We start from the raw sequence: 72,089 nt of genomic DNA on the forward strand, positions 1-72,089 counted from the left end.
TCTGAATATGCATTAAAAATGGCAAGTGTGCCCTGGCCGGTTTGGCTCAGCAGTTAGAGCGTTGGCCCACGTACCAGAGAGTCCCGGTTTCAGTACCCACTAGGGGTATGTGCCTCAGTTGCGGTTTCTCCCCTGCCTTGGTTGGGGTCACATGGGTGGCGACCACTCGATGTTTTTCTGTCACATCGATGTTTCTCTCTCTCTCTTTCTCCCTCTCTCCCTCCCGGTCTATCTGAGGATAAATGCAGAAATGTCCTCGGGAGAGGATAAAAAAAATATATATATATAGCAAGTCTAAGCTCCTGAGAGTCAAAAGCAATCATGGCCACTATGTGCATCAGTGATATCAACAGACATTTCCTAGTGACATCTGAGGTGATCTGAGAGTGGTGCCACTGGGCCTGCTTTGATGGGCCAGTGTTTCCACAAAACCCAGAACAGACAGGTAAGGGGACTCACTACGCAAGTAAAGGCAGTGCCACAAGCCGTCCCCACACAACTGTGGTGTCATCACAAAGGTTACCCAACACAATCATTTCTTTGATCTTGTTTCTAACAAACGGGGTAGTATTATTGTTTGTTATTATTGAATGCACAATCACAGTATCTAAATGGAGAGAATGACTCTAGGTCTCTTTGTTGCCGTGACTCACGATTGTAATACCAACTCTGCCCTCTGATGGAAAATATTGGAAGCACCTGAAGCATTTCATCCTCTTTCCGTCTGCAAGGATCTGCTGGTAAGGACAAAACACAAGGACATTGCACCTCCTGTCGATTTTTACATATTTTTAACCTTTAACATTTTTACCAGCAGAAGTCATTAAAAATAGACTTTCAGTCTTGGACAATTCTTAGAATGCTTGCCAACCAAGCTGCGTCTCAATCTTGACCCTGATACTTAATGTAAAAATCTTGAATATTTTGTACCACTCTGAATTTCTACTGCCCCCTAACACTGTAGTGACTTCACTGTATATTAACTCCTTTTCTACAGATTTTTCAGCTACCAGGAGAATTAACTAAAAAAGTCAAAGCATGTTAGGAACCATCCTACATGATGTCGGTAGCCTGTGAAAAATGAAAGTCTTTTTTCTTACATAAACTGGTACCAGGACTTGTTTTCACAATTCCTTTTTACATTTTTTGTGTGCATATAATCCCTGTATATTGTACTCATATTCTAAAGTGACCAGAAAGTGTTATTTAATAGAAACTACATACATTTTTTTATGTCGCTATGGACCCTTTGATTCTGGGTGCGTTTACAATATGTTAGCAGTATAATATTCTTTTCAACTATGAATAAAAATGTACATTGAAGTAAAAGATGACTACTGTTTTCAGTGTTTGTGTTTGTTATACTGACCTGCAAAAGCCATGCATCTGAAGCCCCCTTCATTCTTCAGATTTCAAGGGGTTGCTCCTCTATTTCATACACAAGTAAAAGTTAAGTCCCAGGCTACATGTCTGGAGGAAGTCTCATGTCTTCCCCAAGAATTTCACAGCATCCTGCGGATGGGTCAGATGCTCACGAGCCACCCGGTGTTGTGTAGGTTGTCTCAAGGCAGACTTTTCTGGGGTGTCCTGCCAACGGCTCTTTCTCGTCACTGCTTCTTGTCCCTGCAGCTCACGTCAGGCAGCCTCTTCCCAAAGCAGAAGTCTGTGCTGTCTTTATTTCCCAAGCAAATCTGAAACAAACTGTTGTAACTAATAAATTTTACTCAGGTTTGGTGATAAATAAAGGGGTTACATCCCAGAAAGAAAAGCTTGAAAGTACCTCTGAGACACCAGTGGGCTTGAGGTCATTCCGAATTCACCTTCACAAGTGGTCTTCACCAGCCCTCGTCTTAGTCTGCTGCCTTCCTTCCCTGGGACCCTGCTGGGGCTACGGCATCCTTCGGCCGGAGATTTTCAAGCAGCGTGATGAAGCACACTGGTGTACTGCAAGACTTTAGAACATGCAATACCTGAGTGTTTAGTCAGGGTCACCAACCTCTTTTTCCTTAGATTATCAAATAAAAAATTTTTAAAAATGACAACTGCCAACACAATAGCCATCCAATGTGAATACATCAAAATCATACCTAATTTTTTTTGTCAGATTGGCAAAAATAAATGTTTTTGGTGTGCCACAGAATTTTAAGTATTGGTTTGTGTGTGCCAGGAGATGAAAAAGGTTGAAAACTGCTGCACTGGATGATAGAAATTTTTCAGCTTTATAATCTTATGGGAGCACTGTCATATATAGAGTCCATCATCGGCGGAAACATCGCTCTGCAGTGCACGGAGTGCGGAGGACAGGTGCAAGAAGCTGGGAGGTGGAGGTAGGAAGTAACAGATTCAGAGTCTGCGAGTCGATGCGAATTGAGATTGTGTTCAATGGGAAACCACTGGAGGGAGTTAGGTCCTGCTAATGTCTTTGGGTAACAAGTACCAGCAACCTCTAGGAATTGCATGCATCTTTGAAAACCAAAATGGTTGGCATAGAACAAGGGTACTGCACGATCCCTCTTACTTAAGCATTAAAGTAAAGATTTAATTCTATCCCTTCCTGCCTTTGCCATCTTAAGCCTTTGAGAATACACCAATGCCAACGCAGAGCAAAGCATGCACTTGTTCTGCTCACTGTGACACACAATAGTCTCTGACATTAGTCAATATGTTGAAAATGAAAATTCAATCAGAAAAGACATTCTGCTCCCAGATTATATAGAAATGACTTCATTAAGTTTGCTCTCAAAAAGTATTTTCCCCCAAAGCTGATGTCTCCTTCAGTGGTTATGTTAAAGGGCTCTAATGAAGACCTACATGGACTGAACCTTCAGCACTAATGATGCCTGATTCTGTCTTAGTCATTTTGTGATGAGAAACAAAAAGAGACTGCATGTCTTCAGTGAATGTAATCTTTTTAGAGCTCTTTAATTGAACAAATTCTTAAAGGACAAAGTGTCCTGGGGAATAAAAGAAGCTGAAGCAACTGCTTAGAGTTGTAGGCATCGCTTCAGAGCAGAGGGAAGAGGTGTGGGAGGGTGGAGAGGAGGTGGTCTAAGATGTAACGCCACATTTCATATTTCAGCCTCTGTTCCCCTCCCCTGTCCTTTCTTCTCTGACTTTCCTTCTTCACATGACTAATCTTTCTGCATTTTTGACATCTGTTCCTCCCCAGTTCCACACTCGTTAACTCTGAATCTTTGAGTCGGTAGTTTCTCAGAGCCTGTGTTTCCTTATCCACAAAAGGAAGCCGACATCGATCCCATTCGGTTGGTAAGTGAGAAAGGACGTGGAAAGCAGATAACACCGGCCCTGGCATGAGAGTGAGCCCCCTCAACATTAGTCTTCCCTCACTCATCCTCCTGCCCCTTTCAGCCCTTTCTTCTCCCCTGGCCCCTGCCAAAGGGCAACAAGCTCCCATGGCTCACTTCAGCTGTCACCTTGGGGTCCAGGGGCTGGAGGCCACTGGCACAGAGTTTAATGCGCTCAGAAGTACATTCTAGCACGCAGTGTAAACTTCTATTCTGTTTTTTATTTGAAGAGGTTTCCCCAAAGAATGATCTGGCCGTAATTAAGGACAAGATTTGTATTTAAAGTTGGGGAAGCTCTGTCATGAAGTTGAATCCTGCACCTTCCCACCCAGACGCAGGAAGGAGCTGGATGTCAGAGCAGCCTGCGGCAGAGAGCACCCCAGGGGAGCGCTGGCACCCGGGCAATGGGAGCGCAAGCCGCGGGCCCTCCTGACTGCTCTCCTCAAGCAGGATTCGGGGCCAGGCTCATGCTCTGTTCTGGCCCTGGAGTCTCTGCCTCCAGCTGTACAGAAGGGGAAAGAAGTGATTTCATGGGGAGGTCAGTAAGGGCCAAGGCTAGAAATGGTGCTTGTGGGTTCTGCATTTCCTCCATCCCCCTGTGGAGAGTCCTTTTCAGGTGCCAATGTGGGAGACTCTAGGTTTTGTTTTCACCGAGGAGGGTGGCGTTTTCTTTCATGGACAGTCGAACTCTGTTTTCATAGAAGCTCAGGAAAGTAAACAGCAAAAACGGGTGACCCAATCAAGCCTGCATCATTGTGTTAACTAAGGCCATTGAATCTGTCATTTGGGACCTAAATATTGGAGTAGGACTTTGATGATACTATCAAGTTGTTCCTAACGTAGACTAATCCAGAATAATAATGCAGCACACAGCATGATTGAAAAATCTGAAAAACGACTCGAGTTTTCCAGGGGGTGTTTACATTAGCACATCCCCATCCTGAATGACACAGAGAAGCAGCCTCACTGATGCTCAGTGAACCTGGGCGAAGCAGATGGCTTATGTAAACCCCAGAGCATCCTAATACTAAACAAATAAGCCGCGGTCAGGTGGGTGTGGCATGTTGATCAGGGGAAGTGGATATTCCCATAATGTCCGTGCTCCATAGGCTTCAGCTCATTCAGCCGCGGTGCGAGCCGCGGGCAGGAGCCACGGCCCCGGCCTGAGAGGGGGGAAGACCCGGCAGGCCCGTCCAGCCTCGTTGTGCACAGTGTGGAAGCAGGGTTGTTGCCCAACTGCAAGCCAAGAAGGGCTGCACTGATCTACATGAAGAAGTCAAGAGCCACACGGAAGGAATGGGGGACAGGGAAAGGAGGAAGAAGGCCAGGCTGGGTGAGAGCTTCCAAAGGCAGCCGGGAAAGGAGATGGGCGTGCCTGGAAACGTCACCAATGCATGAATGACGTCACCAATGCATGAATGACGTCTGCGGTGCGGGAACGTGTGTCTGTGGCCATGCAGTCGCTCCTCCCCCACGGCCTCATACACAAGAAAATGAAACCTTCAACTCAGTACCTGTTTTACTCTTCAGTGCTTCTCGGAGTTAGATTTACGTTTGTTTGTTTGTTTTTCTGTGGATGAGGCTGGGCTGACAAGGATTTGGAATTAGAAGCATAAAAGCCTCAAGTAATTTGGATTGAATTATTGAAATTGGAAGGATAAGCCCAGTACATTTTTTCACGTATTTTTGATGGTAGAAGTCGTTGACATCAGCACTTATTAATCGTGGTCAGAGGCTTTAAAGACCTTCAGGTTGCCAGGTGCTTGTTATTTATATTAAGAAAGTGGCCTCATGGGCACCATCTTCTATGGTAGAGTTAAATCCTACTCAGGGGATTAAGTTGTTAAGTGAATACATAGAACAAAAGTTAAGTGTAGTCAAAATTTCCATTAAAAATACTGTAATTCATCCCTCGATTGCACACAAGTTCCGCAGGAGTTTCGCAGCAGCGAGCACAGCTCCCCGCAGGCATCCAAGCGGCAGGGCCACACACGCAGGCCAGGGAGTCTCCGCGTCCATGGCAACCATGTTCCAGTGAGGAGGCAGAGGATAGCTATACAGCGAGTAAATAAGGGTACATCAGGTAGTCTTATGTGTAGTGGGCACCACGTCGGGGAAAGGGAGCGGGAGAGAACACTGTGCACCCTGAAGACCACAGATGGCACACAGGGCACCTGCCAGCAGCGGGCACCTGAACCCTGAGCTGCGGCCGCGATGCTCAGGTGGGTGGTGTCTTCTGAAGAAGGTCTGTGTCCTGAAACAGACTGGCTCGGTATTAGGTTTATGAGAAATTATAATAAATGTCAGAGAACTGGAAGTCTAAAAGCATGCTAAATTTACACAACAGTGAACATATTCAACAGAAAAGCTCATGATGAAAGACTTTTCCTTAAATTCGAAGGGGAAACCCTGACAAGATTTAGAGTCCACTCTGTGGAGGAACTGTAATCTGTAGGGGGAAATCCAATCAGGCCAATGTTCGTTTAGAGAATTTCTACTGGCACCTCACTTACGGTAGATGTTCTTGAGTTAGTGCCTTCCCTGTTCCCTGCAGACCTCCGCAGAAGCATCTCTCATTACGTGACGCTCTGGTTCTTTATCCATCCGGGAAAATACTCCTCTAGCCTAGAAGTAGTTATGTATGCAGCAGGGAGAAGGGGATTGGAACTTTGTAGGCAATTCACAAATTTATGTACATAAAAGTACCTAGCCCTAAAAAGATCATTAAAATTATTTGCTTCCTTTATTTTTATCAAGTCCTTTGGGACTTCCTCATAGGTCAGAAAACATCTAGTATTAGGTATAAATCTATGTTTACACAACCATTAGTATTTTTTAATTGAGATATAATCAACATATAACATGTTAGCTTCTGATGTACGACATAGTGATTCAATAAACCACTGGTATCTAAATAAATGTAATAATTGTACTATTAGATGTTCTTCAGATTTCTGGCAACCTCCTAAAATCTACTTTTCTAAATGGTCAGTAAACAACCAGTTCAACATCAGGTTAGCTGGTTCTCTTCTGACATCTAGTGTTCCTGATTCATTACTGCAAAATAACTTCATTTTAACACACTACTAGAATGAAAATGTTACATAGAATAAAAATTTAATTCATTTTAGGAAGTATTTGGAATAAAATTACAAGCTAAATAACAACAAAGCTTCTGTTTCTAAGGTGCAAACCACCTTTTGTTCTTAATTCTTCCCATAAGGGCAAACTGGCATGTTTTCTTGTTCTTTTGATAGGTAACAGTGTGTATGTTGGGCTATTCCATTACTGCAGAGGAGGGAGGGGACAGGAGGGGAGGGGCACTTACTAAGGGCCTACTGTGCACCAGGTTCTGGGCCTGAATACTTCAGCGTGACTTATCACTGTGCTTTTAGGAGCTGCGCGACCATCCTAACCCCATCCCAACCATGGAAACGCAGTCTGACAAGGTATTAAGATTTTCCTGCTCTGCATTGTGGACATAGACACAGCCAACATCCCTTTATAAAACACCTCCCTCCAGACCACAAGTTACATACACGTGCGGGTACTCAGAAAGATCTGGCTAAATAGAAACGAGGGACAGATTCTGTCCTCAAGTCCAACATTCCCATTCCACTCAAGATGTCCCATGTAGGTAAGAGAAAAGTCAATGCTGGAGGGAAGAACTTGGGCAGTTGTTATCCAAAATTCCTTATACAGGACATGAGTTGTAGGCTGGGAAGGATTCACATTAACCGTCTCTTCTGTGTAGAAGGAAGCCCCACCCTGACCTAGTCCTTCCTCCTCTTGCTTTTTCTTCCTTTTCCTTCTCCTAATCCACAGGACTCCCCTTGCACTGTCTTCCAGCCTCTGCACCTCCCCTGCTGACAAAGAAGTCTGATCCCTGACACTGTGAGGCCCACTGACCGGTGTCATCAGCATTCCCTGAGAGCTGGTTAGACATACAAATCCTCAGGTCCCACCCAGACCCTGAATCACAATCTGCATTTTAACAAGATCCCAGGTGATTCCTACGCACATCTGTTACAGCTTCACTCTAGACCAGATGGGGAGCAAGTAAGTTTCAGCTGACAAACCAACTCCAGTAACTGGTGTAACTGACTGGAGCCATGAACAGCTCAGTGCAAGCCTGTAAGGGACACCTTCCATGAGCCCAGAATGAAGTGTGGCATTCATATTTTGTATTCATACAAAAACCTCTTAGTGTTTCCTTCTCTAAGCAGCACTTGTCCCTGGGCCCCTCCTAAGCTAGGCAGTGTGACCCTTAGACTCAGGCAAATGGAGCCTGTACCTGAGACCTTGCCCATCAGAGGTGCCCACTTCCTGGAGTGCCTTCTTCAAAGTGCTCTGAGTCCCTTTCTGGGGCCTGGGACAGGGCAGGGCCAGAAGTTTAACTTTGTTAGGTGCCCCCTGCCTGGACCTGGTCCTGTGTTAGGTCCTGGTCACAGGAGCACCTACCTTCAACATTTCCTAAGTGCTGCCCTGGTGGTGGCAAGCCAACCGCGGCAGAGCCATGCGGGCAGGGCACGCCGAGCCCAGCCAGACCTGCATGGGCCCTGATTCCCACGTCTCCCCTTCCAGTCAACAAGATACCCTGAGCAGCTCTAGGATTGATGCCTATGGGATTGTCCCAGGTCCTGTGGCCAGACTCTAGTCCCAGAAAAGACTCCTGGCAAGCACAGTACTTCCTTCATAGAATTGCATGAGACTGGGCGGCCAGAATGGTGTTGATGTGCTGATTTAAGTGATGGGCATACACAAGGGCAGGAATCTGGGCCACTGGAAATCTATCACTGACCCCTGGGCTTGAACAACATACATGGGCCCAGGTGTTGGCGCTTTCTCAACTCCCAACTGCAGTGTCACCTCCAGTTTATAGCACAAAAGGGCAGTGATGTGGCAACACCCATCTGTTGGCCTCCACACTAGCACCCAAAGGGGTCACTCCACTCCTTCCACAGGCTCATATGCGTCTGGAAGTTCTCCAGGGTAGTCTCCTCCTGGGGCTCAGTAACTTCAGCAAGCACTTCCAGTCCACGTCCTCTCTTGCCTCCATTGACGGAGCAACATCAGCTGCCTCGGATCAGTCTCAAGCCAGGCTAGACGAGGACAGAGGGTGAGCACCCCTCGCCTGGACGGGATGCTCTTCTCACTTGCCCTCAGGCCTCCTGCTAGCCTTCCTGCAGGAGGTGGTGTGTGGAAGGCAGGGGCGTTGCCAACTCTGAGATTCCATTCTTGGACTAAAGTGATTCCAGCGTCAAGACTTCAAAATTATACATGGTTGGAGAAATGGACAACTGAACAGGAATAAAAACCTAATGACCGTTCACATTGCTTGCATTTGTGGTCGTCACCAGTGAAGCTCAGTGAGAACTTTGGGGGCAATTAGAAGCCAGTACTCCTGGGCAGAAGGATGGATGACACAGCATCATGAGTGATGATACAGTCAGGATTCTATGTTATCAGGGAACTTCGAAGATAAGCAGATCTACAACATCTCAAAACAAACAGGCTGGAAAGAGCCCTCAGGGGGAGACATGACATTAGACAGAAATGGCACGTGACAAAGACTTAAAGAATCTTCATGCTTATGAACAGAAACTAAATGTGCCACACTCTTATCAACATCCTTTTTAGCTGGATGTGCTCACCCCTTTCGTTTTCTATGTTCTGCTGGCCTTATTGCCCATAGTTTAGGTTTGTCTCCGTATCTGCAGTGTTGTTCATACCTTTCTGTATAAAATCATTCATCATCTCCTCCAGCCTCTTGCTTGATCATCCTGTTTCCCATGTTTCCACTTCTCTAGCAGCAGCTGGGGAGGACCAAAAAGGGATGTGCAAACACTGTCTACCAGAAACACCTCCAAAAATCCTCTCTCCCGGCTGTCTGACTGTCCTCAGGACGTCCTCAATTTCAGTCTGTGAGAGTATATGGGGTAATGAGGGGTGGGAGAGGGAAGCACAGAATGACAAATATATTAAAATGCACCCAAATAAATGTATGACAGCTCTCAAATATTTTCCATGGGGAAAAAGTTCATTCACAAACAGTCACAAGTACTTACTGAGAGCCTGCTGTGCTAGACATTGTGGGTGATCAAGTTCAAGACACTCTGCTTTCAGAAGGAGGGCACTTTACCTGGGGCTTGAACAGCAGAAAGGGAAATACATGTGTACACACACACACACACACACACACAGACTCAAAGGAGACAGGTACCACAGTGAACTAGAGGTCGGATTTAAAGAGTCTTCAGCGAGGATGGTTTGGCTGGGTAGGGGGTGGTATTTATTTCTAGAATCAATCAAAAAAATTATTTATATTTTCAATAAATTCATTTTTCTAATCTTGACATAAAAGTAATCCTTTACATGAAATACATTATGATTACTTATCCGCCTCACTGATTAATTATCAAAAGTGATAAAGTAGTCAAATATACTGAATGAAGATTCAGGGCCAGTAACATCATAGAAAAGAAACCTCTGGGCTTTCCATCATTGCCATTACTATCAAGTAATTACAACAATTTCATATGGCATTATTCAGATTTTCTGTTAACATATGAAAGGCTTTCAATTAAATATATAGCTTTGCTGAAATGAAGAAATATTTCCAGTGTAAACAGGATGGAACTGATAAATCAGTGCTTCATTCTCTTCAACATCAGATTCAAAATGATGACCGTTTTTCCGAGCTGCAAGAAAAAAATAATGTGAATTTTTAAAAGATAGGATATGATTTTCAAAAGGCTAAAATGGGAAAATAGCACCTGATAGGAGACATGCCTTACAGAACTTCCCCCAAATAAAGCGGCACCTGCCATAGAGCGGTTACCTGCTGCCCCCGCAGCCATGGCCACCGGCCCCGGATCCCAGGGGGAGCTCACGCCCCGCGCAGCAAACACAAAGTGTCTGCCGCGTATAAGACCTGACGCCAGAGTGTGGGGATGGAAATACAAACAGGGCAAGTTCCTAATGCTCAAGGAGACAAATCTAGTAACCAGAGAATCATGGACAGTAATGTGTTTATAGTCTGTCTTCACTGAGATGCTTCAAGAGTGAAGAGGATATATGGTTCAGACTGACCAACCTTGGAGGGGAGGGGCGGGGGAGGCACGAGACAGACCAGAGAAGTGATGTGCACACTTTAGAGCATACAATACTTAACCGGAATCACTGTCCTAGTTTTATTTGAATGCCTAATAGCTCAATTTCAGGGCTTTCACATGATTGTCTTAAAAGTTAAAAACAGAGCATTTACACAGCAAGAGTATATAAAAGTTCAGATGAGGCCATTTCCTTCAAAATTACACTAATAGAGTGATACAATTGTATACCCACATATTACCTTCAGAAACAAAGAACTCTGCTAAATAAAATGCAGTCTTCACAGCGTTAGGTACATGGGAAATGCCCTTTAACATCTTCCACTCATAAGGAGATTTCTCTGGATGCCACTGGACACCATATATTGGATACTTGTGTCCTGCATAAAGAACGCAAAGTAGTAAGTATTAAGCAGTAAGGATGTCTACACAATGCTACTTATAATTAATTATGTTTTATGGCCTGGCCGGTGTGGCCTAGTGGTTGAGCGTTGACCGATGCACCAAGAGGTCGCCGGTTCCATTCCCGGCCAGGGCACATGCCCAGGTTGTGGGCCCGATCCCCAGTGGGGAGCATGCGGGAGGCGGCCAGTCGATGTTCTCTCTCATCGATGTTTCCATCTTTCTCTATCCCTCTCCTTTCCTCTCTCTCTAAAAATCAACACAGAAAAAATATTTTTTCAAAAAAATTGTTTTATGTCCTATATAAAACCTACTTTCACTATGTCAAAGTAAAATGTGCGCATTCTCAGACACAAAATAAAGAATTTCAGTTCAGTCACAATACAGCAATTCACTGATTTTCAACCTGTTACAATTTGTAATATAATTCTCTTTGCTAGATAATCAGAGCAAAATAGTTGAGCCTCTGGATATATCTGCGTTCAACAGTCAAGGGCATGTTTGATGAGTGACAACTCTTCCATGATGGGTCTCTTCTCCCCACTTCATACCGGATTCTCGTTCCCTCCCATAATGACTTATTCCTCTGGGAATGAGCCAGGCCAGCATTCCTGTGTCCTGTACGTAAGCCAAGCCTCTTGGCTCAGCCTGCACTGAGTCTTCCTCTAACGGTGGAACAGTCCGTGACTTCATGTGCCAATTTTTAATAGTTTCTGAAAGTTTAAATGTGGTGTGAAAGATATGTGGTAATATGGTTCAATTCTTTTTAGAATTCTTACTTCAAAATATAATCTAGTATGGGGGGAGCAGATGTGAGGCAAGAATGGTCACACAAGTGTTGACTGTCGTTTGAACTTTGACAGGTGCCTGGGGGGTTCGTTATATTACTGGCTCTACTTTTATATGTTTTAAATTTTCCATAATTTTTTAAAAATACGAATATGAATAATATTTACTTTCTGAAAATGTATATACTCGTCTCTTTTCTTCTTCACATATTCCTTTCCTCATTATAACTGGGGGAAAATCGCCTATTACTTTTGCTTTGGAACAAATCATAGCTATGGCTACCATGGAAAAGTATTTGGAGCACGAAGAGAATTCGCTGAAAGTAGAGGAAAAGCACTGTCCTCTCACATCCCGCGATTTCTGCTACTGGAGACCCTGTCCCAAGAAGGAAACACATTTCATCCTTCCTGCTTGGGGTCCCCAGGAGAAAGCAACCGACCCGCAGGCAGCTCTGGTCACTCTATCCTACCCTCTGCCCATCTCCCTATCTCCTTGTGATTTCGCACTTTCTCTCTGGCCCACGACCAGATGTGACGCTACCAGCAGGAGACCCACAGGCTAGACGATTAGAAAACCAACTGTTACACTTAGTTAACTGGAAGATCATCTAATAACATACTTCTTTGATATATAAAAAAGAATTACTTAGAATACAAAATGCCTTCAATGATAAATGGTAACAAAAATTTATCAGATAGACAAATGGGTCGATGAATGCCTATAGATATACACTGACATTCGGAAACAAAGCAAGATTCACTCTTCTTTAGGAAACTGCATTATTAAAAGATCAATGTAGGTTCCTGACAACTGTAGGAATCATGCCCTACCTCACTACTTTAGAACAAAAGTGTGAAGAATGAAAAGAAAATATGCAAATAATAGAGCATCTCCAGTGTTTCTATCCAACAGGCGTCAGAACATTTTTCAGATGATAAAATTTCCAAATGAGCTCGGTTTGATTATGTAGCCAGGAGTAGAACCAACATGAACCCTGATTCCCTAACTTGTAGCGCAATACTCTTTCATTTACATAATCAGCCATTCACTGAACATCCACTGAGGTTTATACAAAGTCCTGGAAATACAAATAATAATAGGACACAGTCCAAGCTCTCAGTGAGCTTTTAGTCTCAGGACAAAGATAGAACATGAGCAAATAAATGCAAAAACAGGCATTCCTAGGTAACACACAGAAAGTAGAAAGGAGAGGTAGTGAAAATATGGAGAAGGAGCCCAGCTGGTGTGGCTCAGTGGTTGAGCACTGACCCATGCATCAAGAGGTCACAGGTTCAATTTCTGGTCAAGGTACATGCCCAGGTTGTGGGCCCAGTCCCCAGTGGGGGACATGAAGGAGGCGGCCAATCAATGTTCTCTCTCATTGATGTTTCTCTCTCTCTCCCCCTGTCCCTTTCTCTCTCTCTAAAAATCAATAAAGAAAAAAATTAAAAGAAAATGTAGAAAGGGGGAATAATGAGTAGGAGAGGCCTCCAGGAGATAAACCTGATCTAAGTCTTCAAAGACAGCTAAGAAGGGAGTGGAGAGGAAGGGAAGCTTTTCAGAGAAGACAGACCATAAGGAAAAGCACAGGGGCAAGAGAAGCTGCCGTGTGGAGGGCGCTGTGTGCTGTACTGGGTGCACAGGAATACAGGCTGGCATGCAGGCAGGCGGGGTCCTGGAGTGAGGCCCTGGCAAATCTAGACTTTATCCCCCAAGAGCTGAGGAGCTGCTGCTGATGTCCCTCAAGCAATCATCAATTGGCACTTCAGACGGATCTGCAGCGGCTGGCTGAAAGGCGGATTTGGGGAACAGTAGGCGGCCACTGCGAATCCAGGTGGAAGGTGGTCAGTGCTGGGTTGGACTCGGTAGGCTGGACAAAGAGGAGGTCACATATCCAAAAAGGCTTTGGGAAGTGAAAGGTGACATGAATTTTCTAGATGTGGGGAATGAGGGCAGAAAGACAGCTCCCAGGTTTCTAACTTTGAACTGGTGAATGGCAATGCTATTGATTGAAGTAAAAAATATAGGAGAGGAAACAGGGTTGAAGAGGAGATAAGGTCAAAGGCTAAATCTACTTCAGACTGGGTTGACCAACCTTTCCCACTGTTCCCCAGATATTGTTTCTAAATCCCCAGGTATTGTTTCTAAATCCTCACACAAGCAAGCCAATGATATGGCCAATCTTTGAACAACCCAAGCTACTTCCACTTCACTCCAAGTTACTCCACCTCAGTACCCCAGCCACTCAGGTAGCACTAACAGCCTCACCAACTCAAAGGCTGCCTGCCTATTGTTTCTGCATATTCTCATTCATGGTGTGTTGCTTCCTTATGCACTTGTGATTTTCTGGCTCTGAATTGTTCATTATCCTTATCTCATAATATGAAAATTCCTTAAAGTCTGAGAAAAATGTAAGTTCCTCCGAAGAGAATTATTTATTATATCTGCTTCTGCCATGCAGTTGGGGAAGGGGGGCCACTATCAATCTAAGACAGCTTTAAACAAAACTTCTGAGTTGAGATTTCTCAAACATCCCAGTCAGTGCAATGCAGGCCACACTCGAGCCTGTCATTATAAATGCTCAAGGCTTGTTTACCACCCATGCCCTCGGTGCCAGGATTCAAGATGGGCAAGGCTCCCTGCAGTTCTGCAGGCAGGACTGGTTGAGGGTGTAGCCTTCAGGTCCTGCTCCATGGGGTCATCTCCATGTAGGGGGTCCTGAGCCGTGTCTCAATTCTACTTCTTTAATAACAATGCTGGTTTAAATACTCCACTCAGCAGGTTTCTATGGTGGGGTGGTTATCGGGCTGGCCTAATACACAAGGGGTGCTCGGTTCAAAGTCAAGCAGAGACCTTTGGTGCTTCCAGGTGGCCCCGTCTAAATATTCCACTCAACTCTTGGCCTGAGTGTCCTTATTTTCTTGCCACTTCACCAATGTATTTAGGAAGATGTTTTTCTGTGTCAGTCACATCTTTTGTTGTCTGGAGGAGACTCTGTCAAGATACTTAATCCATAATACTGCTGGGTGAAAAAGGTGAAGGGATTAAGCGAATAGAATAGAATAGAATAGAATAGAATAGAATAGAATAGAATAGAATAGAATAGAATAGAATACTCATAGACATAGACAACAGTATGGTGATTACCAGAGGGGAAGCGGGGGTAGAAAAGGGTCAAGGGGGATAAATGGTGATGGCAGGAGACTTGACTTGGGGTGGTGAACACACAATACAAGATACAGATGATGTATTATAGAATTGTACACCTGAAACCTGTATCATTTTATTAACCAATGTCACCTCAATAAATTCAATATAAAAAAACTTTTTAAAGAAAGAAAAGCCACTTTCTCTATTTATTTCTTCATCATTCTCTTTTCTTCCCTTCTTCAATCCATCCCCCTCGCCACCTCGCAACTACTAGAAGATAACCCGGGCAAACCACAACTGCTTTGGAATGTGGACAAAACACAATTGCTGTCCCCAAAAGTGCTCCAATTTCCATCTTCAGGCCCCAAAGCTAACATGATTTTATTCATTAAAAAACTATAAAGTCAAAGTTAACAAATATAAACACATGTGAAAAATTGTACATGTAGAGTGACATACCTTCCATTGTTGAAACAAACTCAACCTTGCCATCATTATTTGTAGTTAATATACTGAAAAACGCCTTTAATTTTTCATTCATCATAAAATCCTGAAGTAAAAAAAATATAACAAAATAATTAATCCTATAATTAATGGAAAGGCGTTGATTTTGTTGCGTAATAGATGTCATACCGTCTTGGAGAGGCTCCACCTGTGGAAATTTGCAGTCAGGGGCTCTACTGCTAAGGACAGCAACAAGTCAGCAGGAAAATTCCGGAACATTCTGCTCTGCAATATATCTGAAATAATTTAAGTACAAGGGAAATAATTTAAACACAGAAGAAAAAAAAAAACCACTGAAGTAATCTCCAGTCAAAGACAGGCCATTATTAAGACATGATCAAGATGACTAAGCAAGAAAACATGGTTTCCATGGAAGCCTCCAGTCAGTGATAAAATGAATGTAACATACAAATCCAAATATGCTCCAAATTTAAGCACTTTTCTTCTAGAACTTTAACATGAATAACTAAAATTCTTCTGATATGGCAAAAGGCAAGCTAGCCAGAGAGTAAGCAAGAGAATCTTGAATTTTCTAGATAGCACTGAAAAACAGGTAAAATTTTCTACATGTGTATATTTGTTTTCCCAGGAATAGATCCAGAACTTACAACATATTTTCAAAGGTATCTGGGACATAAAAGGTTAAAAATACCAACAATGTATAAAAGAACATCAACCAGGCCAAGAAATTCAGTAAAAAGATTAAAAAAAAAAAAAAAGTAATACACCTCACTGAAGGTTCCGGAGTCTGACACATAAACTCAAATACCAGCGACAGGATAAGAAATGCCTGGTGGTGTCCGAGGCCCTGGGGCCAGTTGTGCCTGAACGATACCTCTCGTTCAAGATGCTAATGGCCCTCAGAATCACCCCAGCACCCCAGATAATGCAAGTTCCTTACTTCAGTGGAATTCATTCCCTTTCTGTTTCAACTGGGACTTTACCACATACAACCAAAACTAACTGACCTAATACACATACTTCCCACAGGGTTCTCACGATTATTTAAGTGAGACAGACAAAGTGAGGAAGAGTTGTTCTGTGGTGGTTTTTTTTTTGGTACGTGCCCCTAGCGGGAACCGAACCCGGGACTCTGTGGTCCGCAGGCCAACGCTCCAACCGCTGAGCCAAACCGGCCAGGGCGTGAAGAAGAGTTTTGAAAAGTACAGAGCATTCTATGGGTTCCATGTACAACCACTACTGCTTTCCACTAACCCCAAATGCTTATGAGAATAGAACAGCTGGTAGCATTCAATTCTGAGGATTCCGAGACCAAGTAACCTACAAGAACCATTATCTATTTACAACATGGTATAATAAAGAAGTTGGTTTCTTGAGTTACTGACAGGGAGCTTCTATAACCCTTGGCATTGTCTGAGTGATAGCAGTGTGTGTCATGCTAATGAGGTGACTCACAGTAGGCCCCGGAGAGCCTCAGACTGAGGCTGGTCATCAGAAAGACTAACCCCGGGATTAGAATAGGTGAGGGCTCCGAGCCAGGGATAGGAGGGGGACCAGAGACTGAGATCAATCCCACAGCCAACGATTTAATCAATCACACCTCGGCAATAAAACACCAGTAACAACTCTGGACCGCGAAGCTCACTGGAGCGCCCGGGTTGCTGGCATGCTGACAGCAGGGGGTGGTGTGCCTGCCTCAGCAGAGAGAGGGGCTGGAAGCTCTGCATCCTCTCCCACACCCCAGCCTTTCTAATGAAACCGTGACTGTAAACACAGCTCTTCCCGGAGCTCTGTGAATCATTCTACTGCATTACAGAACCTAAGGGGGCTCTGTAGGAACCCGAATCCCCACATTGGTGGCCAGTTGGTCAGAAGTGTGGGTGGGTGGTCTGGGGACATGAACTGAGGCCCATGTCTGAAACAAGCGCAGTCTAGTTGTGGAGCTGCCCTTTCGCTGGGGAGTGGACACAAACCCCAGGTAGTCAGTGCCAGGGCTGAACTGCAGTACACCCCAGCTGGGGTAAACAAGTGCACAGCCCAGGGATAAGTGTTGTTCTATAATAACAATAGCTAAGAGTTATGACAGTTGTGTGTAAAGTGCTTAGCACAGCCCTGGCGGGTTTGGCTCAGCGGCTGGAGCGTCAGCCTGCGGACCAGAGAGTCCTGGGTTCGGTTCCCACCACGGACACGTACAAAAATAAATAAATAAATAAATACATAAATAGAATAGAGTGCTTAGCACAGTACCTGGGAAACATAATCTTATTTAATCCTCACAAACAACTCTAAGAGGTAAACTTTTCTTACAAACCATGAAGTTAAGAGAGGTTAAATGATTCCCCTAGGCAAGAGTAACAAAGCTAGTACTCAAAACCAGGTCCAATTTTAGAGTTCTTATTCATGCATGGTCCTGACAGATCTAGAAGCAATGAGTTATCAAAATTCAAAATTCCGTTAAGCCACCTCCGAATTTGAGTACAAATGTGATCATTCACATTTTCAACCTGTGTAAATAATTTAAAAATTAATAAATATTATGAGCACTTTTTACTTGATATTTGCTACTTACTAATCCTGCCCAGTTAATAGTTTTTAAAGGGTCAAAAAGAGAATTCTTACCTTCAGTGAAGTTCAGCGGCATTGCAATTCCAACAGTGTTTGTGGGAGTTAATAAGTACTCTCCACTAATCAGATACGAAAGCTCTTCAAATCCAAGGCATGTGCCCCACACAGGAAAATAGTCTCCACCATCAAAACTCTTTGAAAGAGAAAACTAAGCTTATTCAAACTTTTCAAAACAAAAAGTATACATTTGGTTTGTCATTTCAAGGCAGGAACCATGGATTTCTGAAGAATTTTCCAGGTTCCAAAAGTAATCTATCACTTAATCCCCAAGCTCCCACATAGTAATTCTGTTTTAATCAACTGAACTATGCAACCTCTGTTGTGCTGGAAAAGAGACTGGCATCCGTCAGTCAACTACCAAATAATATAAGTACCAATCAGCGGCTATAAATATCAAAGACAATCTTAGATAAAAACGCCTATTTTTACATGTTCTATAACTCTTGTCGCTTGGGTAACTGTCTGGTTTTGAACACACTCCTCCATTTTCTCAGAATTCATACTAATTGCTGCATTATACCAGCTTCAGCTAATTAGATTTAAATTAGGTGAAATCCATGATCTAGAAGGAAAGGAACAGTCAGTAAGGAAAAGGCTAAGCAAAAGTAAAAAGATTTTCATAGAGTAAAAGTTATCAACTAAAAAAGTGCAAATGTACTGGGTTTCTTCAAAGAAGTCACAACTAGCATGACTGGGGGAAGCATTCTAAGGGACTGAATTTTCTGGTTAACTGAACATTAAAACCATATGCACTGACATATGAGTTTTGAACTTTTCCAAAAATAGCAATTTTCCTCCATAGACTATAAAATATAATCTAATGATAACTCACTTTAAATGAAAAAATTTGGATTTTTAAAAATTTTTTTAATCCTCACCCAAGGATATATTTTTATTAACTTTTTTAGAGAGAGAGGAAAGGTGGGGAGAGAGAGAGAAACATCGATGTGAGAAACATTCATCAGTGGCCTCCTATATGCACCTTGACCGGAATTGAACCTGAAACAGGTATGTGCCCTGGGACCAAGAACCGAACCCGCAAAATTTTGGAGTACAGGACAATGCTCCAGCTAACTGAGCCACCTGGCCAAGGCTGGGTTTTTTTCCTGTTCCTCACTGAAAAAAAAAAAATGAAGAATTACATTAATTCCTATACTTTCTATCCCAAGGTAGAATTTATAACATTTCATCTGCAGGTCTGGCAAATTTTGTTTTTACAAGTTAAACTTATATACGTTAAGTTGAAGGGTCCTACTGCATTCATGTATACTAAACACAGAAGAGGGTTTCACTGTCCTCTGTTTCCGTGTGTACCAAACATAACTTCTCAACTAAATGCTGAGTCCCGCCGGCTGGAACCACAGCTGTCATCTGCTTGGTCCTCTGCACAGCGGGCGGAAGGGGGCCCGGGGGGGAAGAGTGCAGCCAACAGACCACCCGCGTCCCAGGGCTTTGGGAGGGCGTGGTGGTTCCCAGCGTCCAGAGCTAAACAGGAAGTGCAAGGTGGCAAAGCTGTTTCCTTCGTTTTGAAATCTTCAAGTAGCTGATCTCATTTTCTAAAAAATAGATTGCTGGGTCTTACGGGTTATGTGGCTCATTTTTATTTTTTTAATTGAACAATCTGTTTACATGAGTCTCTAGATGGAAAAGGAAGAATGACTAATTTATAATGTTCATTTATATTTCTCAAATACATTTTAAATCATATAAAATTTCAATTTTGCCCACTCGTATTTATTTTTTTTAATCCTGATCACATGGAGCCATATAATATGAAATGAGGAGCACCTCAAAGGGTGTCAGAACCATAAAATCTGATGAGACACGAACAGCTAACTTCAAGATACTCTGTCCTCAGAACAATAAGCCCCTGAAGGTCATGGACCCTGTTCCAGTACACAGTTGGAGCCAAACAAATGTCTGAACCACTCCACAACAAAATACTCTGAAGTGAAGAGGGAGTGGGCTTCCCCTGCTGCTGCAGGCGCAGAGCGACCTCTAGAGACCAGCGCTTAGCATGGAGGGGCGGCGGACGCTGAAGTCGGGATGCAGTAGAAAGCAGCAGACTAACCAGGTTTCAAAGGAGGACAAAGAGTATGTGCTGGAAATACCAACCTGGCTTCAGTTACCTGCAGAAGAAAAGGCTGGGAAAGGTGGGCTGTGGACACACTATATGCTTCACCCAAGGGCCATAAAAGACTACAGGTAATCTAGCCTAGCCATTAAAAGTTTTCAAACAGCCCTGGCCGGTTTGGCTCAGCGGTTAGAGCGTCGGCCCGCAGTCCAGAGAGACCGGGTTTGGTTTCCGCTAAGGGCATGTGCCTCAGTTGCAGTTTGTCCCCGGCCCTGGCTGGGTCGTGTGGGTGGCAACCACTCCATGTGTCCCTTTCATGTCGATGTTTCTCTCTCTCTCTCTCCCTCCCACTCTATCTGAACAATATATCCAAAAAAGAAAAAAAATGTCCTCGGGTGAGGATAAAAAAAAAAAGTTTTCAAACAAGTGTTTCATATGCTAAATGCAGTTTTTTAGGGAGAAATTTAAGGGGGAGGGGGAAGCTACTAGGGTGCAGCATTATAATTAGAAAATTACTACTGTTAATAGATCAGGGGAAGAATAGTAAGGGTCTGAGTTATGGTGCAAAGGCGGACCCAAGGTGAGACATTACAAAGGAGCAAGAGGCTCTGCTTGGAAACTGAACATGAAGTTAAGGTAACTGTGAAGAGACATCAACTAGGCTGGAATGAGTTGGACAAAGAGCAGCTTTCAAGAGGAGATGAGAATTCGTAACATATGAACAATACAAAGTATATAATAAAAACAGCTTACTAAGCCACCATGAGGACCTGGTTCACATTAGTGAGCACAGAGAGGGCCAGTCAGCATGGCTCTGAGGTCCCCTGGAGCCCAAAATTAAATGAAATAGAAAATGAGAGGTGGCCGCCACTGGCTGCTTGTCAACAGGCACCTCGCACGGTAAAGGGGTGATGAGGCTAGGATAACTGCGAAGGACGCACCCCCATGGGCTTGAGAAGGAAGTATCCCCATGGAAAATTACAAACCCATCTGGAATAAGAAATAACTGAGATTTACCTGTTTGGCAAAGCTGTAAAACCTTTTGGCCGTGTGGGCATAGCCTGACTTCCTGAGGTTAACGCTTCCCCCGGGGAAAAGGACCCTGAAACAACATCCAAGGGTGCATTTCAACCCCTCCCCACACACCACCAATCTTTTTATTTCAGACAACTTTTTCCTTATTACATAAGCAGCAAGATTATTACAGAAAATGAGAAAACTAAAGCGAAAAAAAATACAAACTATTTACAATTCTACCCATTTGTACATTATTGCAGTTAAGAATATTTTTGTGGATAGTCTTCCAAAAGTTCTTTGATAAACAACTGTATTCTGCATACAGATAACTTAAAGGTAACAAATAGGGTAGGGGAAGAGCACACAGAGTTAGAAATCAAGTAGGGATAAAATTCCAAGTACAGGTAGATTTAAATTAAAGTGATCGGTAATGATAAAATCAATTGAAGGTCCTTTAATTAATTATGAGAGAGTTTTGGCTCACAAAGAATTTTTTTTTTAACCATAAAGAACACACTGATCACAAAAATATATGTGGGCTAAAATTAAATATCCATGAGAATTTAATTCTTTATTATCACCCTAAAATCTCTTCAGAATTAAGCATGGGATTAGAAGATTTTGAAAAAAAAAACACAATCACACTTCCAGAAGTCTAGAGGAAAAAAGTGAGGAAGTAACAAACATTTGATTTTATTTTTCTCTCTACCCATAAAAGTGATATATAGAAAAATATTTACTATGTTTTTATATCAGTTTTTTAAACTAACTCTAAATTTTAAACATTATAACAGGTCTTAAAATAAGTAAGGATAGTCCAAAGAGATTATAAAAGTTAGATTAAATGTATTAACATTTTGAAAAAAAATTAAATATGAATTCGAGATATGTAAAATAATGTGTTTGAGATTTTTGTTCATTCAACAACTATATTCTGCTTCTTGCATGAGCCAGGCTGCGTAGTAGCCTGTAAAGCCAAAGATGAGTAAGTTTTGCTGCTAGAAGATCATATAGTCCAGTAGAAAACATAACCTATGAGGTGGAACACCTGGCACAAAACCATGCAGAAAGTGCTACATTAAAAGTGGATTAATGAAGACTCATTAGCAGTCCTCCCTTTTCATTGACTCAGGACTTAAAAAGCTGCCTCTGATCAAATGTGGTATGTTTAAGCCCAAAATTTTTCATAAAGTAAAACCTGACTACCCTCCCCGCTGACAAACTCCTTCCCAGCCAGGCTCTGCCTTTCCCTCTCTGTGCACCCCTACAGTGGAGTGGGGTCTACTGCGTCCCATGGCCAGTAAAGGTGCCTCTGAAGTCACCCGGAGTACTGCTCATTTCCTGGTGCACGTGTTGAGGTTCTATCACACATTCCAGCCTGGACTAACTTATCTTCGTCCGTGCCGAAGGACACTGCACATAAGGGGCATTTTAAATGTTTTACTAAATTGAAATAATTTTATAGTAAATATTGACTGAACCAAATAGAACTGAAGACTGAAAGCAAGTTTTCAACACAGCCTTTTACAAAAAATTGTAATAAATGAACACAGCCTTAAAAGTTTTTTTTTCAAAAGCTCTTTTATAAAAGCTTTACAGTAAAAAAGACCCCCTCCATCCACTCCCAATCAGAAACAACCATCGATAAAATCCGTTGTGTTGACCGAACAGATCTCTGTTACACCTATTTCCTCACCCCGCCTTAAGAACCAAAGTCACTGGGAGTATACACACACCAGTAAGTGCCCTGCTATGTTCATATAACCACATCACACTGTTCACATGACAACAGTGGTCCAAAGCAGCATCTACAGATACCCTCATTTTCAACCTGTCATAACATCTTATCATATGCAAATAGTCTCCTTTATTTATCCAATTCCCAACTGATGGACTAATGGGTGGCTTTGAAATTGAGAGTATTTTCAACAATACAATAATGCATATGTTTGGATCCAACTCTTCACATGTTGAGGGGGGGTTATAGTTATAAAATAAAATTCATTACAAAGAATTTCCTGGCTCAAAGAGTATGTGCATTTTTTATTTCAATAGATATTACAAACTGCCCCCCAAAAATGACTATATAACTTACACATTCATAGGTAAAGTATGAGAATACGTGTTTCTTCACACCCTCACCATACAACATGAACAAATTTTCTGATCTTCACCAACTTGATAGTTTTAAAAAATGGTTTTTAATTGCTATAATCAGCTTTCTTTTAATTATGAATAATGTTGAACACTTTTTCATATTATTAGCATTATTTTTCCTGTAAGATAACTAATCCTGTATTTTGTGGTGATGCCAGAGAATAGATCATTTTTTCCAAGTTCTATTCAAATTACCTTCTGAAAGAGACCGATTAATATCCTCAGGCTTAAGACTTACAAATCCCCAAGCAAGCAGGACGCCATGACATTCAAAGTGGCTTCAAAATATTTAAGACAGGCATTAAAAAAACAAAGACTATGTCACACATTAAAAAGTGATGTATGTCTCCTGTGTAATACTAATTTCTTAACCATTCTTCTCTGTAGGACTTTTGCATCTCTCTCTACACAACATAATTCCTCTAGAAAAACTCAGAAAACTGAAGTACACCACGGGAAGGCAGTTACACAGAAACACATGGAATATTTATATGTACTTCTTTGCAAGAGCAGACTACAGAGACCTCACGACGGTATCAAGCCAGTGCTGCCAACTTACCCATTAATAGACTGGAAAAGCTTGACAAATTCTTCCTTTGTAAGATTAAGCCTGAAAACAAGAAAAACAGTGACAAAACAGCCATATACCAAACCTAAGTAAACAGCAGGCTCTAAATGAAGTCAGATGAAAAAAAGCCAGATGAAAAATAATTCTTAAATACTAGAAAATATTACCATATCTTTACAAACTGCATGAAAGCCACATAATTATATCCTTGTTTTGCTAATCAGACAAGTAAATATGTCTGTTTTTCTGTGGTCTAATATAATTTGATATTGTGAAGTCTGTGTTCGTATGCAAAATACTAAAGACTAGGAGATTTGGGGATACAGAGAACAAACTGATGGTTACCAGATGGGAGGGGGTTGGGGGCTGGGTGAAAAAGGTGAAGATGTACAAATTACCATACATAAAAACAGTCACAGGGATGTAAAGTACAGCATAGGGAATATAGTCAATAATATCGTAATAACTATGTATGGTGTCAGATGAGTATTAAATAGACTTTACGGGGATCACTTCATAAGTTATACAAATGCCTAATCACTATGTTGTACAGTTGTCCCTTGCCACTTCGCACTTTGACTGTCGTGGCTTCACTCTATCGCGGTTTTTTCAAATACGTACACAGAGTGAAGCCGCGACAGTCAAAGCGCGAAGTGGCGAGGGACGACTGTATAAATAAAGAATCCTACTTCGCAGAAATTCATTTATCACGGTAGAGTCTGGAACTGATTAACCATGATAAACGAGGGCCGACTGTACACCTGAAACTAATATAACATTGAATATGTCAACAGTAATGAAAAAATGGAAAGATTATTTTGTAAAAATGAGATTTAAGCCGTCTGGTGTGGCTCGGTGGATTGACCACCGTCCCGTGGACTGGGAGGTCCTGCTTGGATTCCCGGTCAGGGCACATGTCCAGGTTGCAGGCGCAATCCCCAGTGGGGGCTGTGCAGGAGGCAGCCAACTGATGTTTCTCTCTCACATCGATGTTTCTTTCTCTCTCTCTAAAAAAAAAAAAATCAGCCCTGGCCAGTTTGGCTCAATGGTGGAGTGTCGGCCCACAGACCAAAGAATCGTGGGTCCAATTCTCGCCAGGGGCGCGTGTCTCGGTTGTGGTTCGTCCCTGGCCCTGGTCCCGTCGTGCAGGAGGCGACCAGTCGATGTGTCTCTCTCACATCGATGTTTCTCTCTCTCTCTCCCCCTCCCACTCTATCTGTAGATAATGGAAAAATACTGAGTGAGGATTAAAAAAAATTTCTTTTAAAGCAATACAAAGATTTTTTAATGAGATTTAAGCACTGGTAATTTCTCTGCTAGCCTATCTATGATTTTATGTAAAGCCTAAATACAGATTTATTAACATGCCTCTCTTAACTACAGGCAGCTTTGGCAGATAAAAACAATACACAGAAAAGCCTCGACCCTGCCTCATCCCACCCCCACCACCAACTACAAAGGTCTGGAGACTACTATGTATTCAACAGTCTGAGAGAGGAGATCTAGAGAGGACTTCACGCAGTCCACTGCCCAATGGCCCGACCTGCCCAGGTGATTATTCTGAGGCACCTGCGTCATACACCCTGCGAAGGCCCCCTAACAATCACTGTGCTACTGATGGTTGTAGCCCCTTCTCCAGAGAAGACGGATGGGATTAAACTGTGACAGTTGACTACAACTTTTAATTAAGTCACAGTGAGGAAGTTCAACAGAACACAAGAACAAGGGAAGAAAGCATCCTGCTCACGAAGCCCTTCCATCTAGCAGCCTTATGGCTCTGTAGGAGAATAACAAGGCACAATGCCCTCTCGACCTGCCACAAAAGAAGTAGGCTGACGATCAACTAAGTCCATCTCTGCCCCCGGGAAAGGTTTTGGAGGGAGCTGGAACACCTCTGCCGTTATTAAGTAGACACCTCTGATGAACTTGGCTGTGCTAGGCCGGCAAGCCCCTCCAGGCTCTCCTCTAAGTCCAAATGGGCTTTGCAAGCCCAGGTCTGGTCAGAAGTTGTAATAACCCTTCTGACAGAGAGCCACAAAGCAGTGAGGGGCACTGCAGTGGTGCTTACCCCTCTTACACAGATGATTAATGGGCAGGTGACCCTGACTTGGGAAGTGACAGGCAGATGAAATGTGAGTTTACCCATTCCCCGTATTTTGCCAGTTCCATCTGCCCAAATTGTGCCAACAAAAAGGGAAACTATTCAGAACCCAGAATCTTCCCCAAGGATACTTAAACCAGGACGGGCAGCCACCACCATCAGGAAACAATGCATTCAGACCACTTACCTACACCCCAAGGACTCCTGACAGCTAGCCATGCAGGCTAGTCAGTCATCTCATTAATTCTAAATAAATGGTTCTCACATTGTCCACGACTGAATTTGTGACCCCTGCTCATCACCATTAAGGGCCATAGTTGTTGAATGTTGGGGCAGAAGGGTACCACAAAATGAAGTGCCTCAGAGACTCACCAGGGAAAACAGACCAGGTCAGATGCTTTGAATGCAAACGTTATTTGCATGTTGTCAAACTTTCTTGAAGCAAAAAAAAACCTCTCAAAAGGGGTAAGAAAAATAGTACACTCTCCCTTTAACTAAAAAAAATATAGTTTAAGCCTGGCAATGACAAATGACAGCATTAAAAGGAGCGAGAGGCACTGTGACCACTGGAGAGCACTTGCTCCAGTTCAGATCAGCTCCAAGTAACTTTCTTCAAAAAAAAAAAAAGGGTCAGAAATTAAGACTTTAATGAAGTCTTCTGATTCGTAAATGTTTAAAGTGTTTTTAAAATGCTGTGTGAACAAACACATTTTAAAACCAAAAGCAGCCCACGGAGCACCATGAGCTACCTCTCAGGGGGCAGCTCTGTGGGTCTCACTAGTCCACAGTGGGAATTTGTGGTAACCTGAGAACACTGACACCTGAAAGGGAAGATAGTAGAAAGAAGGCCGAAGGAGACCAAAGACAAACCCCCAGAATTTTGCCTACATCTCCCACCCTCCTCCTTTTCTCTTCTAAACTGCAGAAGTTGGCTCCCAGTGTCCAAAATGCAGGAATGAACTCAACATTATCAGGGCAATCCTGTCTCATTCTGCGTTACGTAATCCTTTGCAGATTACTCTAGGAAATTAGCTGCCGTGTATGGTATTACATTGTTTTTATAGGATCGTATGATTCTAATTCCAAGCAATTTATTTAAAAAGAACTTCGGGAACTCAAGCAGAAATTAACCTCTATGCTGACAGTCACATGTTCGGTGTCTTTGTCACACATGCCAGTACTTAGTAAGTCAACAATTTCAAAACTTCCCCAGTTTCAAAACTTCCGTCTTTCTCATCGAATGCCCTTTTAGTCCATTAGTCATCAAGTCGTGTTGATTCCTTTTTTTCTTTTATTTATTTATTTATTTATTTATTTTGGTACGTGCCCCTAGCAGGAACCAAACCCAGGACTCTCTGGTCCGCAGGCTGACGCTCCAATCGCTGAGCCAAACCAGCCAGGGCTCTTTTTTCCCTTTTTAAATGTCTTTATTGTTGAACGTAATACAGATGCCTCCACTTTTTTCCCCATTGACTGCCTCCTCCCCACTCCTACCCCCCTCCTGCCTTCCCCACACTATTGTCTGTGTCCATTGGTTATGCATATATGCATAGAAGTTATTTTTTTGTTTTTTTGGTGGGGGGTTCGTGCCCCTACAGGAACCGAACGCGGGACTCTCTGGTCCACAGACTGATGCTCCAACAGCTGAGCCAAACTGGCCAGGGCTGCACAGAAGTTTTTTGATTTATCTCTTCCCACCCTCCCTGCCCCCTTCCCTTTGAGGTTCATCAGTCTAACAACCAATTTGTACGTCTTAATTCCTTCCCTTTTTTCACCCATCTCCCCAGCCCCCTCCCATCTGGCAACCAACAGAAAGTTCTGTTATCTATGAGTCTGTTTCTGTTCTGCTTGCTCATTTTGTTGGTGGATTCAATTGTTGATAGATATGTATCAGTGGCCATTTTACTGTTCATATTTATGTTCTTTTTCTCCTTCAAGAAGACCCTTCAACATTTCATATAATAACGGTTTGGTGGTGATGAACTCCTTTAGCTTTTTCTTGTCTGGAAAACTCTTGATATGTCCATCGATTCTAAATAATAGCTTTGCAGAACAGAGTAATCTTGGTTGTAGATTGTTGCTTTTCATCATCTTGAATATCTCTTGCCACTCCTTTCTGGCCTGCAAAGTTTCTTTTGAGAAATCAGCTGACAGTCTGAAGGAGCTCCTTTGTAGGTAACGAACTGCTTTTCTCTTGCTGCTATTAAGATCTTCTCTTTGTCTTTAACCTTTGGCATTATGATGATGTGCCTTGGTGTGGACCTCTTTGGGTTCATCTTGTTTGGGACTCTCTGTGCTTCCTGGACTTGTATGTCTGTTTCCTTTACCAAGTTAGGGAAGTTTTCTGCCATTATTTTTTCAAATAGGTTTTCAATTTCCTGCTCTCTCTCTTCTACTTCTGGCACCCCTATGATCAGAATGTTGATACACTTGAAATTGTCCCAGAGGCTCCTTACACTATCCTCATTTTTTTGGATTCTTTGTTCTCATTGAGTGTTTTTTGTTTCCTTATATTCCAAATCAGTGGTTTGCTTCTTAGCTTCCCCCACTCTACTACTGATTCCCTGCAAATTATTCTTTATTTCAGTTAGTGCATCCTTCATTTTTTTTTTTTTTTTATCCTCACCCGAGGATATTTTTCCAATTTTTGTACAGATAGAGTGGGAGGGAGAGAGAGGAAGAGAGAGAGAGAGAGAGAGAAACATCGACGTGAAAGGGACACATCGAGTGGCTGCCACCCGCACGACCAACCAGGGCCGGGGACAAACTGCAACCGAGGTACGCGCCCTTAGCGGGAACCGAACCCGGGTCTCTCCGGACCGCAGGCCGACGCTCTAACCGCTGAGCCAAACCGGCCAGGGCCATCCTTCATTTTTGACTGGTCCTTTTTTAGACTCTTGAAGTTCTAACCAGGTTCCTTGACATTCTCACTAAGTTTCTTGAAATTCTAAGTTCATTGAGCATCCTTATAACCAGTGTTTTGAACTCTGCACTGTTAGACTGCTTATCTCTGTTTTATTTACTTCTTTTCCTGGAATTGTTTTGTTCTTTCATTTGGAACATGTTTCCTTGTCTCCTCATTTTGGCTGCCTCCCTGTGTTTGTTTCTATGTATTAGGTAGATTGCTATGTCTCCTAGGCTTTGTAGGGTGACCTACTGTTGTAGGTATCCTGTAGGGTCCAGTGGCACAGCCTCCCTGGTCACCTCAGCTGGACCCTCAAGGTGCACCCATCATGTGGACTGTCCAGCCTTCTGTTGTAATTGAGTCTTTATTGCTGCTGGCATGTCAATGGGATTTACTCAGGCTGATCAGCTGCAAGGACTGGCTGTGCCCACTGATCACTGACCTCTGACTACCTTGGATGATCACCTATGCAGGGGCCCACCACACAGAGCAAGACTTACTTCAGCAGGTCTCTGGTACCCACTGAATCCACTCCTTGAGTGTGTCACTTGTGGAAGTGGTTGGGTGGTGGTGCTTCATCGTGGTCTGAAGCTGTTCACTGGGTGTGCTGGCTCTGGGACAAAGTCAGTCTCTGCCTGTGTTCTACCTGGGACCACCAGGCATAACCTATAAAGCAATCTACAGATGGCTGCTTCTTGTGCTGGTCTTAGAGGTGCCCAGGAAAAGCTGAGCTGCGGACCAAGGCTGGTTGCTTCTAGTGCCAGGCCTGGGCCCAGTTTGCTAGAGGTGTGGGGCTCACTAAGACCAGATGCTGCTTGTTTCAGAAAATTTAGGAAAATCTGAAGCAGAAGCCAAGACAGGCCAATCCTATGGTAAAGCCACTAGAAACTGCTTGGGTGGGCCTGAACGTTGGGTGGGGCAGGGCTTCAGGGAGTCATCACAGTGAGGCAAACAATGTGAGCCAGGTTGCTGGACTCCCAGATATGGCGGCCGTCTGCCACCCCAGGGAACGGCTCACCTAGGGAACAGGCTCACCAGCCTGTCTGCACTTCCGCCCCTCCTACCAGTCGCCATGTGACTGCTTCTTTAATTTCATAGCTGTAGGACTTTCATACAGCTCAATTTCAGGTGGCTATGAATGATGGTTTTCCTGTAGTTTAGTTGTAATTTTGATGTTAGTGGAAGAAGGCAAGTACCGCATTTACCTACACCATCATCTTGACTGGAAATCCCTCTTGACTTTTTTAAAATAACATTTACCTATCAATCCTACAACCACTGCTGTAAGCCAAGCCCTCACCACTTCACAGTCAGCCTACTGCAAGTCTCAGAAATGGTACACCTGCCTCTCTTTCCCACTTCCCATCCGTGCTGTCAGCACTGACGTCCTAAAAGAATGGCTTGCAGAAAATGTTTCTGTGATCAAAACTTTGAAAGGTTGTTCTGAAGACTTCCTGGAGTCTCTTCCTCAGCTCTAAAACTGTATCTGGTTTCCAAGTGAGACTTCATTTGAAAAATTAGATCTGCTACTAAAGAATTAAAGACTAATATCAAAAGCAAATGTTCACCTTGGGGTAGAGACAGCTAAATGTAAGAGGACAAACAAGAAGACAATTCTTACGAAGCTAAACATAAAAAACATAGAATCACTTTGTGGTGTAATTCTCCAAATTATAATATTTGCATTCTAATTAATGTTCCATTTGAACAGTATTTTTGGTTATAGTTTTTTAATGCATAATTACTTACACAGCAGGTTGCCCAGAGCAAAACAGCTATATTTTGTGTGTGAAAACCCTTATAATGAGTTAGACTGTGGTGCTGGAAGCTTCCAAATAATAATTTTGGATGATAAGATATTAAGAACACTTTCCAAATTCAACTCTTTCCAAATCACCGTAAGGCATGAATCATTTTATTCTTACTAGGCCATTACATCACAAAACCAATGCAGCTCTTTTAAAACTGCAATACCTGCAGTTGATACTGAAGCAACACTGCTATATCAGTTACTTACAAATTTTTAAAGTACAGTGTGAAGGTATTTCAAAAGCCATCTTCTAAAATCTCCTTTATTCCCTAAATGCACCCTTATCCTAATATTATAGAATAAAGCTAAGTTAAAGATTCTTTTACTCCATTACTTTTATGATGTCTAATGAGGACCACCTTTTTGGGGGTAAAAAAACTATCATTGCCCTGGCTAGGTTTGCTCAGTGGTTAGAGCATCAGCCAGTGGACCAAAGAGTCACAGGGTCGATTCCAGTCCAGGGCACGTACCTCGGTTGTGGTTGTCCTCAGCCCTGGTCAGGGTTGTGCAGGAGGCAACCAGTCAATGTGTCTCTCTCTCTTCCTCTCTCTCTTCCTCTCTTTCCCTCTTCCTCTCTCTCTCTCTCCCTCCCTCCCACTCTATCTGAACAAAAATGGAAAAATATCCTCAGGTGAGGATTCAAAAAAAACAAACTATCATTGCATTCTTTATTTAACACATATGACATACCTCTAACGATGTTAGAAATAAACAAAACTTCATATTTTAAACAATTTAGTGAGAGACTTTAAGCATCACATCTGTGGCAAAAATCAGGTGCAATGATGTAATCAAAAGAGAAGGCATTAATTTTACGGATAAAAGCTAATTTTAAAGGTAAAACAGCTGTTTTTATTTATACAGTGTAAAAACTATTAAATCATACCTTACTGGTACAACTCTTGCACCTGCAGACTCCAGAAACTTTACATAGGATGCAGCAATATAGTATTTGCCCAGGTTTTTCATTTCCTTAGTACGGCACTTTTGCATTAATATTCCTAAATCACAAAACAATTAAAAGTTTTAGTTCCAAGCAATTTCCTTTTTTTCCTACTCAGAAACTGAAACACAGTACAGTACAAATATCACTACAATGGTTCCCCCTTGTCAAAGGTTTAACTTTGTGAGGTTTTGGCTAACCGTGGTCACCCGCAACCTAAAAATATTAAATGGAAAATTCTAGAAATAAACAATTCATAAGTTTTATGTTGCACACCATTCTAAGAAGCATGATGAAACCTCAAGCAGTCCGACTCCACCCCACCCCAGATATGAATCCCTCCCTGTGTTCAGCATCCCCATACTGTAGCTGCTCTGGACATCGTGTCACTTAGCAACTGCTCTGGTTAGCACATCGACTGTCCAGTACCACAGTTCAGTAACACTTATTTTACCTAATGATGGCCCCAAAGTGCAAGAACAGGGCTGGCGATTCGAACATGGCAACGAGAAGTTGTGAAGTGCTTCCTTAAGTGAAAAGGTGAGTGGAGTACAATAAGCTAATTGGAGAGAGAGACAACACATTCACCTAATTTTTATCACAGCACACAGTTGATTCTTCAACATAGGTTTGAACTGCATGGATCCACTTATGCACAGATTCATTCCAATAAATATATGCTTGGCCCTCTGTATCCCTCCATTTGCCAATTCAACCAGCCACAGATCAAAAACAGCATTTTCAATTTGGGGTTGGGAATCCGAAGATGCAGAGGGCAGACTTAAGTTATACGTAAATTTTCGACTGCACAGGTCAACTGTATTGTTATACCTATTCTATTTTATTATTAGTTATTGTTGCTCATCTCTTCCTGAGCCTAATTTATAAATTAAAATTTTTCACGGGTATATATGTATAGGAAAAAACAGTGTATTTAGGGTTTGGTACTACCCAGTTTCAGGTATCCACTGGGGGTCTTGGAAGGTACCCCCCACATATACAGATGGACTACTGTACTTGACTCATTTAATTCACAGAATTCATATGAAGCTTCTCCTGTAGGCACACCCACGGGCTTTAGAAAAGGAGTGAAGGCTGGTGTGAGTGTTTGCATCCTCCTCTCTCTGCCCTCAACAGGGAGGCCACACGCGCCCCCAGCAGGTTCACAATGGCACCAGCTCCTCCACACAGCCTCAGATCTACAGCAGGTCACACAGTACATACAGAGCCTTACGTCTAGAAGGAGGCTTCTCTCTTCCCACACACACTCAAAGACACGTTGTTCCCTTGACAACAAAGCAAGAGTGGAAATATATTCTATTCACATGTCTCCAACATCAGCAAAACTCTCTCAATCCAAGCAAATGACATCTTACCTTCCCCCAGACTATTGTAATAGCCTCTTAAAAGGTCTCTCGACTTCCAGTCAAGATGGCAGCGTAGGTAAATACGGTATCACCTCTGCCCACAGCCACACCAAAATTATAACTAAACTACAGTACAACCATCCTTCAGAACCGCCTGACACCTGAATGGAGGTCCTAAAACTATGAAATTAAAGCAGCCGCCACATGGAGACTGGTAGGAGGGGTGGAGGTGTGGATGGGCTGGCCCCACATCCACATGTGGCAGATAAAACTCAGGGGGATACCTCGGCCGGGAAGGTCCTCCCTGAGGAGCAAGTAGTCCCTGTCCCACACCAGGCCCCCAGCTCAGGGTTCCAGTGCCAGGAAGAGAAGCCCCCATAACTTCTGGCTGGAAAAACCAGGAACTGAGGTTGAGGCAGGCTGAGGCCTCTGGAGCACCAGGCAGCTCCTCTTAAAGGGCCCACACACGGACTTACTCAGATTTGCTCTCTCTGAGTTCAGAGGAGAGGCAGCTTGAAAGGCACCAGAGACATACAGGGAAGAATTGAGCTGTTTAGCCTTGGGACAAGGGCTGGAGAGGCAGTTTTCTCTCAGACAGACTGCTGGCGGAGGCCCTTGCTCCTTGTTCCTTCCCTGGGGCGGCAGACTGTTGCCATATCTGGGACTCCAGCAACCTGGCTCATACTGTTTGCCACACCCTGGTGATTCCCTGAGACCCTGCCTCACCCAACTTTCGGGCCCACCCAAGCTATTTCCAAAGGCTTTACCGTAGGATTGGCCTGTCGAGGATCCTGCTTCAGAGTTTCCTAAAATCTCTCAAACAAGCAGCATCTGGTCTCAATGAACCCCATACCTCTCGTTAAGTGGCCCCAGGCCTGGCACTAGAAGCAGCCAGCCTTGGATCAAAACCTGGCTTTTCCTGGGCAGCTCCAAGCCAGCACAAGAAGCAGCCATCTGCAGATTACTTTGTAGCTTGAGCCGCGTGGCCCTGGAGAGAACACAGGCAGTGGCTGACCTTGCCCCAGAGCCAGCACACCCAGTGGACAGCTTCAGACCACATTGAAGCACCACTACCCAACCACCTCCACAAGTGACACACTCAATGAGTGGACTCAGTGGGTACTAGGGCCCTGCTGAAGTAAGTCTTGTTCTGTGTGGTGGGCCCCTACACAGCTGATCCTCCAAGGTAGTCAGAGGCCAGTGGTCAGTGGGCACAGCCAGTCCTTGCAGCTCATCAGCCTGAGTAAATCCCTCCCATTGACATGCCAACAGCAATCAAGACTCAATTACAACAGAAGGCTGGACAGTCCACACCAGGGGCGCACCTCGAGGGCCAAGCTGGGGTTATCAGGGAGGCTGTGCCACTGGATCCTACAGGACATCTACAACAATAAGTCACCCTATAAAGCCTAGGAGATATAACAACTCTACCTAATACATAGAAACAAACACAGGGAAGCAGCCAAAATGAGAAGAAAAAGAAACATGTCCCAAATGAAAGAAAAGAACAAAACTCCAAGAAAAGAACTAAAAATGGAGATAACTATCAATCAGATGCAGAGTTCAAAACAATGACTGTAAGGATGCTCAAGGGACTAGTGAGACCTTCAAGGAACTTAAAGAGAACTCCAAGGAAATTAGTGAGAACATGAACAACATAAAAAAAAAAAAAAAAAAAAAAAAAAAAACAGTCTGAAATGAAGGATTCACTAACTGAAATAAAGAATAATTTACAGGGAACCAATAGTACAATAGGTAAAGCCAAGAAGCAAACCATCGATTTGGAATATAAGGAAGCAAAAAACATCCAATCAGAACATCAAAAAGAAAAAAGAATCCCAAAAAATGAGGATAGTGTAAGGAGTCTCTGGGACAATCTCAAGCCTGCCAACATTTGCATCATGGGGGTGCCAGAAAAAGAGAGAGAGCAAGAAACTGAAAACCTATTTGAAAGAATAATGACAGAAAAATTCCCTAACTTGGTAAAGGAAACAGATATACAAGTCCAGGAAGCACAGAGAGTCCCAAACAAGATGAACCCAAAGAGGTCCACACCAAGGCACAGCATTATCAAAATGACAAAGGTTAAAGACAAAGAGAAAATCTTAAAAGCAGCAAGAGAAAAGCAGTTCATTACCTACAAAGGAGCTCCTTCAGACTGTCAGCTGATTTCTCAAAAGAAACTTTGCAGGCCAGAAAGGAGTGGCAAGAGATATTCAAGGTGATGAAAAGCAAGGACCTACAACCAAGATTACTCTATCTTGCAAAGCTATTATTTACAATCGATGGACATATCAAGAGTTTTCCAGACAAGAAAAAGCTAAAGGAGTTCATCACCACCAAACCGTTATTATATGAAATGTTGAAGGGTCTTCTTGAAGGAGAAAAAGAACATAAATATGAACAGTAAAATGGCCATTGATACATATCTATCAACAATTGAATCCACAAACAAAATGAACAAGCAGAACAGAAACAGACTCATAGATACAGAGAACTTTCTGTTGCTTGCCAGATGGGTGGAGGCTGGGAGGATGGGTGAAAAAGATGAAGGAATTAAGATGTACAAATTGGTTATTAGACTGGTGAACCTCAAAAGGAAGGGGGGAGAGAAGGCAGGATGAGATAAACCAAAGAACTTCTATGCATATATGCATAACCGATGAGAACTGACAATAGTGTGGGGAAGGCAGGAGGGGGGCGGGATGGGAGATGAAGGGGTCAGTGGGGAAAAAAAGGAGGACATCTGTAATACATTCAACAATGAAGATAAGTTAAAAAATAATAATAATAAAAGTCCTCTTAAAGCCAAAAAAAGATCTCTCTACATCCTTTCTTAAACAACCCCCATTATCTCCAACCAATCCCCCACATGGAAAGAAACCTGATCATATCACCACTCATTCACTCATTCATTCATTCATTCTTTCACCTAATATATATTACTAAATCATACTATATACCAGGCACTGAACTAGGTGCTGGGGACATGTAAGTGAATAAAACAAATAAAAATCACTGCCCTGTGGGTTTTAATTCTAGTGTATGGGAGAAAAGACAAAAATAAATAAGATAAAAAAGTAAAATACATAGTGTTTGGCTGGTGGTAAGTGCTAACGAGAAAAGAAAAGCAGAGGAAGGTATGTATTTGGGGTAGGGAATGTCCCATCTACGGGGGGGGGAAGAGAGCCTCTTAAATATGTGTGCCAGGCAAGTCCTCCCTGATAAGGTAGAACATGACATTTGATCTAGGATTTCAGAGAGGTAAAGGAGCATATGCAGATATCTGGAGGAAGAGATATCCAGGGTGAGGGAACAGCAAAATATGAAGGCTCTGAGTCAGGTGTATGCCTGTCACACTATAAGGAGTCCATATGACCACAGCCCTGTGTAAGCAAGGAGAGAAAACAATAGAAAATGAAATCAGATAACAAATCAACAGGGCGTACCTTCTTGCTTAAGCACTTCAATGGGTACCTAAACTTTCATAAACATTACAAGACCCTGTGTGCTCTGCCCCACCTACCTTCCTGGCTGCCTCATACAACTGAAACCTCAGCCTCAGCATAGTACTGGCTCACATCAAAACATGTCTATCCAGAGAGCACACCTGTGCCCATATCAATCGCTACTCCACCATTTGAAACACTTTCATTGTCCCTGCAGGCCACATGAGACATCACTTCTATATTCCCAGCTTCTTACAACTATCATTTTATCAGGCACTCAATTAACATATACCAAATGCCTAAGCTTGTTCAGTAAGACTGTTTTTCTCCCCATGGACAGGTAAGATCATCTTGACTGAGAAAAATGAAATTTGGTAGAGAAAGAATTAGAGAGTGTCATAGGAAATGGAGTGGTACAGGCAAGCAAGGGTGAGGTGCCACAAAGGAGGCTTCGGACATGTGAACACAGGTACCAGAAAGGAGAAAAACACATACATGAGAAAGGGCAGGTAAGTTCCACAAACTTATCTCCCTCCCCTTGTCCCACACATACTTACTTTCCCATCTTGGAAAAAGAGCTCAGGCTATACTCCCAGGCCCTCAAAATGTGACCAAAATGTCACCTATGTTCTAAAGCCATCTCACAACTTTTATGGTTTCCTTGTCTTTGAATCCTTTGTACTTACTTCCTAACTTGAAGCTTTGCACGTAGTAGGTGTCCAGGTAACTAATATGTCTTAACTGATCAGGGTGCCCAAAAGCATATTCACTTTTTCTATATTTGACCCTGAACTACCACTGTTTCTAGAAAAAGGAAAAGAATCCCCCTCCTCTTCCCTTTTTTCCTCCTCCCTGGACCCACAATTCCCAACCCACTACACAGAATCATATTTTGAGTTAATTCTCCTTGGAGAATCTAACCTCTATTTTAAATAGTTATAAAATAAGACATTCCCATTTCCAAATACTGATTGATACACAACCCATTTGAAAATTGGGCAATACCAATTTAAATTTAAAAAATGCTCATCTAATTTGTCTTTAATTACAAAATACGGTGCTCCTCTTCGTGTTAGACAAAAAAATAGTATAAATGGCATAATATTAAAGCTAAAATAAAACCAATCTTAATTGTCAATATAAATTACTTCAGGCAAATTTTAATTCCAGGCTGACTTCCCCTGGGTAGCTTTCCCCTACCCTGACTCAAATGTCTCTTCTGGCAATGCAGACGGATTTTGCTCTTTTTAAAACATAAACTTGTTGGAAACGAAAACTTACATGCTTCACCAAACATGCTTTTAACATCAAACAGAATTGACATTAGGCTCATACTAGCCAGTGCTGCTCTCCCTGGCTCAAGATGACAAAATCCAAGGTATACCATAATTTCTTGAGTATCTAGTCAACCCGATGTTTAAAGATACAATGTACTGTATCTTGAAATACTCCCTCAACCAGTGAAATTTTAATGAATATAATGCATGCACAGAATTTGTGTAACCAGTAGAAATTCCTAGCTATGTACAGAGGAAACAAACTCCGCAAGGTCCTTCAGCGCTCCCTCCTGCCTGCCGACTTGACAGCCCCGGGAAATCACCGAGGCATCAGCCAGGTTTCAGCACGACCCACGGCGTCCAGGCGCGGCTCCCGGGCTGGGCAGTGGGGACAGCGCACCCTCGCTCTCGTGTCCTTCCCGGGCCCGCCTTCTTACCGATGATGGGCTTCTTGGTGGAGCTAGGGGAAGCGGACCCGACGCTCGCCGCCGCGCACAGCAGCAGGCCCAGCAGGTACAGCAGGTGAAGCCGACTCGCCATGGCGCACGCCGCCTCCCGCCGTCTTTCAAAGGCTCTACTGCGGGGCAGCCGGGCGGCGGGACCTCGCGGCCGCCGGAGGGCGTCGGGCAGGGCGGTGCGCCGCCGCGGGGGCCTGTGGGAAATGCAGTCCCGGCGTTCACGCAGGGCGCCCGCGGGGCGGGGGTGCGCGGCTCCCCGGGCGCTGTCGCCACGTGGCTCCGCCGTCTTCAACCACCCGCGACGAGCGCCCCTGCTCGATGGCGCCTGCGGGGTCCCCGGAATCGGCAGGGTGGGCAGGGGGTGGTCTGTACGTCCTCGGAGCTCACCTTTGAACTGTTAATCGATGCGACGAGGTCGCCGGTCACTCAGCTGGGGCGCCCAGCCCAGGCCCTCGAAGAGGATCCTTGGGTCCCAGCCGGACCCCGCTGGTAACCAGGCAGCAGGGGAGGCTGGCAAGGGGTTCTAGAAGGGGCCTGAGAACTTTGCGCCTACGGTAGCTCCTGCCCCACAGGCCAGGCTTTGTCGTTGGGAATGCTGACCGCCGCATGGTCGCCCCGCGTTCCACGCGAGGCTAGGCTGGGACTTCGGGGGGTGCCTGCCACATCCTGCTGCTGCTTTTCTAGTCCAGGCGTCTGGAGCGAAGAAGCGCCGAGGAAGCGAAGGATGATGGACGTGCACGCGTTCCCTGGCGCATCGCCTCACTTCAGAACCAGGTCAGGGAGGACCGACTCCTAGCATCTCCTGCAAAGTGGCTCGTCCAGGCCAAGCCCCCAGAAGATGCCAACTGACGTCACTGTTAGCGCCCGCCACAGGCTCTGCCCTATAAACGAGATGGATAGGATGGCCTTGGTTCCGATGGTTTAAAAGTATTTTGAGGGAGATGCCCTGGCCAGTTTGGCTCAGCGGTTAGAGCCTCGGCCTGTGGACCAGAGAGTCCCGGGTTCAGTTCCCACTAAGGGCACGCACGTACCTCAGTTGCAGTTTGGAGTCGTGTGGGTGGCCACCAGTGGATGTGTCTCTCTCACATTGATGTTTCCCTCTCTCTCTCTCCCCCCCACTCTATCTAAAGATAAAAGCAAAAAAAATGTTCTTGGATGAGGATTAAAAAATAAATAGATAAAAGTATTTTGGGGGTTCTGTTTAAAATTTTAAGAGATTTGAATCACTCTGCATGGTAAGTAGGTAAAAGACAGGAATCTTTTTCTGTGTGTGAAAACCTAAATGTATAGATATGGGTCGTATTAGGTGGAAGTTCCCACCTCTAAAGCCCAACTAAAATTCAGAATAAAATTGAAGAAGAGTATTTGAAAATCTACTCAATCACTGCTAAGTATTGAAGATGCAACGATGAATTGGATAATGTCTTTTTCACAAGAAGCTTACAGTTTTGTAAGAAAAAAAGACAAGAAGACAACATGACTTATGGAGAGAATAAGAGCATAGTTTGGGCATATTTCAAGAGTGAATGTGATAAGTAGTCTGGTTTCACAAGAAAACAGAAGGGTGTGGTGAGAGATAAGGCCAACAGATGTGCTTAAGGAAATTGTGAAAGGCCTTACTTACTCAGCAGGTTTTGAACATCATTGAACAAATGAGGAATCTTTAACATGTGGTCTATCTTTGAGAATAAAAAAAAAAAACAATGAGCCTTTATAAGTACAAATTTGTGATTCTGGAGCTCAAATCCACGTAGGAAAAAAATTAAATTATTACCTGGCATTATACACAAAAATAAACTACAAATCAGTAAAGGTGTAAATGTGAAAGGCAAAATAATATACTTTATTTTTTTTTAATCTTTATTGTTGAATGTATTACAAATGTTCCTCATTTTTCCCCCATTGACCCCCCCCTCCTCCCCCCTCCCGCCCCCCTCCCATCTTTTCCCACACTATTGTCTGTGTCCATTGGTTATGCATATAAGTTCTTTGGTTTATTTCTTTCCACCCCCCAACCCCTTTCCATTTGAGGTTTGTCAGTCTAGCAATGAATTTGTACTTCTTAATCCCTTCACGTTTTTCATCCATGCCCCCAATCCCCCTCCCATCTGGCAACCAACAAAATGTTCTCTGTATCTATGAAAATGTTTCTGTCTGCCTGTTCATTTTGTTTGTAGATTCCATTATCGATTGATATGTTTTCATTGCCATTTTGTTTGTTCATATATTTTAACTTTTTCTTCAAAAAGACCCTTCATCATTTCATATAATAACGGTTTGGTGGTGATGAACTCCTTTTAACTTTTTCTTGTCTGGGAAACTCTTTATATGGCCATCGATTCTAAATGACAGCTTTGCAGGATAGAGTAATCTTGGTTGTAGGTTCTTGCTTTTCATCACTCTGAATATTTCTTGCCACTCTCTTCTGGCCTGCAAAGTTTCTTTTGAGAAATCAGCTGACAGCCTTATGGGAACTCCCTTGTAGGTAACTAACTGCTTATCTCTTGCTGCTTTTAAGATTCTCTCTTTTCTTGAACCTTTTGCATTTTGATGATGATGTGTCTTGGTGTGGGTCTCTTGGGGTTCATCTTGTTTGGGACTCTCTGTGCTTTCTGGACTTGTATGTCTGTTTCCTTCACCAAGTTAGGAAAGTTTTCTGCCATTATTGTTTCAAACAGGTTTTCGATGTCTTGTTCTCGCTCTTCTCCTTCTGGCACCCCCAAGATGCGAATGTTGGCATGCTTGAAGTTGTCTCAGAAGCTCCTTACACTATCCCCATTTTTTTGGATTCTTTTTTCTTTTTGCTGTTCTGGTTGGGTGTTTTTTGTTTCCTTATATTCCAAATCGATGGTTTGCTCCGTGGATTTACCTACTCTCCTATTGAATCTGTGTAAATTATTCTTCATTTCAGTTAATGCCTCCTTCATTTCTGACTGTGCATCCATCATCTCTGACTGGTCCTTTTTTATGCTCTTGAAGCCCTCACTAAGTTTACTGAGATTCTCACTAAGTTCATTGAGCATCCTTATAAGCAGTGTTTTGAACTCAGCATCTGTTAGGTTGCTTTTCTCCATTTTGCTTAGTTCTTTTCTTGGGGTTTTGTTCTGTTCTTTCATTTGGGACCTGTTTCTTTGTCACCTCATTTTGGCTGCCTCCCTGTGTTTGTTTCTATGTATTACTTAACGAGAGGTATGGGGCTAGCTGAGACCAGATGCTGCTTGTTTGAAAGAATTTAGGAAAACCTGAAGCAGGATCCAAGACAGGCCAATCCTATGGTTAAGCAACTGGCAACAGCTTGGGTGGGCCTGAAAGTTGGGTGGGGCGGGGCCTCAGGGAGTCAGCAGGGCGGGGCTACCAGTGTGAGCCAGGTTGCTGGAGTCCCAGATATGGCGACTGTCTGCCGCCCCAGGGTAGGGCTCACCAAAGGAACAAAGGCCTCCGACAACATGTTTGTCCCAGAGAAAGCCCCCTCTCCAGCCCTCGCTCCAGTGCCAAACATCTCAGTTCTTCTCTGTATGTCTCTGGTGCCCCTGGAGCTGCCTCCGCTCCAAGCTTAGAGGGAGAGAGTCCGATAAGTCCATGCGCGGGCCCTTTAAGAAGCTGCCTGGGGATCCAGCCGTGTCAGCTTCCCTGAGCCTCAGTTCCCGCTGGTTTTTCCAGCCAGAAGTTATAGGGACTTCTCTTCCTGGCACTGGAACCCTGAGTGGGGTATCTGGTGTGGGACGGGATCCCCTCAGTCCTCAGGAAGGACCTTCCCAGCCGAGGTATCCTCCTGATTTTTATCCGCCACACGTGGGTGTGGGACCAGCCCGTCTGCCTCTGCCCCTCCTACCAGTCTGGATGTGGCTGCTGCTTTAATTCTGCAGTTGTAGGACTTCCATTCAGCTTGATTTCAGGCAGATTTGAATGATGGTTGTTCTGTAGTTTAGTTGTAACTTTGATGTGGTTGTGAGAGGACGCGATACCACGTTTACCTACGCCACCATCTTGACCAGAAGTCGCAAAATAATATACTTTAATAAGAAAACACAGAAGTATATATTCATGACTTTGATCGTCAAAAGGATTAAAAATACAAATGTTATTAGAAAAATTAATAAATGTAATGATTGAACTAAAACTTCTATATAATTTTAAGCAAATTAAAAGTAAGGTACAAACTTGGAAAATATGTTTACAAAATACAGAATTTCAAAAATGTTTGTTTCTAAATTATACAAAGAACTAAATAAGAAAACACAACAGCCCAATAGAAATATGGGAAAAGAATATGAAAAGAAAAAGCAAACCTTCAACTAGTCATCAGGTAAATGCACATTAAGACAATATAATATGTCACATCCATCAGACTGACAAAATGTAAACCTTGATTATAACAAGGGTATAGAAAAATGAGAACTCGCCCTGGCCGGTTTGGCTCAGTGGTTAGAGCGTCGGCCTGCGGTCCGGAGAGACCCGGGTTCGGTTCCCGCTAAGGGCACGTACTTCGGTTGCAGTTTGTCCCCGGCCCTGGTTGGTCGTGCGGTGGCAGCCACTCGATGTGTCCCTTTCACATCGATGTTTCTCTCTCTCTGTCTCTTCCTCTCTCTCCCTCCCACTCTATCTGTACAAAAAAATGGAAAAATGTCCTCGGGTGAGGATAAAAAAAAAAAAAAAAAAAAAAAAAAAAAAAAAAAAAAAAGAAAAATGAGAACTCTCTTAAATACTGCTGGTAGAATTGTAAATTATTACAACCATTTTTTATGGCAATTAGGCAGTTTCTGGTCAATGTGAAGATGCATGTATTCTGTAATCCAGCACTATTAGGTGTATATGTAAGTAAATACCCTACAGAAATACTTGCATGTATGAACAAAAAAATGTATACAGGTATGTTCTTTGTAGAATTTTTTGTAATAGTGAAATACTAAATGTGATGTAAGTGACTATCAATAAGAGAATGAATAAATAAATTGTAAAATTAATAGACTATTAGAAAGCATGAAAATGAACAAATTGGAGATGCTTATCAACAGAGATAAAGTTCTATTAAGAGAGAGATAACAGAGATAAATTATGCTTGAGTCTAGAAGATAATATCAACTGCTTAAACCAGAATCTCTCCACACATCTTCAAAAAAAACATTAGATGTAGAAGGAGTACTAATAAAATTACACATGATCCAAGCCTTTAGCAATACTAGAAGACAGAGGACAGATACCACAAATATAAATTACTAGAAAATTGGTAAGTACCAAATTGCAACAGAGTTCCTCCACTGCTGGAAGACTCTGGATACCGAAAGTGGAGATGCAAGTCTTCAGAGAATCTCTGATAAAGAGAAGAGAGTGGAAGATACAGACCAAGCATGGGCAAAATGTCAAACATCGAGTGCTAAAATACTTAACACAGTGGGGACCTAGGTAGGTTATCGTACTAATTATAGGAAAGAGACATGAAAATGAGTGGGATTAGACATGGCAGCTTGAGATAAGTATTGCTTCTGAGGGAGAATCAGCTTCATTGACCAAGAGCTAGTGTCCCTTAAGGATATGCTAGTGAAGAGAAAGGACGCAAGGGGAAAAGTAACGCTCTTGTAAGAAAAAAAAAAAAGTCATGTGACCACCCCTCCTCACCACCACCACAAAAACAGCTGAAGAAATTGCACTTCACTATATTGACAAAATAAAACACACTTTTCAACCAGGAAGGTGTCCACAAAAAGGCCTATTTTTAAAAAAAATAAAATCAACACAATACAAAACTATTTCAAGAAGAAAATAAACAAGGTGAACTATAACATTTCACCTAACGAAAATCCTTCCTCAAAATATAATACAAAAATTATGAATTAAAATTAAATATCCTCAAATAAACATAAAATAAATATGTGTGGATAAATATGTGTGTGTGTATACATACCAAATATAGATCAGAAAGTTCAAAACCTAAGAACAGAAATGGATAAAAAGAGGAAGGAATGTCATAGGAGTTGATCAAATCAGAAAAAGAGTTTGAAGGGAAAGACAAAACCATCTCAGAAATAAAGAATAAATTACCATCGTCTGTCCAAGGCAGAAAAGATTCAAGTGGAATATTAATAAAGATCACTGAAGAAGGGAAAGAACCAACTAAGGAAATGAAAATTACATAAAGTATAACAGGTCAAGAGAGAAAGTACTTAAAATGGAAAACAGGCAGAAAAGACTCAACATATGTCTTATTAGAGCCCTGGAAGAAGAAAAGGAAAGGGAAAAAAACAAAAAAGCAATGGAACAGTACTAGTGTTTATAACTATAATCCAAGAACTGTGTGTAAATAAGAAAAATTGTAAAAATTGACTTGAAATGATCAACTTAGTGAAATTATTGAATATTAAGGAAAAATAAAAAAGTCATTAAGGCCATAAGGCAAAATAGTCAATTCTGAGGGTAGAAAAACTTCAAAACAACATAAACATTAAGGTAACAGTAGAGCATCATTTCAAGAAAACTTCAAGTAAATTCTTCTTCAAGGGTTCCATATGCAGCTGACGTATGCTCCAAGTATGAGGGCTATAGAAACATAGCTTTGGCCCTGGCCGGTTTGGCTCAGCAGTTAGAGCATCGACCCATGGTCCAGAGACCTGGATTCAGTTCCCGCTAAGGGCACGTACCTTGGTTGCAGTTTGTCCCTGACCCTGGTTGAGTTGTGTGGGTGGCAGCCACTCGATGTGTCCCTTTCACGTCGACATCTCTCTCTCTCTCTCTCTCTCTCTCTCTCTCTCTCTCTCTCTCTCTCTCTTCCTCTCTCTCCCTCTTACTCTATCTGAACAAAAAATGGAAAAATGTCCTCGGTTGAGGATAAAAAAAAACACAGCTTTGAACATTCTGTGACAGGAAATACTCTCCTCACATGCCCTTTCTGGAAAACCAACTAGAAAATCAACTTTGTCTAAATAAATGGCTGGGAAGTTTTATAAAAATAACTGATGGTGAGCATTTAATATATTTAATGGTAGACCTAGCACTAAAAATAAGGATAGGGACATAAGTCAAAGAATACATGCAAACATTTATGTTCTGCCAAGTATGAGAGAAAAATGGAGAGAGTACGGGGAAAATGAAAGATCACTGACTGCCTATACACAGTAGGTGAGAGTCAAAGGTGCCACCTAAAAACTAAACTATCTGCCCTGGCCAGTTCGGCTCAGCAGTTAGAGCATCAGGCTGAGGACCAATGAGTTGCGGGTTTAATTCTTTCTGGTCAAGGGCGCATACGTCAGTTGTGGTTTGTTCCCAGGGTCGTGCGGGAGACAGCCGATCATGTGTCTCTCTCACATTAATGTCTCTCTCTCTTTCTCTCTCTCAATTCCCCCCCCCTTCCACTCTATCTGAAGATAAATGGAAGAATACCCTCGAGTGAGGGCATAAAAATAAATAAATAAAAACCGAACAACCATATAGAAAACTTTAGAAAAGAGGGATAGCCTTGACTGGTGTGGCTCAGTTGGTTGGGCATCGTCTCATACACCAAAAGTTTACTAAATCAGTTTCTGATCAGGGCACGAGCTCCGGTTTCAGGCTCAGTCCCCAGTAGGGGGTGTGCAGGAGGCAACCCATAGATGTTTCACTCTCATATGGATGTTTCTTTCTCCCTGTCCCTTCCTGTCTCTCTAAACAAAATGAAAGATAAAAAACATATGATCATATCAATACACACTGAAAAAGCATTCAACAAAATCCAGCACCCATTTCTGATAAAAATGCTCAGCAATGTGGGAATGGAGGGATCATATCTTGACATAATAAGGGCCACATAGGAAAAACCTACAGCCGATATCATACTCAATGGGCAAAAACTAAAAGCATTTCCCTTAAGAACAGGAATAAGACAGGGATGCCCACTCTCACAACTCTTGTTTAACATAGTACTGGGAGTCTTAGCCACAGCAATTAGACATGAAGAAAAAATAAAAGGAATCCAAATAGTAAAAAGGGAAGTGAAACTGTCATTATTTGCAGATGACATAATCCTGTACATAGAAAACCCTAAAGATTCCATCAAAAATCTACTAAATTTAAGAAACAAACTTGGCAAAGTAACAGGATACAAAATAAATATTAAGAAATTGACGGTATTCTTATACACCAATAATGAACTCACAGAAAGAGAAACTAAGAAAACAATCCCATTTACCATCGCAGCAAAATAATTAATATACCTAGTAATAAACTTAAACAAAGAAGTAAAGGACCTATCTGCAGAAAACTATAGGACATTAAAAAAAGAAATAGAGAAAGATATAAAAAAGTGGAAGCATATACCTTTTTCATGGATTGGAAGAGTTAACATCATTAAAATGTCCATACTACCCAAACCAATCAATAGATTCAATGCAATCCCCATTAAAATACCAACAACATATTTCACAGAACTAGAACAAATACTTCAAAAGTTCATATGGAACCAAAAAAAAGACCCCGAATAGCCACAGCAATCTTGAAAAAGAAAAACAAAGTAGAAGGGATCACAATATTGGATATCAGGTTATACTACAAAGCCGCTGTAATCAAAACAGCCTGGTACTGGCAAAAGAACAGGCATATAGATCAGTGGAACAGAACAGAGAATCCTGAAATAGACCCAAGACATTATGTTTAATTAATATTTGACAGAGGTGGTAGAAGCATACAATGGAGTAAACACAGTCTCTTTAATAAATAGTGTTGGGAAAATTGGACAACTACATGCAAAAAAATGAAACTAGACTACCAACTTAAACCATACACAAGAATAAACTCAAAATGGATAAAATACTTAAATGTGACTCGTTAATCCATAAAAATTCTAGAAGAAAATGTAGGCAACAAAATTTCAGACATCACATGCAGCAGAATTTTCACTGATACAATGCCGAAGGCAAGAGAAACAGAAAAAAATGAACACATGGGACTACATCAAACTAAAAACCTTCTGCACAGCAAAAGAAACAACCATCAAAACAGAACGGGAATCCAGTATATGGAAGAGCATAATTGCCAACAATAAATCAGATAAGGGGTTAATTTTCAAAATATATAGAGTACTCATACAACTCAACAAAAGGAAGACAACCCAGTTTAAAAAACGGGCAGAGGACCTAAATAGACACCTCTCCAGAAAGAACATACAAATGGCCAAGAGACATATGAAAAAATGCTCAACGTCACTAATTATCAGAGAGATGCAAATAAAAATAACTATGAGGTATCATCTCACACCTGCCAGAATTGTTGCCATCAACAAATTATCAAACAAGTGCTGGTGAGGGTGTGGAGAAAAGGGGACTCTAGTACACTGCTGGTAGGAATGCAGACTGGTGCAGCCACTATGGAAAATAATATGGTATTTCCTCAAAAAATTAAAAATTGAACTGCCATTTGACCCAGTGATCCTACGTCTAGGAATATATCCTAGAAGCCTGAAACAACGATTAGAAAGCATATTTGCACCCTGATGTTCATAGCAGCACTATTTACAATTGCTAAGGTCTGGAAGCAGCCCAAGTGTCCATCAATAGATGAGTGGATTAAAAAAAACTCTGGTACATACACACAATGGAACATTATGCAGCTGTAAGATAGAAAGATCTCTTATCCTTTGAGACGACAGGGAAGGACCTGGAGAGCATTATGCTAAGCGAAATAAGCCATTTGTAGAAAGACAAATGCCTCGTGATCTCACTTATTTGTGGTATATAATGAACAGAAAAAGCTGATGAACAATGCAGACCCAGAGACATAGAAAGGAGTATGGTTCAGACAGACAAACCTCAGAGGAGAGGGGTGGAGGGGAAGAGATGAGATAAACCAAAGAACTTACATGCATGTATGGATAACCAATGTACATAGACAACAATGCTTGGCAGGGGCGGAACAGGAGGAGGATGTCTGCGGGGAAAAGGGAGAAACATCTGTAACAAAAATAAATTAATAAAAAAAGAAAAGAAAAGAAAATATTTTGAAGGGGAAAAGAAAAGAAGAATAAAAGGTATAAAAATATTATAAATATACCTATGCACATAAATATTAGATAGATAAATAGATATGGAGCTATATCCCAGTTCAAACAGAGATACTACTGTGGAAAGAGAAATCGATGAAGCTTTTTGTGGTTATATAGGTCTAGCAAAATAAAAAATAGAGAATATAAAGTACGTGGTTTGATTTTCCCATGGGACACGTGCTGAGTTCTGGGATGGTACTAGAGATTGGGGGAAGCTGAGTAGGAAAGGCAGAGAGAAACATCCAATTGTCTTAGAGCTTTGGAGATCAAGTCCCATGATTAGGGGGAGGGAGCCTGGAGGGAGCCTGCAACAAAGCCACAGCAGTTGGTCTCCTTTTCGAAATATTTGCCAGAGTGTGAACTAAGTTTAAAATCTGTGTAAGGAAGGTCTTTCAAGGCTGCTTTTATACTCTTTATTGCCTGTAGAGGAACCCACCAGCAACAATATTTGACTTCACATGCTTGCGGTCTAGTTGTCGCTACTGGAAGCATCACCAACTATCACACAAGCAGAATCCTGGCTGCTGTTCTTTTAAGTGATAGAACAACCCAGCTGGTGTGGCTCAGAGGATAGAGCCTCGTTCCATGAACTGAAAGGTCCTAGTTCGATTCCTTGTCAGGGCACATGCCCAGGTTATGAGCTCGATCCCCAGTGGGGGGCAAGCAGGAGGTGCATTGATGTTTCTCTCTGACATCAATGTTTCTATCTCCCTCTCCTTTCCTCTCTCTCTAAAAAAACCAATTTAAACAAATTTTTTGATGTTTATAAAATAAATAAATGCTGTAACATACAGATCTACGATAATCAACTGCCTGCAGGTCTCTCATGGCTTATCTAGCAAAAGGGTGTCTACGTGCACCCTAGAATTTGCCTACCTACCTCTGGACTGCCCTGTTTAGACATTTACATCCTCTCCTCTGCCCATGTTCTTCATGAGTGTTAACATCCAGAACAGTAGCGGTGATTTGGAAAGGAATAGTTGAGCATTTGTCCTTGGATAGGACTGAGAAATGGCAAAAAACAGTCATTACAACTGCTTTGGTCTCACTCTGGCATCTGAAGAGGGTTAGAGGAGATTCCAGGTGACTCTTGTCTTCAAAGGGAGAGAGCAACCCACTTCGTGAGACCCCTCTTAGGAACTCAATGGACTACTAGAGGAAGAGGAGGAAATAACTGAATAAAGGTCGGAGCATTATCAATGTAAGATAACATCCAGACGTTCAATCAAGTCACTCTTTCGGCATCTATTTCCAACTGGTGAAACTTTTAAGTTTAGTGAAACAAGACATACATTTCTGGGGCAGACAATGGCTTATTAATTACAAAAGAAAGGGTTCTTCCCCAGGCAGGGCTCTACTTACTAAAAGGAGGACCCCGTCCTGGCCAGTGTGGCTGAGTTGGTTGGGCATCATCCCGTGCACTGAAAGGTTGCAGGTTCTATTCCCGGTCAGAGCACATGCCTGGCTTGTGGTTTCAATCCCAGGGCGGGAGGGGGAGACATGTAGGAGACTGCTGATTGATGTTTCCCTCTCACATAGATGTTTTACTCTCTTCCTCTCTCTAAACAATCATTAAAAACAAACAAACAACAACAACAAAAGAGCACCCGAAGGTTTTAGAAAACCACTAACCAGAGGAATAACTTCAGCATTCCTTTCCTAGTTCTTGGTTCACAAGAGGATGGAAGGAAGCTGGTATACACAAACCTCAAGGATTCTCTCTCATGACCCTGCTGGGAGGGTAAAATAAAGCATCCTCAAGTTCAGTAAAGTGAGGCAGTGGAAGTGGCTGAAATCTGGCTAGAGTCTCTGCAATGATGCTTCCTATGAGTGCGTACTGGAATGTCTGAAAACAAGTGTTTCCTCACTGAAGTCAGGAAGGGGCATTTCTTTGAAAGTCCTGCCCTTATTACCTAGATAGTAGGAAATTAATGTAGCTTTCCCAGAATGCATTGGAAATATATGTAATGGAACAAAAGGATTTAAAATAGTTGAAAAACAGCCCGGCCAGTGTGGCTCAGTGGTTGAGCATCAACCCATGCACCAAAAGGTCGCCGGTTCAATTCCCGGTCAGGGCACATGCCCAGATTGTGGACCAAGTCCCCAGTGGGGGGTATGCAGGAGGCAGTCAATCAATGTTCTCTCTCTCTCTCAAATCAATTTAAAAAATGTTAAAATAGTTGAAAAAAATTTAATTTGAATTTATATAATGTTTAACACAAACTAAAAGAAATAAAAATAAGATTAATATAAGCTAAATTGCCACATTTCTTTTAAAAAGCATAAGATTGGAATTAAAACTAAAAAAAAATATAGTTATCAATCCATCCCGCTCATCCCATCTCCATATTCTTTTTTATTTTTTTATCTTTATTGATTTTAGAGAGAGGAAGGGAGAGAGAGAGAGACATAGAAACAGCAATGAGAGAGAACATTGATTGGCTGCCTCCTGCATGCCCCCCACTGGGGATCAGGCCCACAACCTGGGCATGTGCCTTGATCGGGAATCGAACCGGCGACCACATGGTGCATGGGTTGACGCTCTACCACTGAGCCACGCCGGCTGGACCCATCTCCATACTTTTTAAGAGGATGAATCCTGGAAGAGACCTTTTGTTTTGATCTAGAGATACCCCAAAGGAATCCTGAATTGGAATATGATGAGGGAAGAGAGAAGAAAGGAAGGGAGGGACAATGCAAAAGAGAAAGACTATTAAAAGTTACATTGAGGTATTTGCTGGGTGTTCTGCAATTTAGCCCCCTTTCCATCTCTACAGGAAAGCTTTACTAGAAGTCTAGTTTTATTGTGTTTAGGTGTGTATTGTGGGTGTGTATACCAGATGTGAAATTTGTCTGAACACAGTAACTGGGTGGCCACAGAGTCAGCTACAAGAGGCACAGTCATATCTTGGTATCGATATAAAACATTCCTGTAGCAAAGGGCTGAATAAAGCTGAGGTTAAATGGTAGCTCACAACCTTTCCCAGAAATCCTCTGTTGATCCTGATGGGCTACCTGCCTAACTGTCAGATAGTATTTGTGTGGTTTCTGTCAAAAATAAAAACTGGCCAAGCAAAGAGGCTGATGTGACTCGGGCTGTTGCAGTATGGAGAGCAACCCAGATCTGAGTATCCAAGTTTCTTAGTAGGTGTTTTTGCCTTAGACTCTTGTGGAAAGTAATGAACATGTAGCATGTTGGAGACTTACGGCAGGGGTTGTTTTGCAAGCAGATGTCTCAATCAGATATCGGAACAGAAAGTGTTTTTCTCTGTAGTTAGCAAGTTTCAGGAGTGCAAAGTGTCCTAATCTTAGCTAGTCAATCATGACAATCATGACAAATCTTAGCTTACCTAGTCAATTGATTAGGTAAGCTAATGTTACCTAACCAATAATGAGTTAAAGAGTAAGAAACTGGAGGATCTGTGCCTGGCTTTGTCGGCAGGTTTGGGCAAGAGAGAAAGGCCTGTGTTTGTTGGCCTTGTCAAACGAATACAGTTTGTCTTAGAACAATCTTTGGGATTAATTTCTGTGGAATTTTTGCCAAATTTCCCTGAATTCACAAAGTAAGCATTTCTTGTTGATGCTGTTCTTTTTATTTTTATTATTATTATTAATGTTGTTTCACCCATCCATGCATTCATTGGTTGTTTCGTATATGTGCCCTGACCAGAGATTGAACCCCAAACCTTGGCATATCAAGATGATGCTCTAACCGAGCACCCGGCCAGGGCTGTTGATGCTGTTCTTGGGGAAATAGCTGTCCATTTTGCTCTGACAGTGGTCTGCAACTGAGAAGGGCTCTGGAGACAAGGCATTTAACCAGGGCAATATATACAACAAGCAGAAAAATGGTTACTAGAGGTTGTAATAAGGAATAAAACCTAGACTTGAGACCAGACAGCAACCAGTCTTGTAGAATCCAGGAAATTAGTATGGAAAGGTCCTTCCATGACCGGGTCAGGGCTACAGTGGCAACAGGTGGATTTCTTTGTTAGCAATTTGAATGTTCTTGTTTATATGCAGAGGTCAGAGAAGTTTGAGGGAACAAATATGCAGCAGTTGCTTCCAAACACAGCACATGTTTCCCCTCTGGGCTCCAAGATCAGACTGAGTACCAGTCAGTTGCAGAGCACTTTGTGTTGAGTCTTTTGAAGTTCTTGGGTGAGAATGTTCATGTTCTTTATTATATCATTTGCAGTAATGGTTCTCTCCTGGAAGATGTGAGAGTTCCAGCTCGTTCTCAAGTAGCCCATACTTCGGGTGCTCCAGGGGAAAAGGTGACTCAGGTGTGATCAGATGTAGCAGCCAAGTCCTTGGGATTGATTGCCTACCATGCTCTCAGCTTCCTTTTAAGGTGCTATTCGGTCCAGTGAAAGCAAAAACACAGTAACATTTTGGTGGTGGCCTCCACATTTTCAGGAAACAGTAGCGGACTGTCAAGGCCAGTGATAGGCTTTGAAGAGGAATGTAAATATGTTAAGAAGCTGGTTGGGCTACATATCTGGTAAGGGCTAGCAAGACGGTTAGGTAACATGAGCTGGTCCAGTGTGCTTGGGGCTATCAATAGGCTCTGCTTTGACAAATGAAATACACAGTTGTCATTTGAGGCAACTAAGGGGAATGGATAATCGTTCACCATAGGGCTACCCTTTCCACCATACAGAAGCTGAGAAAAGGGTATGGCTATAAGGGGTATGTCCTGATCAGGACTTTTCCATATGTGAAACTTTAGTGCCCTCAGATGGTAGCACCCCAGGGTGGAGTTATTTTGATATAAGAAGGGGTTCTATTTTCTGTGGGAAAATGATGAATAGTTCTAAGATTTGCCATCAGAAGAGTCATAGTAGAAGATACACACACACACACACACATACACACACACACACACACACACACACACATACACACACACAGAACCTGGAACCTACACAAATTCCTGTGAATTGCCAGAGAAATAAACATTACTTTTTCTAAAAGTGCTCCAGACTAGATTTGGATAGTTGTTTAACTGATACAAAATATAGGAAGAATTTCCTAACACTGTGTGGGGAAACAGCTAAACGAAGCTGTGGAGGTTTTAAGGATGGGAAGAAAACTTTAGGATGGTTGAGCTGAAAAGAAAGGATAAACAGAAGCAACAATTGTATAACATTGTAATTACCCTATGGTGTCAGATGGGTGCTAGTGACACTGTTATAAGAATCTGGTTATTATTTAACAGGAAAGGAGGAAAGGGAAGACTGGCTAATATAGGCATGCCATTTGTATAGATTTGCCAGAAAGCTATAGTTTAATACTCCACGTCTATTTTCCGCTGTTTAATGGGCAAGGGACTAGACAAAGGCCGTTTAGACACATGCCCAGTAAAGTCTAAGTGACATGGGAGGTGCCTACCTGTCCAACACACCTGGGCGAGTCAATGGCCAGAAAGGTGTGGTCACTGCAAGTTTGTGAAACCTGAATATTTAATGTGCCAGACAAAGGAAAGGTCGCGCGCTCTCTCTCTCTGTCTCTCTCTCTCTCTCTGTCTCTCTCTGTCTGTCTCTCTCTCTCTGTCTCTCTCTCTCTCTGTCTCTCTCTCTGTCTCTCTCTCTCTGTCTCTCTCTCTCTGTCTGTCTCTCTCTCTGTCTGTCTCTCTCTCTGTCTGTCTCTCTCTCTCTGTCTCTCTCTCTCTGTCTCTCTCTCTCTGTCCCTCGTGGGGACTCTTGTTGCTGCACCAGACTCTCAGCGTCCAGGGCTTCCAGGCCCCGCACCACCCCCCTTGTGGCCCACAGCCATGTGGGACCCCCACAGTGGACTGATGGACTGAACCTAGGCTGAGCCAGACCTGGACAAGGCTGCACTATAGAATGGACACTCTGGACTTTGACCCTGTTTCTAACTTTGCTGAATCCACAGCTGCCCCCTTTCAGGACTGGACCTGGAGCAGTACAACCAGAAATATATTTTTATGCCAATAAAAACGATTCCTTTTCCCATGGAGGCTTCTGAAAATTCCTATTTCAGCAGGATCCCAAGAACTCCCAGCCCATGAGGGTCGGAGAAATCTGGCCCCCTCACCCCTCTGGCAACACTATGTGGTACACCTGAAACATATAATATTGCAGGTCAACTATAATTAGAAAATAAAATTTAAAAATAATTTTTAAAAATTTTAAAGCAACAATTTTAAGAAAGATTTTAAGATTAAATAATCAGTTCAGCAAAAGCCATCCACGAGTTTTGGGAGGTCCTGAATGTAGGTAAAATGAAGAATAAGGAAGAAGGAAATGATAAGAAAGGCAAAAAATAAGGGAAATTTAAAATCAACCAAAAAATGAAATTCAGTTAGTTAAGATCTTTAAAACGGAGAAATGCATTGAAGTTCAAGATACAAATAAAGCCAGTAGGTAATACCTTATCACCGTAAGACAGCTAACATTTAGGATGAGAGAGAGAGAAAATGAAGGGAGGTCACCCTGAAGGCTTGTAAGGCGGCGGCTGAGGTCGGCTCAGCTTCCTAGTACATTTCATTCAGCACCGGCCAAAGCTATCGCCCAGCCTTGCAACAGGAGTCTCCCTCCCCCAGGTCTTCGCTCTGACAGGGTGAAACCTGTGCTTGCTGTTGGTTCGACACTGATGATGCAAAAATGAAAAAAACACTGTCTGCCTTTAAGAGCACCTTCCAGACGGGCGGGTAAACAGCTCTCAATTCGGTGCCATAGAGGCTGTGGGCCACACCGGTGGGAGCAAAGAGCTCTCACTGGGGTGGGTCAGAGAAGGCGTCGCAGAGGTGGCTCGTGATGGGACTTTGCAGATGAACAGAGCAAGCAGCAAAGGGCCGGGAGCAGAGAAAACCGGAGGCGCAAAGGTTCAGCGTACAGAATTCACACACCTCACGTCTCCTCCTCACCCCTCCTTGCTACTGGTTCTGAGGAGTCTTGTGTGGAAGGGGCGATGGTTTTCGAAGGTGCTTAGCGTGTAGGTGGGGCTAGAAGTCCTGCAACGTGAGAGTGGAAAACAGGTTGGGCCTGGTTGTGAAGTGCCTCGGGTGACAATTAGCAATTTACCTTGAATGCAGGGCGAGTTCCAGGAGTAAAATTTTTGGGGTGGGCAACTTGGGCAGCAGGGGGAGAGGGAAGTACAGACAGGAACAAGGAGAAGGGGGGAGTCCTAGAGGAGGCTACCGCAGCAGGTCGGATGAGAGATGATGAGCCTTAGAAATGGGTCAGGATCAGACCTTTCCAAGTAGGACTGATAGAATCTGATGGCCATTGATCGCCATGGCCTGTGGAACCGGATCGATTAGGAGCATGGTGGTGTTGGGGTCATAGGGCCTGTGGACTTTCCAGCCTGGCCATCCGAGTTCAGTCTGACCCTGGCATTTACTAGCTCTGTGATTCTGAGCAAGGAACGGACACTTCCTGAGTTCAGTTTGTTCTCTTTCTCTCGGTAAAGATTGAATAACAATGTGTGTGAATTTAATACAGTGTCTGGCAGAAAGAAAACAAGTAATCTACACATTAGAGTGCCTGTCAGCTAGTGTTCAGGGCCTCCTGTGTCTTGTTTCACATGGAGCTTTCTAGGCAACAGGCCACTCTCCTGTACCCATCCCTTCTCTCCAAAGATAAAAGACTCTTCACTGGTGCTGGGACACGACTCTGCTTTCTCACCTCTAAACCTTTGCCCGTGCTATTTCCATTCTTGGACTGTCCTTCCTCTCCTCGGTTCTCATTGCTCTCTGGGGAAGCCAGTTCTCCTTAAAGGCTCTGCTTCCAATCGTACCTCTACTGAGGACACCCCCTCCTCCTCCCCAGGTGGGAATGGTCTTTCCTTCTGCTACACTCCCAAAGCACCTCACTGGAACCATTCGAACGACCCTCACACTGTACTGCATTTTACCTGGCTGTTTTGGATATTGTGATTGGACATTGCCAAGGTGGAGTCATTTATGTCCAGGAAACTAACATGGAGGCAAGAAGCCAGGAAGAAGTTTGTCTTGTGCTCCAACCAGCATGTTTCTCCATGAACTTTGCACTCCTCAGCTGCGCCCTGACCTTATCTCCTCACTATGATAACCAGACCATCTGTGTTTCTTACTTTGAAAGGTGTCAACATGTTTTGCCAACCAGCATCCTTCATTTGTGTACGGGAGTAAGCCGAATCCTTCCTTCCCTTACGTAAAGAGCACGGCGGTGCAGCCCAAGCTTTTCGAAGCCAAGCCCTCCCTGCTTTTCTGTGTCCTCCCTGGACCAGCAGTTCGGTGCCACCTCAGTCTGTGTCTCAGGTTGCAAGCCCACCTTTGCTCAAATAAACGATTCTTATTCTTTATTACAGCATAAATATATTTTCAACATTAAAGATAGTTTTCTTTCTTCCAAGCAACATCTGGCTAATTTTCCTAGTCACTATAGTACTTCATTCCACGTACAGTGTTATCAAAAGTAGATATTTAAGAAGTCAGACGAATATGATTGACTTGGCTAGAGCTCAGTGTTGGTCTGGGAGAGGGTGGTCTGCGTTCTTGCTAACCAGAAAGCGGCGGGCATGAGCACCGCCGGCCCTCACTGTATTGCCATCATTTCCAGTCCCGTCTTTGAAACTCATACTTCCTCCAGAGCGTCAAAATCTGGCAGAGTTCAACGTACAAAGTCAGTAAGGAGTGTTTCAGACAACACCATCTTACTAGTTTCCTGAGTTTGGGTTTTCTTTGATGTTTGACCTCTTTTGTGGCTTATTTTAGGTGAGCAACAAAGGTAATATTTGCTCTAGGACGTCAGTGCTAGTCAATGTCATAAAAATATATACTTTGACAGAGAAAAATCATAATCTAGGCTAACAGAAAATTGTTTTAAAATCAAATTATCTGATTAAGTGGCACACTCTGGCTTTTTTTCACTCAGAAGGTTTAACTTAGTAAGCATGGCTTAGTTTTATCAAATTAGTTTGTGGTCCCTTTGAGCACAGCAAAAAGCGTGAGCAGAAGATGATGTTGAACTGAGCAGTCGGGGAAATCAGCCTGCAATGAAACCTAATAAAGAAAAAACTGGCATTGCGTAATGAACAGCTAGTTATGGTAAGCTTTTCTTAAACCCTTCTGTAAGGAAAAGTGGGTTTTGAAAAAGAATGCCTAATATTCGGATTTTTAAATGAAAAAGAAACAGCTATAGTTTATGCGAAAGATCTTTATTTTCTTTTGAACAATATTGAAACAAATTATTGTGCAGTTCAGGAACAATAATTCCATGTTAGAGATATCTTTTAAAGGCATTTCTGGTGCAATTACAGTTAAGTACTATAGACAGTTGGATAGCTATTTATCTTGACATCTTGTAAAATTGCCTGCTCATTTCACACTGTTCACCTAATGTTCTTTAGTGAATTGCTGCATTTTATAACAATTTCAAAGTCCCATCACGAAATGTCTTCCTATTGACTGACTTACTGTATTCCTGTTTGCTGTTAATAACATCACTAATGAATCACATTTAAAAGACATTTTAAAATTATCATCCATTATTCATGTACTAACATAATCATTCCTTCCAAGAGCTACGCGGAAGTGTTTTAAGCATCCAAGTGCAAATAAAAAGAAATGTTATGTAAACCTCCTTCTAGGAATAAATGTTGGATAAACCAGAGCTTTTTATTGTTACTGTTTACTCCTTTTAAATGGCTTTACATTGTTATTTTTAATTATGCAATTTTAATTGTATAATTAGTAAAGAAGACTAACTTTTTTTAGAAAACAGGCACCATCTAATTTTTTAATAAAAATTATAATGTAAAATTAGCTTCCCAGTGCTAAATCAAAATAAAACATGTTCTCTAAAGAACATTCACAGTTCTCAATTTTATCATAGATACATGTACAGAGATTCATAAATATCAGCTCACCTGATCAGAATAATTTTCTTATAAAGAAAAACACTCTTTACATACTCTTTCACAAAGATACCATTGTATGATTTATGTTGAAACCCAGCTTAGCTGAACAAATGTCTAACAAATTTTGCACACCATGTTAATTTTTTAGTTTAAAATCAGACTTAAAAATTATAAAACACTATAAACACAGTCATCAATTGAAAGCCATACCTTTATGTAATTCTCAATAAATGAAATATTATCATAAGCTACAGTACAAACAGCACATTTTTTAAATATATTTTTTATTGATTTTTAGAAAGAGAGGAATAGAGAGGAAGAATAGAAACATCAATGAGAAACATCGATCAGCTGCCTCCTGCACACCCCCTACTGGGGATCGAGCCCAAAACCCAGGCATGTGTCCTGACTGGGAATGGAACCAGCAACCTCTTGGTGGGTCAACACTCAACCACTGGGCCACACCAGCTGGGCCAAACAGCACATTTTAGTTACTGATTTTTTTTTTTTTTTAAGTAAATATGAATTGTAGGGTTTGGCTAGAGTATTCTGATATAATAATAAAATTAAAGTTATTTCATGCATAACCTGAAAAGTTCCAGATGTATTAGTAATTTTAAAAACGTAAACATATCCTTTTCCTTTTGAAGTCGTGTTATTGTTCCATTAAAAGCAGTGCATGTGCCCTGGCCGGTTTGGCTCAGCAGTTAGAGTTGGCCATCAGACCAAAGAATCGTGGGTTTGATTTGATTCTGGTCAAGGGCACGTATGTGTGTTCGGTTCGATCCCGGCCCTAGTAGGGGTTGTTCAGGAGGCAACCAATCAATGTGTCTCTCTCACATCAATTTCTCTCTCTCTCTCCCTTTCCCTTCCACTCTATCTGAAAATCAACGGAAAATATCCTCCTGTGAGGATTAAAAAAAAAGAGTACATGTATACAACAACTAAATATTATTATACCTCTAAGTATGTATGCAATCATAAATCACAAACGGAAGTCAAAATTACATTCTTAATTTGTGCAAAAATGCAGACACAGTATTAAGAAGCCATTAATTCTGCCTGAAATATTTTCAAAATTATTTTTGGTTATCAATTGTATCAACATGTCATTTCATAGAGGCCTATAGAAGCTACATACAATAATTCATGACATAGACTCTTCAATCAAAAGTTTCTATTGTGCAAATATGCTGAAATAAAATTTTCCTGAGATGAACTATCTTGCTGATTCACAGAAAAGTAAATGTAATAAAACTATATTCAGATTTTAATCTGAATTATAATCTCATCTGATACCCACCCACAATGAGTGTTAATAGATTTTCATCATCAGTTGATTTGTGCTAATAATTCTTTCAGTGGACTATTTATACATTTTATTCCAAACCAATGTACTCAGAGAACATGTTTAAAATGAAACTTTCAGAAACATACATAGGCACAAATGAATAGCTACTTTAGAGATAACTTTCAAGAGTAAAAATCAGAAAATCTCTTCTATGCTTTTAAGTACATTAACATTTAATTACTTAAAAGGTAACAAAAATGGCCCTGGCCGATTTGGCTCAGCGGTTAAAGCGTCGGCCTGCGGTCCAGAGAGACCCAGGTTCGGTTCCCATTAGGAGCGCGTACCTCGATTGCAGTTTGTCCCGGCCCCAGTTGGTCGTGCAGGTGGTGGCCACTCGATGTGCCTTTTCACGTCGATGTTTCTCTCTCTCTCTCTTCCTTTCTCTCCCTTCCTCTCTGAACAAAAAAATAGAAAGGTGTCCTCTAGTGAGGATAAAAAAAAGGGAACAAAAATGCATTTAAAAAGTAGTTTCCTAAATACTCATGTTGCTTATGTCAGAAGATGTTTACAAAAGATCAATGAGAGCATTAATTTGTTAAAAAGACTTTTTTTTCTTTCATTCATGTAACCGGGTAGGATCTCATTCATGTATTTTTCATTAGGAAGGCATTGACATTAAATAATATCTTCTCATTGAATGATCTGTGAAATACTGCTGAGGTAATCTTCAGACTTTATTACAAAATTTGTCCACTCTTGACAAATGTCCTCCATGGAGAATTCTTCACCACCGTATTCCAGAGGAAGAATGTCTGGGAAATGTTGATGTAAGCTTTGTTTGTAATTGGTCCCATGCAAATGAATCTGAAATAGCCAAAATGTTTTTAGAAGGTTCGTCTTCTGCCTCTCGATACATAAGAAGAATATTCAATGGTAAATCAACACCATAAAATAAGGTACTCTAATAAATTCCAAGATACGAGAGTATGTATAGATATCACATCCTTTATTCCTCTTCTTATGAATCTAAGAATTTTACTTCTTTAGATTGTGCTATTTATGAATTTGATCTTACTGTTTTCTTATAATTGCATTCTTATAACTAGATAAGATTTCTTAAAAAAGATTGTTTTCCTCTTTCACAAGTAGATCTTTAATACTCTAAATCAAGGTATTTTATAATTTTCATTTCTTGATGTACAAGTGATTCTTAGCAAAATATCAAATATCCTTGGACTATTCTGTAGATGGTAAAAATGTCCTGAGTGGTATTATTTCATATAAAATGAAAGCATATATTTAAGCACAAAATTAGATATATGGGGAATAATTTATGTGGTACATTTGATGGATACTCTTGGCTAGCACAAAATTAAGAGACAATTACAATGGTTAAAATTTCAACTATTTTAAACTATAATAATTGATCATATAATGTCCTGAAGTTAAGGATGTGGAACCTTGAATTAAAAGCATATCATTTTAGAAAAAAAAAAAAAAAAGTAAAAAATAAAAAACTTTCTCCATCTGCTAGGGAAAAATGTTCATGTATATATCCAGTAATCATTTAATAAGTACCTACTCTGTGTAAATCAATGATACAAGTTTCCTGCACTCAACCCTTGATTTTTTCCTGAAATGTTAAAAATATTATCAGCTAATAGAGAAGAAAGTCTACTATCTCCTTGGGGGAGGGGGGGTGAGAGCATCCATAGGGTATTGCCAAAATATTGAAAAGGAGGAAAAGTGGCTGGACTGGGATATTCCCCACCCCCACCATTTTGGCAAGTCTGTTTCATATCAATTGATTCACTGAAATGCTTTGCCTAACTTCTTAATTTTTTATTTTTCTTTCTTTTCTGCTCATATTCTCCTATTTTGGGGGTTCAGTTTATTATTGCTATTGTTTTCCTTTGTCCAGAATATAACCAAAAACAGAAATACTTGTTTTTAGATCTTTCAGAGTTAAACAGAGGGTGCCCAGCTTTTATCAAACTACACCAAAGAGATAAAAGAATAAATAAATAAATAAACAAACAAATTAACTTTTATGAAAATACTAGAATAAAAGGGGGTCGTGTTCAGAGGCATGGGTCTTCCTGAAGACAGATAGAAACACCTACTGGGTAACCTGTAAAGAAGTTCTAGGGTCACAATTTTCTAAACAGATGCAAGATGTTACATTTTAACATGAAAGACTATACTTTCTAAAATTCCAATAAGCTAATATAACTCACATGGTCACTATTTATATTTAAACAATGTTAGAGCTTTAATGAGGTTTAAATTGTCAAAGCTTTTAAAACTATTTTTCACCCTGGCCAGTGTGGCTCAGTTGGTTGAGTGTCCTCCCGGGCACCAGAAGGAGGCAGATTTGATTCTGGTCAGGGCACATACCTAGGTTTTGGGGCACGGTTGGAGGCAACTGATGTCTTTCTCTCTCTCTCTCTCTCTTTCTCCCTTCCTCTCGCTAAAATAATTTTTTTTTAAAAACTGATTTTCTTTCAGGCATTAGATATTGTTAATGTTTATCTAAATAAATGCTTTAAAAATTTTCCTTTGCAGATTAATGAATATCCTAAGAGATATTAGATAGTCACCAGAGATAAAGCTCAACAGGATAGGTAAAAAAATAATATTAAAATCTCCTTTCTTTAACTAACATGATATAAAGTCACATACCTCAGGTACTTTGGTTTTTCTATTACAAATATATATATATATATTAAAATATATATATAAAGTATATATATAAAGTATATATATATATATATATTAAAAATAGTGCTTTTTGCCTGGCCAGTGTGGCCCGGTGCTTGAGCATTGACCCATGTACCAACAGGTCACCAATTCGATTCCCAGTCAGAGCACATGCCCAGGTTGTGTGCCCAGTCCCCAGTGGGGGGCATGCAGGAGGTGGCCAATCGATGTTCTCTCTCATCGATGTTTCTATTTCTCTTTCCCTCTCCCTTCCTCTCTCTCTAAAAAAATCAATAAAGAAAAAATGTTTTTTAAATATTGATTTATTTTTATTTTTATTTTTTTTTATCCTCACCTGAGGATATTTTTCCATTTTTTGTACAGATAGAGTGGGAGGGAGAGAGAGGAAGGGAGAGAGAGAGAGAAACATTGACGTGAAGGGACACATCGAGCGACACGTCGAGTGGCTGCCACCCGCACGACCAACCAGGGCCGGGGACAAACTGCAACCGAAGTACGTGCCCTTAGCGGGAACCGAACCCGGGTCTCTCCGGACCGCAGGTCGACGCTTTAACCGCTGAGCCAAACTGGCCAGGGCTAAATATTGATTTTTATTGGCATAGATAATATATTCACATGGCTAGAAATCAAAACAAGATAAAAGGCATACAATGAGGTGTCTAGGTCCCAACCTTATCCTCATCCACCCCATCCACACCTCTATTCCATATAGATAAGCACTTAGGTTGCTTTCTTGTTAATCCTTTTCATGTAATTTTAATGTAAACATAACTATAGATTCTGATTTCTTCCCTTTTTACATAAAAGGTAGCATACCAGAAATGCTCTTCTGCATTTTGCTTATTTCATTTTACAATATATCCTGCAAATCTTGTTGTATTCCATTGTGTCAATGTCTCAAAGTTCATTTAACCAGTCCCCTGATGATGAACATTTGGTGGTTTACAAACTTTTGCTGCAATGAATCCTCTTGTATATGCAATTTTGTTCATGTGCGGATGGGCTACATTGCCAGAAGCACAAAGGCTGGCATTTTGATAACTATTACCACACTGCCCTCTATAGGGAAGATACTATATTGCACATCTACCAGCACTGTGCCAGAGGCCCAGTTACTCTATAGACTCACTAAATTGATTTTTCAAAATTAAAAAGAAATTTTAATTTATAATAGTTGGCTTGTTAGATAAATACTCAAAATATTGGTTCAGTGGTGGGGGGTGTTTAATAAAGCAGTTCTTAAATGAGAAAGGATTGGAATATTTGGTAGAGAGAAATAGTGACTTGAATATATTTCACTCACCCGTTTCTTAATTTTTTCAGTCAGGAATGGTTTAATCATAGAAAAGACAGCATGAAAAATTATTGGCTCATTTATCAAATGGATACCACGAACTTTTAATGGAAAGGAATCCTTTTGAAAATAAAGTAAAAATCTTATTAATAACAAAACATGAATAAATATATATTTCTATTGACAAGCCCCTTCTTTGAACTCTTGCTGAACTTACAGCAGCAACTAATGAAAATACTTTCATTTTCAAAAATATTTATTCCAGCAATACAACGTAGCCTTCTTTATAGTACACTGTCACTAAATTAAAAAAGATTCATAAAAAGTATTTATTTGTAAGTTAGGCAAAATATTTTAAGAAATACCTGCATCTTTCATAAATAAAGGACAAAGAATGGCTCCCCCAATCATATATAAATGTTCTTTTAAGAACCAATGAGTTATGTAGATGTTAACAATTAACCTTATCCCCCAAATATTTGTTCTGAGAAAAAAATAAAACTTTCATAAAAGTTGAAAGAATAGTATAATAAACACACACTTTTAAACTTTTCACACTGGTATAAGTCTTTAACATAAAAGCAATATAGGCTTATTCAGAACATTTAAAAAGTTAAGACTTGAAAAAAAAAAAACTCATCAATAGTTTTTCTACCCAAAGATGTATTGTTAGTGTAGAGATATTTCCTGCCAATGTTCTCTCACACAAAATTCTCTCCCCTCTGCCCCCATGCAAAGCTTTCAGAGATATGTTATCTATTTGGGGCTTTTCCTTCCAGGTTCTTTCTATGCATAACTTTATTTTAAACAAAATTGTTAATATGACCTCTAAATCATTTGTATCCTGTTTTGTCCCATTGATACTGGTGTAACACAATTATTGTAAACATCATAACTTTTAATATGTTGCAATAATTCATCAGATGAATGTACCATAATTTAAGTAACCGTTTTCTTATTTCTGGACAAATAAGTCGTTTCTAATTTTATTCTGTACTAGAAGAATTGATGTTACAGCACCTATCTTTATCTATAAGAGGCAATAATGGTAGTTAGCACAACTTTTAATTCAGGTGATCTGGACTGGAACCTTTGCTTCCCTACTGACAAAATGCATGGGCTTGGGCATGGTTGTCACCTCTCTGGCAGAGCCAATTTGTAAAATGGGGAAAATACTAGTCATATGACATAGGCTTGTTTGTATGGCCATCAAATGGTAATTCATTTGAAACACTTAGCCAAGTACCTGGCACACAATAAACTATTACTATATACAATGTCCATACTATAGTTAAGATTATTCTTTGGCTACAGTCCCCAAAGTAGGATTACTGGGGCAAAAATCGTGGCCATTTTAAAAAGCTTGATTTCTAAAAGAACTGTCTCGATTTATACCTACCAAAATTTGTGACTTTTTGTTGTATCACTGCAATAAATATTATTTTCATTCAATTTTTTAATTTAGGAAGAGAATTCTAATGATAGAAAGATAAAGTCACCACATTATTGTTTAAATGTATACATTTTATGATTACTAATCTTGAACATACTTTCACAATTTGTTGCAACATTTTCTCATGAATTACTTTACTTTCTCTTAGCATTATTGAAATCTATGTACCATTTCTAACATTTTATTTGATTTTCTAATAAATATACTATCCCTTCTCTTGGTATCACATACAACTAAATTAAAATCCCTTGTTTGGAAGTGTTATCCCAAAAGTTAACTATACACTTACTGTAAGGACAGCAGCGATCTTCTTGGCTACAGATGGGGTCATTTGAAAAGCATGAGAAAAATGCCAGCCTTCCAGATCAAAGACAGCCTTGATTCCATTCCGTTGGGTTTCTACCTCCTGGACGATAAGCTCGGATGTGATTAGGCTTAAACGGAATACATCATAAGCTGTAAAAACTTTTGGGTCCCACTGTGCTAAAAAAATAAAAATACAGTATCTCAGCATTTGTGTAAAAAATCAGAAAGCAAGGGGAAACAGATTTTTTTTAGATTTAAAGTATCAATAAGAATAAAAATATGTATGAAGATCATGAATTGAATGATAGATCAAATTGGTGGCCCCAAGACAAAAGCCTGCTTCTCCCTACCAAAAAACAGACAGGTTTTTAAGAGCATGGGGCAAAAAAAGAATAAATGCAGGCTGGATTTGATTGTCAGATGAAACTACAGCCCCAAACATGCAGGAGATGGCATTGGCTAATAGTGGGAACACCTCTCTGTGTGCTCCCAGCTCAGGGGTGTTAGAAATGGAGGAGGCATGGCCTGGATTATGAAGTAAAACTAGGGCCCTATAGAACCAGAGGTTGCAAAAGGAAATGTCTGAGGACTAGACAGGCTGACTGATGTCTCTGACACCACGCAGTGACAAGCAGCAGGTAGCAGAGTCATGTCCTGACAGGCTAGAACAGTGTGGGCTTCGGAAGACAGTCAGGGAAGCACTCAGATAGCAGCACACAACCAGGAAAAACAGGAAATCCCTGTGCTAAGAGTTACTGACATTCTTCTCCTCTCCCCTCCCCCACCATTCCTGGGGCAGGCCAAGGCAAGCAGAAAGGATAGCAATGGGCAGGCAAGCAGAAAGGATAGTAATGAGCAGGCAAGCAGGTAATCTTGAATGAAATATCCATCCACTAAGAACTGTCATATTTTTTGAAACCCAGATACACAAAGAAGAGAGGAACCAAACTCAATAAACAAAGGCACTGAAACCCAAGGGAACAGTTACTAAAGCAAGAAATATTAAAGGAAGCAAAACAGTTTCCGAGGGAAAAGATATTGTAGGCTATTGGTATAAGAACAGGCTATGCCCAGCCAGTGTGGCTCAGTGGATTGAGTTGTCATCCCATGGACTGAGAGGTCCCAGTTCAATACCTGGTCAGGGCATGTGCCTGGGGTTTCAGGCTCGAACCCCAGTAGGGGGTGTGCAGGAGGCATCCAATCAATGTTTCTCTCTTCCTTCCTCTCTCTCTAAGAAATCAATAAAAACATTTTTTTTTTAATCTTTAAAAGAAAACTACTAAAATGTCTTGTTTGGACAACTGTGTAGAAAATGGTGGTAACCATTTACTGAGATAAGAAACACTGTAAGAAAAATGTTTTGGTTGGAAAAGAGAAGTTGTGTTGGACAAGTTAAAATGGTGATGGTGAGACATTTCATTGGATACAGCCTGCATGGGTCTTGGGAACAAAGAGGCAATGAGGGTGGCTACATATCTGGAAGTTGTTTGTGTTTACATGAGAGTCCAAGGGATTGTCTTAGATCTATGTTTATCTTTGTTGTGGTAGAGAGGTAAAGTAGCCAGGGAAAAGGAGGTTGGGGCCAATGTCCTAAGGAATTTCAGAATTCAAAGGGTGAGTAGAATAGATGAGGCCAGCAAAGGAGACTAAGAAGGAGCAGCCAGTTAAATCGGAGGAAAACAGCAGGAGAATGTGGCATCAGAGGAGCATGAGAAGAGTCCATCTCAAGAAAGAGCAGGCATTTAACCAACATAAATTATATAAAGTGAGGGCTTGCTGAGGAATGATCTAGAAAATATGGTTATCGGTATATATATGGTAGTGTTATCGGTATATATATGGTAGTCATTCTTCTAAAATATTTTACATAATGTTTATGATTGCAATAATTTTAAGAAGAATACAAATTAAAATTTGTGTTTTTAAATTTGAATCAAATCTGAATAATAATTATTTCTTAAACAAAGGTATATATACTCCAAACTGGATCCAAAACTTAGTTTTATGATGTTTTAATATTACTATCAGTAGTTTGGTAATGTTTTTATTTCTTTTTTTAATTTCATAATTATTAATTTCTTTTTCTCAGAAAAGCCTTTCCTCTCCTTGGGATTATAATCAACAGAACTTGACCATATTTGTTCTAATATCATATAAGTACACTGTATTCCCAAAACGAAAGATTCCAGTAAAATAGTCTTAAAATAGCCATTGTCCATTTAAATCAGAATCAGAAAATTCCCATTTGCATGGCATTACATATCTATTTTGCAATTCATATAGAAGTGCTAGACTATTTCAAATTACAGACATTGTTGAATTTTTTCCAGGAATTATAATGTTATTCTTTTGATGTCTGAGTGTAAACGTTTCTTCTTTTTTTTAATAAATTGTCCTTCTTTATTTCTGTCCCTCTTTTTTAAATTACTAAATTAGAAAATGTCCTTTACATGAAACTTCCCTTGATATAAAATATATTTGTTAAAAAATTTTTTTAAAAACCCTGGTCGGTGTGGCTCTGTTGGTTGGGCATCATCCCATGCACTGAAAGGCTGCCAGTTTAATTTCTGGTCAGGGCACATGCCGGGGTTGCTGACTCGATCCCCAGTAGGGGGCATACAGGAGGCAGCCGATCCATGTTCAGCTCTCACATAGATGTTTCTCTCTCTTTCTCCCTCCTTCTCTCTCTAAAAGTCAACAAAGCCCTGGCCGGTTTGGCTCAGCGGTTAGAGCATCGGCCTGCAGTCTCGAGAGACCCGGGTTCGGTCCCCGCTAAGGGCATGTACCTCAGTTGCAGTTTGTCCCCGGCCCTGGTTGGGTCGTGTGGGTGGCAACCACTCGATGTGTCCCTTTCACGTCGATGTTTCTCTCTCTCTCTCTCTCTCTCTCTCTCTCTCTCTCTCTCTCTCTCTCTCTCCCACTCTATCTGAACAAAATATCAAAAAATGTCCTCGGGTGAGGATTAAAAGTCAACAAAAAATCCTTTAAAAAAATTTTTAAAAGAGGAAGTGGTTTGCTGTGTTGTTGTGTTGAAAAGTCAAGTGAAATAGCGTGTCCATTTAATGCCCATTTGATTTGGTGAAAAAGAGGTCACTGACAATTTGTTAAGGTCATTTCAGCAGAGTGGTATGAGGTGGAGTGGAGGCTAGAGGGCCTTGTGGGACTAGGGAGAACATTTTGTTTTGTTTTGTTTTGGACTGCTGATCCTTAACAGATTTAAATATCCATGGGTAGGGTCTACTAGCAAGGAAAAATTTAAAGAAATAAAGCAGGGCCCTGGCCGGTTTGGCTCAGCGGTTGGAATGTCGGCCTGTGGACCAGAGAGTCCCGGGTTCGGTTCCTGCTAGGGGCACGTACAAAAATAAATAAATAAATAAAAATAAAAAATAGAAAAAAAATAAAGAAATAGAGCCGGGATAATCAGAAATATTACTATGAAGGCACAATGGAATTGCCCCTTGTTTTAAAAGCCTTGGATTCCTGCCCACTTGGTATGGCTCTGTGGTTGAGCATTGACCCATGCACCAAGAGGTCACCGGTTCAATTCCTGGTCAGGACACAAGCCCAGGTTGTGGTCCTGATCCCTAGTGGGGAGCATGCGGGAAGCAGCTAATTGATGTCCTCTCTCATCGATGTTTCTCTCTCTCTTTCCCTCTCACTTCCTCTCTCTCTAAAATCAATAAAGGAAAAAAATTTTTTTTAAAATAAAAAATAAAAGCCTTGGATTCGTGGTAAGAATTTAAGTAATCAATCCAGCTCAAATATACTATACTACTTCAAACATTGGCTGAAAGCGACCATGGTGAAAAATATAAACAGAATAACTGAAAGTCTACAGTTCAGAAAATAGTTATAGACCTAAGTTGTTGAGCCCACCAGCATGTTAAGACCTGTGCTGTACAATACGGTAGCCATTAGTCACATGTAGCTATTTAAATTCAAATTAGTTAACATTAAATAAAATGTAAAATTTAGTTTCTAAGTTGCAATAGCCACATTTCAAGTTCTCAACAGCCACATGTGGCTAGTGGCTACTATAGAACACTTTTATCATCACAGAAAATTATATTGCATAGTTCTGGTCTAGACTTTAATCTCCTTTAAGGCAAAAGAAAAACATGCCTTAAATTTTTTATTTCTTCTCCAACATGTATCTAACATTTATTGAGTGACTATTATATACCAAGTAATGTTCTAATTATGTTTTACATACATTACAAAATTTAATGGTCACCGTAATCCTATGGGATAGTTTTTACTATGCTCATTTGACAGATGAGAAAATGGAGTTATAGCTACACAGCTCTCCGTGTTGCTAGAACATAGTAGAGCTAAGATTCCAACCAGGCAATGTATTCCGAAGAACTGTATTCCTAAGAATTAAGCCATCGTCAAAACTTTACATTTAAAGTTAAGTTTTACTTTTTCTGCTTTAGTGTAGTAGTGAGTCTCAAAAGGCTTAGAATTTTAACTGACCCTCAAACAACACAGCAGTTAGGGGTGTTGACCACCAGGCAGTCAAAAATTTGAGTATAACTTTTCACTCCCCTGAAACTTCACTAGTAGCCTACTATTGACCGAAGCCTTACCAATAACATAAGCAGTAGATTAACACATATTTTGTATGTTATATGTATTATAGACTGTTTTCTTACAAAGTAATCTAGAGGGAACACAATGTTACTAAGAAAATCATGAGGAAGAGAAAACACATTTACAGTATTGCACGTATTTATTGAAAAATAACCCATGCATAAGTGTCCCCATGTAGTGCAACCCTGTTTTTCAGGGTCACTGTATATCCAATGGATTGTACACTAATAATGGCTAACAACACCGGCCTGGGGTAAAGACTGCATTTTTCACTGCTTTTACTCCACAGAGATGGTACCTAAGAAGGTGGTTAAGCTAATGGTCTATCAAAAAGATAAGCCAAAGAATGTGCATACTTATATGCATAGCCCTTGGACACAGACAACAGTGTGGTGAAGGCCTGGGGGGGCGGGTAGGGGCATGGTAGAAGGGGGTAAAGGGAGAAAAATGGGGGACATCTGTAATACTGTCAACAATAAATATATATATTTTTAAAAAGCTCTACTGCAGATTTCCTTTCATAGTTCCTCCCATTAATTCAACTAAATTTATAAAATTTATAAATCTGTATTTTATTTATAAATCTGTATGTTCATTTTCTTCATAAAACTCTTCTGAGTTTCTACTTTTCACCCTAGAACAACATGTTATCCTACATAACACACAGATTGTTCTACATACCCTGTTCTGACCACCAGTAAACCTGCATGTTTTTCTTGATTTTAAAATCTCTTGGAGTTAAATAGTAAACTTATACATGAAAATATTACAAAGGCCCTCGCTAAACAATAAGAGACCTGACTCAGAGTTAAGGTCTTTATGATCAAAGTAGCATATTTGTCTTTTTATGATTAAATTGTCATTTATACTACTTAATTTGCTCCGATTAGTTTATGAACAAACTAGAAAAACTCCAGCCAGGCAGCGCAGAGCCAGGATACGTGCAGAAAGAATCATGTATAGATTTCAGTTTTAGTTCCTGGAATCCCTGTGCAGGGCTGCCAGGTAAAAATATAAGGCATCCAGTTATAGCTGAATGTCAGCTAAGGCTGAATGTCAGATAAACTGTAGAGTAAGTATGCCTCATGCATATCAAAAATTACTTGTTGTTTATCTGAAATTCAAATATAAATGGACCCCTATATTTTCATAAAATGTAGGTTTACTTGCTACATAAAACACAGGAACTATGCTAAATCTGGCAACCCTGCCCCAAGGAACTCAAAGAACTTCATTCAACATCCCTTAACACTGCAGGAGCAATAAGACAGAAATGTCTATCCCTGCCTATAAATAGATGTCTGGTTCGTAGACAATGAGTTCATGACTAACCCAGCTATATTTGACACATATGCTGGAGCAAAAACATAGAATCATTTTACTCAGTTTTCTGATGCCCTTTCAAGAATTAAATGCAGGCCTTCTTGCAAGAAAGCAAGCAGTTTCACTACAGGCCATCATCGTATATACAAACAGGCAGGAAAAGCCAATCTATACATATTTTAAAGTCTCCTAAAATATTTAAAGATGTGTACGTTTTTGCAAGACCATAATTCATAAGATTCTGCTCATAAAATGTTGGGCCATGCCCTGGCAGTGTGGTTCAGTTGGTTGGAGCATTGTCCCATGCACCTAAAGATCATGGGTTTGCCCAGCAGTGTGGCTCAGTGGTTGAGCATCGACCCATGCACCCAGAGACTGCCAGTTCAATTCCTGATCAGGGCACATGCCCAGGTTGTGAGCCTGATCCCCAGTAGGGGGCATGCAGGAGGCAGCCAATCAATGTTCTCTCTCATCGATGTTTCTATCTCTCTCTCCCTCTCTAAAAATCAATAGAGAAAAAAAATTTTTTTAAAAAAGATCGTGGGTTTGATTCCTGGTCAGGGCACATACTAATGTTATGGGTTCCATCCCCGGTCAGGGCACGTAGAGGAAGCAACTGATGGATATTTCTTTCTCTCTCCCTCTGCCTTCCTCTCTCTCTAAAATCAATAATAAAAACAAACATAAAACGTTGGGCCATGAAAGCATGCTGTAGGTGGTATGTGTCCTTCTCCCTTAAAGGCCGTTTTTGATCTCATGCAGGTCTAAGGAAGGGGCCGAAGTTACTGGTCACCAACCTACAAGAAATACTAGGAAGAACTATGGTGAAAAGGGAAGTGATGGAAAGCAGGAGGGCATGTGGAGTACAGTGTCTTCAGCACCTCTTGGGCCTTCTTTCCCCACCGCCTTTCTCCTGCCCGGGAACGAGCCCCTCCCTCGCAGCCGGGCGCTGTCCAGCTCGTCCTCACTCACTCCAAAATATGTAGTAAACCGCTGCAGTGTGCCCAGGTTCGGTGGCTGGTGTACATCAGGGACAGGACAGACCGCCTCCATGTGTGACTGTAGTCAGAACTCCGACTTGTATTTCCTACTGAGTATTTTTACAACACTTTCCCTTGACCTTTTTCACCTTTCCCCCTAATTCTCTTCTGTTTAATTTTTCTCTTATTTTATACAGTTGACTGTGTGGAAACATGGAAGTGAGATTTTCATTGGTTTTTGTTGATTTTCTCGCAACCACCAATTTTATTATACTCGTGGG

General features: G+C 41.4%; 2 protein-coding genes across 3 annotated transcripts in view; both read right to left on the reverse strand.

Moving 5' to 3' along the window:
* Positions 1-9,583: 9,583 nt before the first annotated feature.
* On the reverse strand, positions 9,584-38,081 carry GGH (gamma-glutamyl hydrolase). 2 transcript variants are annotated; one of them, XM_036264234.1, is made up of 9 exons: positions 37,954-38,081; positions 31,367-31,481; positions 23,656-23,706; positions 20,940-21,024; positions 17,843-17,981; positions 15,392-15,498; positions 15,218-15,308; positions 10,660-10,797; positions 9,584-10,006 (listed from the first exon to the last, which is right to left on the reverse strand). In XM_036264234.1, exons 1-9 carry the CDS (start codon positions 38,054-38,056, stop codon positions 9,885-9,887), a joined length of 951 nt encoding a protein of 316 aa, XP_036120127.1. In that variant the 5' UTR covers positions 38,057-38,081; the 3' UTR covers positions 9,584-9,884. The 2 variants fall into 2 exon arrangements, with proteins under 2 accessions (XP_036120127.1, XP_036120126.1); XM_036264233.1 differs by lacking the exon at positions 37,954-38,081 and adding an exon at positions 31,878-32,270.
* Positions 38,082-59,753: 21,672 nt separating this feature from the next.
* The window catches only part of TTPA (alpha tocopherol transfer protein), a 20,770-nt gene continuing 8,434 nt past the window's right edge, over positions 59,754-72,089 (reverse strand). The window contains exons 3-5 of the mRNA XM_036264275.1: positions 64,896-65,089; positions 63,163-63,273; positions 59,754-60,002 (exon numbers count right to left, since the gene is read on the reverse strand). Coding sequence (XP_036120168.1) covers positions 59,829-60,002; positions 63,163-63,273; positions 64,896-65,089 — 479 coding nt within the window. The 3' untranslated portion in view covers positions 59,754-59,828. The remainder of the gene's footprint in view (positions 60,003-63,162; positions 63,274-64,895; positions 65,090-72,089) is intronic.

This window comes from Molossus molossus, unplaced genomic scaffold, assembly GCF_014108415.1.
Source record: "Molossus molossus isolate mMolMol1 unplaced genomic scaffold, mMolMol1.p scaffold_m16_p_16, whole genome shotgun sequence".
Taxonomy (NCBI): Eukaryota; Metazoa; Chordata; class Mammalia; order Chiroptera; family Molossidae; genus Molossus; species Molossus molossus.

What these genes read in the sequence shown, in the direction of transcription:
- GGH (XM_036264233.1), bottom strand. Translation starts at nt 32,007, where the DNA reads ATGTGTTGTCTCTCTCTCCAATTAGCTTATTGTACTCCACTCACCTTT. An exon ending in GCCGCTGAACTTCACTGAAG is followed by an intron (nt 15,499 to 17,842) that starts GTAAGAATTCTC and finishes AAATTATTTCAG; the next exon opens with ATATATTGCAGAGCAGAATG. An exon ending in AGAGTTCTTTGTTTCTGAAG is followed by an intron (nt 10,007 to 10,659) that starts GTAATATGTGGG and finishes TTTTTCTTGCAG; the next exon opens with CTCGGAAAAACGGTCATCAT.